This window comes from Balaenoptera ricei, chromosome 19 (assembly GCF_028023285.1).
Source record: "Balaenoptera ricei isolate mBalRic1 chromosome 19, mBalRic1.hap2, whole genome shotgun sequence".
Taxonomy (NCBI): Eukaryota; Metazoa; Chordata; class Mammalia; order Artiodactyla; family Balaenopteridae; genus Balaenoptera; species Balaenoptera ricei.
The window spans coordinates 21,993,650-22,065,738 of record NC_082657.1 but is presented as its reverse complement, the minus strand read 5'-3'; the positions used below and the strand labels follow the sequence as shown (position 1 = coordinate 22,065,738).

General features: G+C 38.9%; 1 protein-coding gene across 1 annotated transcript; it reads right to left on the bottom strand.

The window, feature by feature from the left end:
- Positions 1-59,898: 59,898 nt before the first annotated feature.
- LOC132353405 (cytochrome b-c1 complex subunit Rieske, mitochondrial) lies at positions 59,899-64,916 on the bottom strand. Its single transcript, XM_059904574.1, has 2 exons — positions 64,652-64,916; positions 59,899-60,803 (listed from the first exon to the last, which is right to left on the bottom strand). The coding sequence occupies exons 1-2, from the start codon at positions 64,863-64,865 to the stop codon at positions 60,193-60,195; spliced, it is 825 nt and encodes a 274-aa protein (XP_059760557.1). The 5' UTR covers positions 64,866-64,916; the 3' UTR covers positions 59,899-60,192.
- Positions 64,917-72,089: the final 7,173 nt, after the last annotated feature.

Here is a 72,089-nt window from a genome sequence, read left to right as displayed (position 1 = left end):
TTGTTTTTCTCTTTCTGACTTACTTCACTCTGTATGACAGACTCTAACTCCATCCACCTCATTACAAATACCTCCATTTCATTTCTTTTTATGGCTGAGTAATATTCCATTGTATATATGTGCCACATCTTCTTTATCCATTCATCTGTCGATGGACATTTAGGTTGCTTCCAGGTCCTGGCTATTGTAAATAGAGCTGCAATGAACATTTTGGTACATGACTCTTTTTGAACTATGGTTTTCTCAGGGTATATGCCCAGTAGTGGGATTGCTGGATCATATGGTAGTTCTATTTGTAGTTTTTTAAGGAACCTCCATACTGTTCTCCATAGTGGCTGTATCAATTTACATTCCCACCAACAGTGCAAGAGAGTTTCCTTTCCTCCACACCCTCTCCAGCATTTATTGTTTCTAGATTTTTTGATGATGGCCATTCTGACCGGTGTGAGATGATATCTCATTGTAGTTTTGATTTGCATTTCTCTAATGATTAATGATGTTGAGCATTCTTTCATGTGTCTGTAGGCCATCTGTATATCTTCTTTGGAGAAATGTCTATTTAGGTCTTCTGCCCATTTTTGGATTGGGTTGTTCGTTTTTTTGTTATTGAGCTGCATGAGCTGCTTGTAAATCTTGGAGATTAATCCTTTGTCAGTTGCTTCATTTGCAAATATTTTCTCCCATTCTGATGGTTGTCTTTTGGTCTTGTTTATGGTTTCCTTTGCTGTGCAAAAGCTTTTAAGTTTCATTAGGTCCCATTTGTTTATTTGTGTTCTTATTTCCATTTCTCTGGGAGCTGGGTCAAAAAGAATCTTGCTGTGATGTATGTCATAGAGTGTTCTGCCTATGTTTTCCTCTAAGAGTTTGATAGTGTCTGCCCTTACACTTAGGTCTTTAATCCATTTTGAGTTTATTTTTGTGCATGGTGTCAGGGAGTGTTCTAATTTCATACTTTTACATGTACCTGTCCAATTTTCCCAGCACCACTTATTGAAGAGGCTGTCTTTTCTCCACTGTATATGCTTGCCTCCTTTATCAAAGATAAGGTGACCATATGTGCGTGGGTTTATCTCTGGGCTTTCTATCCTGTTCCATTGATCAATATTTCTGTTTTTGTGCCAGTACCAAACTGTCTTGATTACTGTAGCTTTGTAATATAGTCTGAAGTCAGGGAGCCTGATTCCCCCAGCTCCATTTTTCGTTCTCAAGATTGCTTTGGCTATTCGGGGTCTTTTGTGTTTCCATACAAATTGTGAAATTTTTTGTTCTAGTTCTGTGAAAAATGCCAGTGGTAGTTTGATAGGGATTGCATTGAATCTGTAGATTGCTTTGGGTAGTAGAGTCATTTTCACAATGTTGATTCTTCCAATCCAGGAACATGGTATATCTTTCCATCTATTTGTATCATCTTTAATTTCTTTCATCAGTGTCTTATAATTTTCTGCATACAGGTCTTTTGTCTCCTTAGGTAGGTTTATTCCTAGATATTTTATTCTTTTTGTTGCAATGGTAAACGGGAGTGTTTTCTTAATTTCACTTTCAGATTTTTCGTCATTAGTGTATAGAGATGCAAGAGATTTCTGTGCATTAATTTTGTATCCTGCTACTCTACCAAATTCATTGATTAGCTCTAGGAGTTTTCTGGTAGCATCTTTAGGATTCTCTATGTATAGTATCATGTCATCTGCAAATAGTGACAGCTTTACTTCTTCTTTTCTGATTTGGATTCCTTTTATTTCTTTTTCTTCTATGATTGCTGTGGCTAACACTTCCAAAACTATGTTGAATAATAGTGGTGAGAGGGGGCAACCTTGTCTTCTTCCTGATCTTAGTGGAAATGGTTTCAGTTTTTCACCATTGAGGACAATGTTGGCTGTGAGTTTGTCATATATGGCCTTTATTATGTTGAGGAAAGTTCCCTCTATGCCTACTTTCTGCAGGGCTTTTATCATAAATGGGTGTTGAATTTTGTCGAAAACTTTCTCTGCATCTATTGAGATGATCATATGGTTTTTCTCCTTCAATTTGTTAATATGGTGTATCACATTGATTGATTTGCGTATGTTGAAGAATCCTTGCATTCCTGGGATAAACCCCACTTGATCATGGTGTATGATCCTTTTAATGTGCTGTTGGATTCTGTCTGCGAGTATTTTGTTGAGGATTTTTGCATCTATGTTCATCAGTGATATTGGCCTGCAGTTTTCTTTCTTTGTGACATCTTTGTCTGGTTTTGGTATCAGGGTGATGGTGGCCTCGTAGAATGAGTTTGGGAGTGTTCCTCCCTCTGCAATATTTTGGAAGAGTTTGAGAAGGATAGGTGTTAGCTCTTCTCTAAATGTTTGATAGAATTCACCTGTGAAGCCATCTGGTCCTGGGCTTTTGTTTGTTGGAAGGTTTTTAATCACAGTTTCAATTTCAGTGCTTGTGATTGGTCTGTTCATATTTTCTATTTCTTCCTGGTTCAGGCTCGGCAGTTTGTGCATTTCTAAGAATCTGTCCATTTCTTCCAGGTTGTCCATTTTATTGGCGTAGAGTTGCTTGTAGTAATCTCTCATGATCTTTTGTATTTCTGCAGTGTCAGTGGTTACTTCTCCTTTTTCATTTCTAATTCTATTGATTTGAGTCTTCTCCCTTTTTCTCTTGATGAGTCTGGCTAATGGTTTATCAATTTTGTTTATCTTCTCAAAGAACCAGCTTTTAGTTTCATTGATTTTTGCTATTGTTTCCTTCATTTCTTTTTCATTTATTTCTGACCTGATCTTTATGATTTCTTTCCTTCTGCTAGCTTTGGGGTTTTTTTGTTCTTCTTTCTCTAATTGCTTTAGGTGCAAGGTTAGGTTGTTTATTCGAGATGTTTCCTGTTTCTTGAGGTAGGTTTGTATTGCTATAAACTTCCCTCTTAGCACTGCTTTTGCTGCGTCCCATAGGTTTTGGGTCGTCGTATCTCCATTGTCATTTGTTTCTAGGTATTTTTTGATTTCCCCTTTGATTTCTTCAGTGATCACTTTGTTATTAAGTAGTGTATTGTGTAGCCTCCATGTGTTTGTATTTTTTACACATCTTTTCCTGTAATTGATATGTAGTCTCATAGCGTTGTGGTCGGAAAAGATACTTGATACGATTTCAATTTTCTTAAATTTACCAAGGCTTGATTTGTGACCCAAGATATGATCTATCCTGGAGAATGTTCCATGCGCACTTGAGAAAAATGTGTATTCTGTTGTTTTTGGGTGGAATGTCCTATAAATATCAATTAAGTCCATCTTGTTTAATGTATCATTTAAAGCTTGTGTTTCCTTATTTATTTTCATTTTGGATGATCTGTCCATTGGTGAAAGTGGGGTGTTAAAGTCCCCTACTATGATTGTGTTGCTGTCAATTTCCCCTTTTATGGCTGTTAGTATTTGCCTTATGTATTGAGGTGCTCCTATGTTGGGTGCATAAATATTTACAATTGTTATACCTTCCTCTTGGATCGATCCCTTGATCATTATATAGTGTCCTTCTTTGTCTCTTATAATATTCTTTATTTTAAAGTATATTTTGTCTGATATGAGAATTGCTACTCCAGCTTTCTTTTGATTTCCATTTGCATGGAATATCTTTTTCCATCCCCTCACTTTCAGTCTGTATGTGTCTCTAGGTCTGAAGTGGGTCTCTTGTAGACAGCATATATATGGGTCTTGTTTTTGTATCCATTCAGCCAGTCTGTGTCTTTTGGTGGGAGCATTTAATCCATTTACATTCAAGGTAATTATCGATATGTATGTTCCTATTCCCATTTTCTTAAATGTTTTGGGTTTGTTATTGTAGGTGTTTTCCTTCTCTTGTGTTTCTTGCCTAGAGAAGTTCCTTTAGCATTTGTTGTAAAGCTGGTTTGGTGGTGCTGAACTCTCTCAGCTTTTGCTTGTCTGTAAAGTTTTTAATTTCTCCATCACATCTGAATGAGATCCTTGCTGGGTAGAGTAATCTTGGTTGTAGGTTTTTCTCCTTCATCACTTTAAATATGTTCTGCCACTCCCTACTGACTTGCAGAGTTTCTGCTGAAAGATCAGATGTTAACCTTATGGGGATTCCCTTGTGTGTTATTTGTTGTTTTTCCCTTGCTGCTTTTAATATGTTTTCTTTATATTTAATTTTTGACAGTTTGATTAATATGTGTCTTGGCGTGTTTCTCCTTGGGTTTATCCTGTATGGGACTCTCTGTGCTTCCTGGACTTGATTAACTATTTCCTTTCCCATATTAGGGAAGTTTTCAACTATAATCTCTTCAAATATTTTCTCAGTCCCTTTCTTTTTCTCTTCTCCTTCTGAGACCCCTATAATTCGAATGTTGGTGCGTTTAATGTTGTCCCAGAGGTCTCTGAGACTGTCCTCAGTTCTTTTCATTCTTTTTTCTTTATCCTGCTCTGCAGTAGTTATTTCCACCATTTTATCTTCCAGGTCACTTATCCTTTCTTCTGCCTCAGTTATTCTGCTATTGATCCCATCTAGAGTATTTTTAATTTCATTTATTGTGTTTTTCATCGTTGCTTGGTTCCTCTTTAGTTCTTCTACGTCCTTGTTAAATGTTTCTTGCATTTTGTCTATTCTCTTTCCAAGATTTTGGATCATCCTTACTATCATTATTCTGAATTCTTTTTCAGGTAGACTACCTATTTCCTCTTCATTTGTTAGGTCTGGTGTGTTTTGACCCTGCTCCTTCATCTGCTGTGTGTTTTTCTGTCGTCTCATTTTGCTTATCTTACTGTGTTTGGGGTCTCCTTTTCACAGGCTGCAGGTTCGTAGTTCCCGTTGTTTTTGGTATCTGTCCCCAGTGGGTAAGGTTGGTTCAGTGGGTTGTGTAGGCTTCCTGGTGGAGGGGACTATTGCCTGTGTTCTGGTGGATGAGGTTGAATCTTGTCTTTCTGGTGGGCATGTCCACGTCTGGTGGTGTGTTTTGGGGTGTCTGTGGCCTTATGATTTTAGGCAGCTTCCCTGCTAATGGATGGGGCTGTGTTCCTGTCTTGCTAGTTGTTTGGCATAGGGTGTCCAGCCCTGTAGCTTGCTGGTCGTTGAGTGAAGCTGGGTCTTGATGTTGAGATGGAGATCTCTGAGAGATTTTTGCCGTTTGGTATTACGTGGAGGTGGTAGGTCTCTTGTGGACCAGTGTCCTGAAGTTGGCTCTCCCACCTCAGAGGCACAGCCCTGATGCCTGGCTGGAGCACCAAGAGCCTTTCATCCACACAGCTCAGAATATAAGGGAGAAAAAAATAGAAAGAGAAAAAGAGGATAAAATAAAATAAAATAAAGCTATTATAATAAAAAATAAGAAAAAAAAATTATTAAGAGTAAATGTATTCAGAAAAATTTTTTTTTAATTTTTAAAAATAGATTTATTAATTTTTTATAGTAAAAAATAAGAAAAAAATTTTTAAGAAAAAAATTTATTAAGAAAAAAAATTTTAATTTTTTAAAATAAAAAATATGAAAAACTTATTAAAAAATTTTTTAATTTCTAAAAATAGAAAATACGGAAAAAATTATTAAAAAAACATATATTAGGAAAAAAAAAATTTTTTTAAGTAAAAAAAAAAAAAAAAATGGACAGACCTAACCCTAGGACTGATGGTGAAAGCAAAGCTATACAGACAAAATCTCACCCAGAAGCATACACATATACACTCAGAAAAAAAGGAAAAGGGGAAATTAATATATCCTGCTCCTAAAGTCCACCTTTTGAATTTGGGATGATTCGTTGTCTATTCAGGTATTCAACAGATGCAGGCACATCAAGTTGTTTTTGGAGCTTTAATCCGCTGCTTCTGAGGCTGCTGGGGGAGATTTCCCTTTCTCTTCTTTGTTCGTACAGCTCCCAGCGTTCAGCTTTGGATTTGGACCCGCCTCTGCATGTGCGTCGCCTGAGGGCGTCCGTTCCCCGCCCAGACAGAACGGGGTTAAAGGAGCAGCTGCTTCGGGGGCTCTGGCTCACTCAGGCCGGGGGAGGGAGCGGTACGGAGGAGGCGGGGCAAGCCTGCAGCGTCAGAGGCGTCGTGACGTTGCAGCAGCCTGAGGCGCGCCGTGTGTTCTCCCGGGGAAGTTGTCCCCGGATCACGGGAGCCTGGCAGTGGCGAGCTGCACCGGCTCCCGGGAGGGGCGGTGTGGAGAGTGACCTGCGCTCGCACACAGGCTTCTTGGTGGCGGCAGCAGCAGCCTTAGCGTTTCCTACCAGTCTCTGGGGTCCGCGCTGATGGCCGCGGCTCACACCCGTCTCTGGAGTTCGTCTAGGCAGCGCTCTGAATCCCCTCTCCTTGCGTGCCGCGAAACAAAGAGGCAAGAAAAAGTCTCTTGCCTCTTCGGCGGCTGCAGACCTCCTCTCCGGCTCCCTCCCGGCTCGCTGCGGCACGCCAACCCCTTCAGGCTGTGTTCACGCAGCCAACCCCAGTCCTCTCCCTGCGATCCGACCGAAGCCCGCGCCTCAGCTCCCAGCCCCGCCTGCCCCACCGGGTGAGCAGACAAGCCTCTCGGGCTGGTGAGCGCTGCTCGGCGCTGAGCCTCCATGTGGGAATCTCTCCGTTTTTCCCTCTGCGCCCCTGTTGCTGTGGGATCCGCGCTGATCGCCGTGGCTCGCACCCGTCTCTGGATTTCGTTTAGGCAGCGCTCTGAATCCCCTCTCCTTGCGCGCCACGAAACAAAGAGGCAAGAAAAAGTCTCTTGCCTCTTCGGCAGCTGCAGACTTTTTCCCGGACTCCCTCCCGGCTAGCACCAAAGCCCGAGCCTCAGCTCCCAGCCCCCGCCCGCCCCGGAGGGTGAGCAGACAAGCCTCTCGGGCTGGTGAGTGCTGGTCGGCACCGAGCCTCTGTGCGGGAGTCTCTCCGCTTTGCCCTCCGCACCCCTGTGGCTGCGCTCTCCTCCGTGGCTCCGAAGCTTCCCCCCTCTGCCACCCGCAGTCTCTGCCCGCAAAGGGGCTTCCTAGTGCCTGGAAACCTTTCCTCCTTCACGGCTCCCTCCCACTGCTGCAGGGCCCGTCCCTATTCTTTTGTCTCTGTTATTTCTTTTTTCTTTTGCCCTACCCAAGTACGTGGGGAGTTTCTTGCCTTTTGGGAGGTCTGACGTCTTCTGCCAGCGTTCAGTGGGTGTTCTGTAGGAGCAGTTCCACGTGTAGATGTATTTCTGCTGTATCTGTGGGAAGGAAGGTGATCTCCGCGTCTTACTCTTCCGCCGTCTTGCCGTGGCTCCCATGGAACGTCAAACCAGGGGATATTTACATTACCTCTTCTCAAGGGTCCTACCAAGTTTTCAGAGATCAGGGTATAGCGCTCAGGTAGAAAATAGCCATCTTTCTGGTCCAAAGAGTCAGAGTTTGGAACTGCCAGACACAGCTGAAAATTGAGGGGGGAATTTCCAGAATGAGGGAATCACAAAAGGTGGATCCCACATATCTGTGTACAATTGCCTTCAAAATCTTAGATGACTCCTAAACAGCATATGTTTGTGGCAATGCTCCCAGGAACCACATATATAGCAACAGCTGTAAATCTAAGAGTTGAGCAGAGTTCAGTGGCTACTGGTGCTGGAAAGGCAAGTTTGACTTTCAAATCCTACAAAGTTAAAGGATCTTGTTCAATACCTTTAGCTATCCACTGAAACCTCATAAGAGCCACACCTTTAAGAATAAAGACTATAAACTATGACTAAGGACTTTGTCCTAGGAATAATGCTTAAAACCAAGCCTCCACAAGATCAAGATTATTCCCTAGTAACTTAACTGTCCGTTACAAAAAAACCCCTACAGTATTCAGAAGAAGATAACAGAATCTAGAATCTCTACAATTTATCATCTACAATGTTAAGTATAGAATAAAAAATTATGAGACATACAAAGCAGCAGGGAAATGTGACCCATAATGAAAAGAAAAGAATAAAGGAAAAAATCCATAGATAAATCAGATGTTAAAATTAGCAAAGATTTTTTTAAACTACTATAAATATATTAAAATTTACAGAAAATATAGATATAAGTGAAATATTTCAGGAGAGATATGAAAACACTAAATATTGGAAATATTAGAACTGATAAAACACAATACCTGAAATGAAAAATGTATTACATGGATTTAATAGCCAATTGAACAATACAAAAGAAAAAAGCGAACTTGAAGGCAAACCATTATAAATTATTCAAACTGAAGCCCAGAGAGAAAGGGTTCTTTAAAAAGTAGAGTCTCCCGAAGCTGTGAAACAATTCAAGTGGTCTAACACATGTAGGCAGACTAACCAAACTACTGAAAAAAAAAGATGAAGAAAAAAATGTTTAAATCAGCCAGAGTGGGGAAACATATATTATATGTAAGGAAATAACATAAAGATAACAGTTAACTTCTCACCAGAAATAATGGAGACCAGAGGACATCTAGAACAATATGTTTAAAGTAATGAAAGGGAAAAGAATGTCAACATTAAATTCTATATCTAATAAAAATATCTTTCAAAAGATGAAATAAAGACATTTGCAGCTAACTGGAAGGGGGAAAATTTGTCACCAGTAGACAAGAAATGCTGAAGAGAAATGATACAAGGTAGAAATTCAGATCTACAGAAGGAATTAAAAGCACTGAAAATGATAAACATGTAGGTAAATTAAAAATTATATTTTCTCTCAATTTATGGAAACAATATGGACTGATACAATCTGACTCTGTCTCTCAATGCATTCACCTGCCCATGAATCAAGTTTCTACTGACACTCTTAAGTCTTGTAAATTGTGTCTGCCTAGTGTTGCTTAGGTTCAGGCCTTGAATTGATAGAGATACAAACTCTGGAAATCTGCTTGTATATCTCTCTTCCTGAGAGAATAAAAGTAAAAGTGTTCAAAGATGCTCCAAGTGCTGTGGGATGCTCCATGTGCTGTGGGATGCTCCAGGTGCTGTCTCCTAAAGGACATCATAACATGGGCAGGCACCAAGAGATAACACACAGGAAGAAGATCTCACTCAAGACAACTGTCTGTAGCACACTCATGTCTCAGAGATGACTCTGTGAGCTAAGGACCTAGAAATAGGAGAAATCACAGAGAGTGAGCCAAGCTGGTTTTCTGAAGGGTTTCTAGTACAAGGCTATTCATTCAACATTCATTATGTATTTACTGACTATCCACTATGTGGCAAGCATTGTGATTAGCACTCTATGGGGTGATGGCCTGAAGCAGTCATAATCCTGTCCTCACAATCTTGTAGGGGAGATATGACCACAAATAAATCTAATATGAGGCAATAATAATGTTAATAAAAATAAAAATTGTAATAATGATAGCTAACATGAAGTGAGCTCTTATTATGAGCCAGGCACTGTGCTAAGTGCTTTACATGCATTAACCCATTTAATATACAGGACAACCTCCCGAGAGAGGAACCATGATTATGCTCATTTTCATAAATGAGGAACCTGAGGCTCTTGAAGTCTCCTAGATTGTGTGTGTTGGAACTGAAACTTGAACCCCAGTGCTTGGCTCTAAGGCCCAGGTGCTACTCACTGCAATGGGGGCTTCCCCGGAAGTGCAGATAGAATATGTTGGGATCTGAGGGTGGAGAGAGCCTCCTCACAGGAGAAGCCATGGAAACCTCCATGGAGAAGGGGCTGTGGATGGTCCTTGAGGGTAAAATGTGGACTCATAAAGACTGGCATTCGTGAAGAAGGAATAAGATTTCAGGAGTGTTGGCCTTCCCTGGTGGCGCAGTGGTTGAGAATCTGCTTGCTAATGCAGGGGACATGGGTTCGAGCCCTGGTCTGGGAAGATCCCACATGCCGCGGAGCAACTGGGCCCGTGAGCCACAATTACTGAGCCTGCGCGTCTGGAGCCTGTGCTCCGCAACAAGAGAGGCCACGATAGTGAGAGGCCCGCGCACCGCGATGAAGAGTGGCCCCCGCTTGCCGCAACTAGAGAAAGCCCTCGCACAGAAACGAAGACCCAACGCAGCCAAAAATAAATAAACAAATAAAATTAAAAAAAAAAAAAAAAAAAGATTTCAGGAGTGCCAGGGTAGGAAGGGTAGGAGTATCTTGTCAATAAGTACTCCTGGACACTGGGGATGTGCTGAGCTCTGAGCTGAACAGTATGGAGCCTCAGGATTGCATCAGATGTGATCTCAAAGGAGAGCCCAACCTGTAGCTCACACAGGGGCAGGTAGGCCTTAACTAAATTCATGATGCATGAGAATGTAAACTGAATTTGTCTTTGGCATTGGCTCTAGCCACTTATGAATGAAAACATAAAGGCATTTTCTTCCCTACTATGAAAACAAGATTTGTGGAATTTGAATAAACCTGTGGAATGTAAACACAGTTTGTCAGGGCCTTTCTTCACCAAAAGAGGTGACTTAAACAAACAAGAATGAAGGAAGAGAGGAATGCAAAGCAAAAGGTGGGAATATGGCATCACTCTGACCTGTTATAAACACCAGCCAATTGGGCCAATAGTCCTAATATAAAATTATAATGCTAATATCTAACAATCATGTTTTCATGTAGACAAATCTGGTAGCCCACAGCAGGAACCAGATGCCATCTGAGACTCTCTTGCCATTTCCCATGTCACATCAATCACCAAGTCCTATCAATATTGGCAAATTTAAAATAAACAAAAATATCCCTATTTCTTTCTGTGTATTCACAGGCTCCTCTTCTCTCTCCACCCCCTCTGCCATGTTTCATCTCCTATATCTCTGAATGCCATTGCTTCCTCAGTGATTTTCTTGCTCCTAGTTTATTTCCTGCTTACTCCATCCTCTGCTTCTGCCAAGTCCGCCTTCCACAAATGTAAAGCAATTTCAACTTTTTGTCTAAAACACTTCAGTGTTTCCTTACTGTGCTAAAAGTAGATTTCATGTCATGAACTGAGACCCTCTGTGACCTTGTTCCTATCTGCTCTCCATGCCACTCTCCACCCACTCCCCAAGGCACCCCAACACCTCTTCATTTCCCTTTGTATGCTCGGCTGTTTCGTTCCATCACAATGTACACATATCGTAACTTTTCCCAAGAAAGCCTTTCCTCCCTGTGTCTACCTGAAGAACTCAGCTAGAGCATCACCCCCTCTGTGAAGGGTGCCAAAGGAATCACCAGCACTAGAGAGACTCCACTGCCCCTTCTCTTTTGGGTGTCTACTAGACCATCACAGCACACACCATGCTCTAGCACAGCTACAATATAGCAGATGGGCTGATGCTTCCTAAATAAATGAGTGCATTTTGTCCTTTGTTTCTTCCACCTGTCCCTACTCTAATTCTCCCCCACCTAACAAAATTTGAATAAACCTAGAATTTGAATAAATTTGAAAATTCCATGGAAACCCCAAAATCCCTTCCTGATCATGAGTTGCCTCCCTTCTGACAGATTCTGAGCCTCTCTTCAACCAAGCATGAATTTCCCACAAGTCACACATTCCTTCCCTCTCACTGCTGCTCACCTTCCTTTGGTGTCACTGCCCGCAAGTGATAGTAAGGGAAACGTTAGCAGGAGCCACAAATGAGAATCATTGGTGTCAGTCAGTAGAGAACACAGCCTTGCAAAGTAAGCCTGCTGACAACCAGACATTGCTAGAGAACCAGGGGACGAGCTCACAGATTCTTGGAGGTGCACTGCTCACCTTGTCAGCTCAAAGGAATTCAATTCAACAGATTATTTCTGTGTACCTGTGAGGTGCCAAGCATGGGATAACAAGTGCCTGCCCTCCCTGGACTTCTACCCTGATGAGAAGATAGGATGTAAAATGAAGTAGTGTTGCCAAGAGGACTTCAATGGAAAATGAATAGATGGGATATTAATAACTAGTAATGAAAAGGAGCTCTGTGTTTAAACGTTTAGAAAAAATGAGTTAAAATTGAGTAAATTTATTTACCCTTGGACTTCTTGGAGCTTTTTAAATGCCAGTGGTAGAGAGGGACATCAGTAAGATGGTGGAATGGAAATTTTCAGCCCTCATCCCCCCCACAGAAACACTGATTTTGACAACCCATGGATAAGAGTACCTTTGTGGGAGGCACTCCCAAGTCCAAGTCCAGTGGAGAGGTCCCTGTACCCCTTTGGAGGAAAAAATCCAAGAATAGATCCATTGAAGAGGTTAAGAAGAAACTTTTCACATTACCCATACTACCCTTCCTTCAAGACACCATAGTTCAGGGCCAAGAGAAACCCCCTTAGCCCACAATGTCTCCCACAGGGGAAAGTGAGAGCATAGTGAGTGTCTGCCTTCCCCAGCTGTGCAGGATGCTGCCCAAGAGGCCCACTAGTTTCTCACCTGACCCAGAACATCAGAGCTGAATAGTCTGGGACAGTAAGGAACAGGGGAAAAGGGTGGGTCCCAAGGAACTGGGGCATGAAACTCAACAAAGAGCTATGGTTTGTACTAACTACCTCAGAGAATCCACCAAGAAGCCCACCCACGAACCTCCCAGGATGCATCATCTGCAGTTCCACACAGATAGACTATGTGCACCACCAGTTTTCTGTGTTCTTCTCCCCCTCCCCCCTGTAGTCAACACTCCATGCATGCCCCACAGAGGGCATCTGTGCTGGCCCTACTCTGCTAAATTGGAAGAAAATACATAAACTTAAATAATTTAAGACACAGCCCTAAGGAGCCTCTCAGAACCTGGCTTGGTTTTGTGGGATCTAGAGAAGGCATAACATCCTAAGCTTTTCCCTTCAAGAAGAATCAGGAAGAGCGGAGCAGGTACATCCATAAAAATAGTTTGAGGAACCCCCAGAATCCCTAGCCAGGCAGACTGGTGAAGTTTTTTCCCTCCCTAAGCCAGTCAGTAAAGACTGTAAAAGTAAAGATGACTGTCAAATACAAAGACAGCAACACAGTTCAAAACACACACACACACACACACACACACACACACACAATCAAGGAAAAATGATACCACCAAAAGAATACAATAATTTTACAGTAACCTACCCCAAAGAAATGGAGATTTATTAATTGCCTGAGAAGTAATTCAAAATAATTGTTTTGAGGAAGCTCAGTGAGCTACAAGAGAAAATAGACAGTTCAACAAAATCAAGCTGTTATTGAATACACAATATAAAAAGATGTAAATTGTGACATCAATAGCATAAACTTATTTATGTTTAATAAAAGGGGGGAGGGAATAAAAGAGTAGAGTTTTTGTATGTGATTGAAGTTAAGTTGATATCAGCTTAAGAGAGACTACCTCATAGAAACCACAAAGAAAAAAACCTCTAGTAGACACACAAAATAGAAAGAGAAAGAAATCAAAGAATGCCACTGCAAAACCTTATCAAATAACAATGGAAGACAGCAAGAGGAAGAAAAGAACAAAGGAACAACAAAATAGAAGACAATTAACAAAATGGAAATAGTAAGTCTTTACTTATCAATAATTACTTTAAGTGTAAATGGATTAAATCCTCCAATCAAAAGACATAGAGTGGCCAAATGGATTTTTTTTAATGGTTCAAAAATATGCTGCCTACAAGAGATTCACTTTAGGTTTGAGGACACACATAGATGAAAGTGAATGGATGGAAAAATATATATCATCCAAATAGTACCTAAAAGAGAGAGTGGCTATCCTTCTATCAGACAAAATAGACTTTAAGTCAAAAACTGTCACATGAGACAAAGGTCATTATATAATAACAAAAGGGTCAATTCATTGAGAAGATATAACAATTGTAAATATACATGCACCAGGTATCAGAGCACCTAAATATATAAAGCTAAAATTAACAGAATTGAAGGGAGAAATAGACAGCAATACAATCTTTGTAGGGAATTTCAATACCCACTTTCAACAATGAATACATCATTCAGATAGAAAATCAATAAGGATAGGACTTGAATAACACTATAAACCTATGAACCTAACAGACATATACAGAACATTCTATCCAACAGTAGCAGAATACACATTCTTCCCAAGTGCCCATGGAACATTTCCCAGCATAAATTATCTATTAGATTACAAAACAAATTTTAACATACTTAAGAAGACTGAGATGATATTGAGTATCTTCTGACCACAATGGTATGAATCTAGAAATCAATAACAGGAAGAATATTGAAAAATTCACAGTATATGAATTTAAACAACACTCTTCAGAGCAACCAATAGGTCAACGAATAAACCAAAAGAGAAATCATAAAATATCTTGAAACAAACAAAAATGGAAACAAAACATATCAAAACTTATGGGATGTAGCAAAAGTAGTTCTAAGAGGAACTTCCCTGGTGGTTCAGTGATTAAGACTCCATGCTTCCACTGCAGGGGGCATGGATTCGATCCTTGGTTAGGGAACTAAGATCCTGCATGCCACATCGTGCAGCCAAAAAAAAATTTTTTTAAAAGTAGTTCTAGGAGAAAAGTTTAAAGTGACAAATGCTTACTTTAAGAAAAAAGAAAGATCTCAAATAAACTACCTAACTTTACATCTAATGGAACTAGAAAAAGAAGAACAAACTAAGCCCAGAGTTAGCAGAAGGAAGGAAATAACAAAGATGACAGCAGAAATAAATTAAATAGAGACTAAAAAAATAATAGAAAAGATCAATTAAACTGAGAGTTGATTTTTTGAAAAGATAAAGAAAACTGACAAAATTTTAGTTAGACTAACGGAGAAAAAAGGGAGAAGACTCAAATAAATAAAATTATATGTAAGAGAGGAGGTATTCCAATTGATACCACAGAAATAAAAAGGATCATAAGAGACTAACATGAACAATTATGTGCCAAGAAATTGGATAGCCTAGAAGAAATAAATTTCTGAAAACAATCTTCCTGATTCAGTCTTAGTGGGTTGTATGTTTTTAGGAATTTGTCTATTAAATCTAAACAGACCAATAATGAGTCAGGAAATTGAATAAGTAGTCAAAGCCCTATCAATAAAGAAAAGCCCAGGACCAGATGGCTTTACTGGTAAATTTTACCAAACATTTAAAGAAGAATTAATACCAATCCTTTTCAAACTCTTCCCAAAATTTGAAAAGGAGGGAACACATCCAAACTCATTTTACAAGGCCAGCATTACTCTCATGCCAAAGCCAGATAAGGACACTACAAGAAAAGAAAATTATAGGACATTCTAATATTCCTGATGAACAAAGATTTTTAAAAATCCTCAAAAAAATGCTAGCAAATTGAATTCAGAAACACATGAAAGGATCATACACCATGATCAAGTGGGATTTATCCCTGGATGCAAGGATGATTCAACATATGCAAACATATATCAATCACATTGATATACTACATTAACAGAATGAAGGATAAAAATCATATAATCATCTCAATAGATGCATAAAAAGCATTTGATGTAATTCAACATCATTTCATGATAAAAACTCTCAACAAATTAGGTATAGATGGGATGTACCTCAACATAATAAAAGCCACATATCACAATCTCACAACTAACATCATGCTCAATGGTGAAAAACTGAACATTTTTTCTCTAAGATGAGGAACAAAAGAAGGACGTCCACTCTCATCACCTCTATTCAACACAATTTGGAAGCCTTAGCCAGAGAAATAAGGCAAGAAAAAGAAACAAAAGGCATCCAAATAAGAAAGGAAAAAGTAAAAGTACCTCTGTTTGCAGATGACATGATCTTACCTATAGAAAACCCTAAAGATATGACAAAATAACTTAGAACTAATCAAGAAATTCAGTAAAGTTGCAGGATACAAAATCAACATACAAAAATCAGGTGTATTTCTATACACTAACAACAAATCATCTAAAAAAGAAATAAAGAAAAATTCCTATTTACAACAATAGCATCAAAAACAATAATCTACTTAGGAATAAATTTAACTAAGGAGGTAAAAGGTCTGTACACTGAAAACTATAACACAATGATGAAAGAAATTAAACACAAATAAATGGAAATATATCCTATATTTATGGATTGGAGGAATTAATATTGATAAATATCCTATTATCCAAAGCCATCTATAGATTCAATGCAATTTCTGTCAAAATTCCAATGGCATTTTTTACAGGAATAAAAAAACAATACTAAAATTCATATGGAAGAACAAAAGACCCCCAAAAGCCAAAGCAATATTGAGAAAGAAGGATAAAGATAGAAGTATCACACTTCTTGACATCAAAATATATTACAAAACTACAGTAATCAAAAGATCATGGTACTGGTATAAAAACAGACATATAGACCAATGGAACAGAATAGAGAACCCAGATACAAAACCATCCATGTATGGTCAACAGATCTTCAACACGGCACCAAGAACACACAGTTGGAAAAGGATAGTGTCTTCAATACATAGTGTTGGAAAGAGTGGATATCTACATGAAGAAGAATGAAATTGGAACCCTAATTTATACCATATATGAAAACCAACTCAGAATGGATTAAAGACTTAAACATAAGACCTGAAACCGTAAAACTACTAGAAGAAAACATAGGAAAAAAAAGTCCTTGACAAGGGTCTGGGAAATGATTCTTGAATATGACCCCTAAAGCACAACACAACAAAAACAAAAATAAACAAGGGAACTACAAACTAAAAACACTCTGCATAGCAAAGTAAATAATCAACAGAGTGAAGAGACAATCTATAGAATGGGAGAAAACATTTGCAAAAAATACATCTAAGGACTTAATATTCAAAATACGTAAGGCACTCAAACAACGCAATAGCAAAAAACTCAAATAACAATTTAAAAATGGGCAAAGCCCTAAATAGACATTTCTACAAAGAAGACATACAAATGGCCAACAGGTATATGAAAAGATGTTCAAATCACTAGTCATCATGGAAACAAAAAACAAAGCCACAATGAGATAACATCTTACACCTGTTAGAATGCCTATTATTAAAAAAAAAAAGAAGAAAAAATAAAACGGAGGCATTGACAAGGATGTGGAGAAAAGGGAACCCTTGTCCACTGGCGATGGGAATGTAAATTGGTTCAGCCACTATGGAAAACACTATGAGGTTCCCCAAAAAATTAAAAATAGAACTACCATATGATCCAGCAATTCTGCTTTTTGATATATATCCAAGGGAAATGAAATCACTATCTCAAAGAGATATTTACACACCCCTGTTCAGAATTGCAGCATTGTTCACAATAGCCATGATATGGAAACAACTAAGTATCAATGATGGATGAATGGGTAAATAAATGTGTTATATGTATATAACATATTATAAATAATATAGTGGGAGCTGCCCTGGTGGTGAAGTGGTTAAGAATCCGCCTGCCAATGCAGGGGACATGGGTTCGAGCCCTGGTCTGGGAAGATCCCACATGCTGTGGAGCAACTAAGCCTGTGTGCCACAACTATTGAGCCTGCACTTTAGAGCCCGTGAGCCACAACTACTGAGGCCCGTGTGCCTAGAGCCTATGCTCCACAGCAAGAGAAGCCACCGCAATGAGAAGCCTGCACACCACAACAAAGAGTAGCCCCTGCTCACCGCAACTAGAGAAAGCCCATACACAGCAACAAAAACCCAACACAGCCAAAAATAAATAAAATAAAATACTAATAATAATGACAATATAGTGGAATATTATTCAGCCTTTGAAAGAAGGGTGTCCTAGCATTTGTGACACAATGGATGGACCTGGAGCACATTATGCTAAGAAAGGCAAATATTACATGATCTTACTTAAATGTAGAATCTGAAAAATTTGAACTTATTAAAGCACGGAATAGAATGGTGGTTACCAGGGATTGGTGGTGGGGAAAATAGGGAGATCTTGGTCAAAAGGTACAAAGTTTCAGTTATGCAGGATGAATAAGTTCTGGAGATCTAATATACAGCATGGTGACTATAGTTAATATTACTGTATTATATGCTTGAAATCTTAAGTGTTCTCACTGCATAAAAAGAAATAACTTTGTAAAGGGATGGATATGTCAATTAGTTTCATTGTGGAAATCATTTCACAATGTACACATACATCAAAACGTCACATTTTAAACTTAAATATGTACAATTTATAATTGTCAATTATACCTCTATAAAGCTGAGGGGAAAATGCCAGTGGTCACTGTGAATCTCTATGAAAGAGGTCTAGTTTGCATTTTCCTGACTTATTGACACAGAATGCCATTTGGGGACCACCTCTTTGGTGGTTATAGAGCCTTACAATACAGGGTCCCAGTGCACCAATTACAGAAGAAGCTCAGAGGGGGAAAAGCTAACTATAGGGTCTTACCAAGTAGTATCCAAATTGGGTGTGGAAAAATATCATCTGAGTTGAGCCAAGGAGAGAAAAGTATCCAGACACATGTAACAACTGTCACAAAAGCCTGAAGGTGTGAACCACTGCCATGGAGCTAGAGAACTGCAAGTCATTCTATATTATTGGACTGTAAAGTGCTAAGGGCACAGCGAGGGAGATGAAACTGAGCAGGCCAGCAGAGGACAGACCAAAAAGGACCTTACACCAGATAAGGGGTTTGAGTTTGTTGCTTTGTTGCACTGACTTCCTTAATAGTTAATGACATTCATTCATTCATCTATTCTTTTATCCATTTACTCAACCAACATTTAGTGAGCATCTCCAAGGTGCCGGCTCCAGAGAAGAAATGAGTCAGGAAGAATTCAGAGGAGGCTAGAGATGGGCCACTGTGTGGAAGCTCTTGGTCTAACAAGGACACAGAACCATCTGTAAGCTCCACAGAGATGCACAGCTCCTTTGAAGCCCAGCCTGATCTACCAACACCACCACCAGACCTTTTCTCCTCATGTTCTTGGGTGGGAGGGAAGTGGCCTGGCATCTTAATCATTCTTGGGCCTTGAATGGCCAGATGAGGCCATCATAATCTGTCACATCAGCTAGAGCAAGATGAATAAAATGGATCATTGTCACTGAGGGGAAAACCTATTGAAATAATTGAAAGGAGACTTGCCTAAGAAAGAAGAGGTCTGGGAAGGCATAGAGAAAACAAAGCTTGACGATAAATAGTACTAGCAGCAACAACCTTAAAGACCTCAGCATAGTAATGTGGAGACGACAAGGAATTCACAGCAAAAAAGGCTAGTGATTTATGGAGCGCATGCCAGGAGGGTCCAGGCTGACAGCAGAGATGCTAATCATAAGCCAAAGCAGATTATCTGTCAAGGTAAGTTGCTATCTTTAAAAAAGCAAATGTTGGCAGAGCGATTGGTAGCAGGCAAAAGAGCTTCTTTCAGTCTCCCCAGGCGAGTGCCAACAGACCCAACTTGACGGTTAATCATGACATCTCCCCTAGCTCCCTAATGAACCCTGAGGTCAGACAAACTGAGAATGGCAGCACCAGGCAAAGCTAAAGGAGAGGCCCTGTCAGGCTGGTCAGCACACAGAGCCAAAATGGCTAACACACGATGGCAGGCAACCACCAGCTCTGTTTTTGTCAATGCTGCAATGTCAGGAGGGAGGGAGCATAGTGAATTCTGGCTCCTAACTCTCCCTACTTCCATTATCTGTACTTGTGAAAGGAGAGGCTAGACCATTACCTTCTTCTCAGTCCCCACCAAAGGCATGGAAACTTTTGTTTGCATCTCCTGGTTTCAGCTGAAAGGCAATGAGCTTTGACACCTAAGAGCCTCTTGAGTTTGAGAACTACTTAGTGGGCAGAAAGACGTGAAATGCCCAGCAAGTAAGAGTGAGGGAACTGCTGATTCCCGGAGTGTGTTCTGGCCTTGAGATTCTTCCCACCAAATCGGCTTCCATGTTTACATATAGTTTGAGAAATAGCACATACTATGTCACTCCATGAGTTGGATTCTGAGCAGGAGGAACAGCAGATACCAAGACCCTAAAAGAGGGAGGAGTGGGGCACACTGGCAGGTGTTCCGACTCAGTGTGGTCCCAGGAAGAGACACGGAAAGCACTGAAGTGCTCCCTATACCCTGCACTAGCCTAACCCACTTCCATCCCTTCTTCACCAGCAGAGCACAGTTTTGCTATGGAAAGAAAAAAGAAAAAGTCAGGCAATGCAGCTCACTGAGCCTTACTAGAATTTCACAACAGGGGTTTGCTCTCCTAGATTGCTGATCAGAACTAAACTTTGCAGGTCCAAAGAATGGTAGGTTTCCTATACTACCAGTTCTGTTCATGTGATATCTCAGACTTGAGTTAACTATCTCAGTGAATTATTATAAAGGCTCTTCCAGCCACCTACATTTGACCTATGATCTTGCACAGACATTAAAACAAAGGTCTCTGAACAAGAGCACCCCCACTCTGCCTGTCACCAAAAGATATCCTTGGTAGTCACTTGGGAAATATCTCTTTGGACTTGGGAACAACGACCTCCAGCATCATTTTGGAATTTTATCCATCTGTGCTAGAGGAACTTCTGTATTTTTTTCACCATGAGCAAAGTATTTGTAGCTTTGGAATTGGATAGTGGGGTTGAAATTACACAACTACATGGCTGTGTGGCCAGGGGCAAGTTAAACTCCAAGCCCCAGTTTTCTGATCTGCACAATAGGGCTGTAGCTGGAGTTTACAAATCCCTGTTCTAGCACTCTGAGGTCAACAGAGCTCATCTGTCTCCTCCTCTATCCTGCTGTCTCTGTTTAACTTTTTTTCCCAGTGACCAGTTAATAACTGGTCATCACATACACATTCCAAAGAGAGAACATTTGGGAGATGGTACTGTTGACCTTATCTAGCAAAGCTTTACAACAATCCCTGCCAAAGCTGAAGGTCTTGCCTGCTCCCCTGGTCACTGGGAGAGAATGTGGTCACCTACACATAAGACGTTGGGCCATGGCTTTGGCAGGCATAACGGACCGTGCCCCAGGCATTTTGTTTGATGGTTAACCAAACCACTATGGGTTTGGGTAGTTTTCCTTTGCAGGACAGCTGGAGTAAACCATAGATTCTTAACCTCCCAACACAGATTTCATCCTAAAACATTTGCTTTCCAAGTGAGGCATTAACATTCAAGATGATTGCCCTCAGCTCAAAGTTGGCTCTCAGCCTGGATTTTGTGTTCTCTCACTGTAGGTTTTCTGAAATTCATAGCAATTATTCTCAAAAAACTTGCAGTTATTCATTCTTCTCTCCACTCAAGTCCTGTGGTTATAAAATGGGGTTGAGAATTGGCAGCACCTGACAGCCAAACTAGTCACCTGCTAAGTTTGACCAGAGGAACACTGCCACCCTATCCCCAGGTCCCTGAGGATCCAGAAGGGTCTTCACAGCATCCATGCATCCTTCTCCTGTTGTACCCCACTTTCCCTCTTGGAAATCTCCCCTCTATAAGCCAAGCCCAAGCCAATGAGTATGTCCTATTTCTGGCCACAGAAATTGTTTCAGCAGTGGGCATACCACCCAACCAGAGCCAATGTGGTGTGATGGCTCTGTGTGAATAAATACAATGACAGTCTGTTTAAGAAAGGGGCAGAAGCTGCTCCTCCTCACTGTTGCGGTATCTCCTTAAAACCGTAATAGGCGGCCAGACCTTGTAGGCAGGAGTTAGATAAACCCAGTCTCCAGATTTTACAGTACAAGGTCACAGGCCTTCTGACTCTGGGAACTGTAAGCACATACCTCCAAACTGCCTCAAGAGTCTCTCATGAGGTGTACAGGAGGCTATTACAAGGTACATCCATTTGTCTCTCAAAGAGGTAAAAGAAGTTTTCATTTTTACTTTTTCTACTTTACTGTATAAAGTGTGTGAAATTCTGCCCAGATTTTGTAGTCTGGCTTATGCATACTCAAGAATAAATCAGGTTTGCTCCCTCCTCTATATTGGCATTTGGGGCTGGGGGTACGGGGGTCTTTTTCTTAGAAGGATTTTTAATTTCCCCAACAGCCCTTTTGTTGGAAGTGCTGACACAAAGACTCTCTTCTCCAGACTTGAAGCTGGAAGGATGAGTTACAGCCATTTTTACACCCTGAAGGGAGAAGCTACTTGAGAATGGGCTTACACCAAAGAATTGGAGCCAGGAACAGGGAGGAAGAAGCAGGGTCATGATGGCTTCACCTGAGTCCCTGGGTCCATCCCTGCCTGATTATCCCAGAACTTTGTCATTTTGTAAGCCAAAATATTCCCTTTTTGATCAGTAAATTTGGTGCAGTTTTCTATCTTTTGCAAAAGAAAGCATCCTAGCTGAGTTTATGCCCAATTACTATAAATATTTTAAGTGTTTTTCACTTGAATCTTGAAATATAGCTGTGGTATAATAAAACTCCGAGTCCCTGAATCAGGAAAGCTATCAAGGAAAAGCCTTAACCTCTTACTTGAATCCCTTGTATAATTCGGTCACTAGGTAGCTGTCCAGCCATTGTGTGCTCACACCCAGTATGGGGATCTTGCTGCTTCTAAGTCAGCCCATTCCACTCCATGCAGCCCTACCTGCCCATGAGCCCTTCCTCAGGTCTCCCTTACCTTCCGCCATCAAGCCAACTATGGACCACAGGGAACAGGCGCACATCTCTTTCCTCCAGGGCCCTCTAAATCAAAGTCAGGTCTCATATCTCTCTAAATAAATACGCTCTTCTCCAGGCTAAATTTCTGTTATTTAGGCAACTGGTACACAATCATTTCTTATTTAAAACCAAATCAATAAATGGGTAGTGCCTCCTTTAATGAAGGCTGATGAACAGAAATCCAGTTTTGCTTTATTGTGGTGCCAACCGTCTCAACATCTTACAAGTGGCATCCTACAAATGCATCAGACCAATGGCCTGGGTTCTTGGTAGGCAATTACCTGGAATATCAAGTTCAAGGATGGAGAAGAATATTGTGGAAAATTGTGCTTTGGTTAGGAAGCTGGAACTCGCTGGCCTCCATTACAGCCCCAGGCACAAAGAGGCTCATGTGGGCCTGTAAGTGAACTAAAGATGTACTAAGGGTTGTGCAGCAAGTGAAGCAGCTTGGGCCCAGTGGCTCTGTGTCTCTCTCCAATAAGGAAGAAGAAAGATCCAAAAGGCTGTAATTGACAAGGAACACAAACTTTAGAGCCAGGGGGTCTCTATTTGAATTTCAGTTCTTCCTCTTACCATTTGAGTTTGAGTGCAATATGTAACCTCTCTGTATCCCCTTCCTTAGCAGAGGAAATTACCATCTGCCTCAGGTTGGTCATTATTTAAGCTCTTAAACCATTATTTGGTACACCATGTTGAAAAAAATACTCATAGCAGTTGTTAACAATAATATCATCATTACGAAGTTCTGACTTCTTGTGGCTTCTGGCCCCATGAGTGCCCCTCTCAAGGAATGAGTTTAATGGCTCACCCGTGGAAGGAGTAGAAAGTACTACCAACAAATCCAATGACACACCTGAAAATGCTCTTGAGGTTATGCCATACATATTTTTCCTCCAAAACTGCACATCAATCATATTATTATACAAGAGCAGAGTTATTTCTACAAAGGAAGGCAGAAATGTAGTCATTCACAAAACAAACCCTTGACTTTACCTTTACTGGCTTGAAGGTTCTCATACCAGGCTTCCTTACATTGGGGTGTACCTGTGTGGTTGCCCAGTAAATGTTCTACCAGGAATGGTGGTGACTGTTGATGAGTACCTGGGTATTGAGGCTTTTGGACATGGGAGAAGCTTTGGTTCTTCCTGCCTAGTTGTCCACAATTCTCAGGCTAATTCTAGGTGGTAGAATGAGGTCAAACACTAACATCAAGCCTTTCTTAACATGGGCAGTCCAAAGGAGGTCAGGAATAACTGGAATTCAGCTCAGAACTCGGGGCATCAACTAGGTCAAGAAAGAGAGAGGTCGTATGGAAAGTGTTGAATGTTGTAAAGCTGTGCCCCATTAAGGGCATTATGCAACAGTAGTCCTGGAAGAGTCTTCATCCAAGTGTAGTGTCTTCTCTGAGATTGCCTCTAGGTGGGAAGGGCTGTGCAGAGTCCCAGTCTAACTGTGAATTAACCATGAGACCTCAACAACTTACCACACAGCTCTCACCTGTGAAATGAGAAAGCTGGGATAGACCAATTGTTTGCATTTTAGGGTGCCCAGGGTTGTGATCACCAGCCAGGAAAGAGTCAAGAACCTACAGCATCTGTCTGTACTCAAGGAGGCTCCCAGCAGCAGAAGACTCCAAAGTCAACTGCATAGAGTCAGCCTAGCTTCGGTTTCTCTGCTTGACCTTTAGAGTCTTCAAACACAGCACCTTGGACAGGTCTATGAACAGACAGGTGAAAACTAATATCTGAGGAACACCACATCACCTGGGGGGTTCCTTTGCTTTGTGGTGATTAAAAATAGTGTAAGGACTTCCCTGGTCGTCCAGTGGTTAAGAATCCGCCTTCCAATACAGGGGATGAAGGCTCAGTCCTTCGTTTAAGGAACTAAGATCCCACACGCCATGGGGCAACTAAGCCCGCATGCTCTGGAGCCTGCGTGCCACAACTAGAGTGCCTGCATTCGGCAACTAGAGAGAAGACCGTGCACAACAATGAAGATACTGCATGCCGCAAGTAAGACCCAATGCAGCCAAAAAAATAAATATTAAAAATATAAAGCCTCCATAAATATGCCACCCCAGCTTTCATATGGACAATTGCCATTGGGCTCAATGGGTGCCATTTCATTTTAAATAAATAAATAAACAAGCAAATAAAAATAGTATAGAAATCTTTAGCAGGATTATTGCTAATATAGCAATAGTTCTGATTGAGAAGTGTAACCAAAATTGAGACTTCCAGGACTGAAAAAGAACTTTCCAACACCAATTAATAGACTGTTGGGTAATGTCATAATCAATGTTGCTAGAGTGGTTATTAAAATAGCATAATTATGTTAACTAGTGTGTAAAAAAAAAGAGAGAGAGAGAGAGTAATGGAACACACTTGTGGCATGAACTGGTAGGTAACTGTGCTGATAATTTATGCCAATAACTCCTCACAGCCTCCATCAAGTCAAATTACTGATTGCTAACGGTCATGACCATAAGCTAATTTGACAGCTGTTTAAAAAAACGTGATAGAGAATCGAGGACAGTCACAGAGACCTCTGGGACAACATTAAACACACCAACATGCGAATTACAGAGGTCCCAGAAGAAAAGAAAAAGAAAGGGACTGAGAAAATATTTGAAGAGATTATAGTTGAGAACTTCCCTAATATGGGAAAGGAAATAGTCAATCAAGTCCAGGAAGCACAGAGAGTCCCATGCAGGATAAATCCAAGGAAAAACATACCAAAACACATATTAATCAAACTATCAAAAATTAAGTACAAAAAAAAATATTAAAAGCAGCAAGGGAAAAACAACAAATGACATACAAGGGAATCCCCATAAGGGTAACAGGTACTCATTCAGCAGAAACACTGCAAGCCAGAAGGGAGTGGCAGGACATATTTAAAGAGATGAGAGGGAAAAACCTACAATCAGGATTACTCTAACCAGCAAGGATCTCATTCAGATTTGACGGAGAAATTAAAACATTTATAGACAAGCAAAAGCTAAGAGAATTCAGCACCACTAAACCAGCTTTACAACAAATGCTAAAGGAACTTCTTCAGGAAGGAAACACAAGAGAAGGAAAACACCTACAATAATAAACCCAAAACAATTAAGAAAATGGTCATAGGAACATAGATATCAAAAATTACCTTAAATGTAAATGGATTAAATGCTCCAACCAAAAGACATAGACTGCCTGAATGAATACAAAAACAAGACCTGTATATATGGTGTCTACAAGAGACCCACTTCAGACCTAGGGACACATACAGACTGAAAGTGAGGGGATGGAAAAAGATATTCCATGCAAATGTAAATCAAAAGAAAGATGGGGTAGCAATTCTCATATCATACAAAATAGATTTTAAAATAAAGACTATTACAAGAGACAAGGAAGGACATTTTATAATGATCAAGGGATCGATCCAAGAGGAAGGTATAACAATTGTAAATATTTATGCACCCAACATAGGAACACCTCAATACATAAGGCAAATACTAACAGCCATAAAAGGGGAAATTGACAGCAACACAATCATAGTAGGGGACTTTAACACCCCACTTTCACCAATGGACAGATCATCCAAAATGAAAATAAATAAGGAAACACAAGCTTTAAATGATACATTAAACAAGATGGACTTAATTGATATTTATAGGACATTCCACCCCAAAACAACAGAATACACATTTTTCTCAAGTGCTCATGGAACATTCTCCAGGATAGATCATATCTTGGGTCACAAATCAAGCCTTGGTAAATTTAAGAAAATTGAAATCGTATCAAGTATCTTTTCCGACAACAACGCTATGAGACTAGATATCAATTACAGGAAAAGATCTGTAAAAATTACAAACACATGGAGGCTACACAATACACTACTTAATAACGAAATGATCACTGAAGAAATCAAAGGGGAAATCAAAAAATACCTGGAAACAAATGACAATGGAGACACAACGACCCAAAACCTATGGGACGCAGCAAAAGCAGTGCTAAGAAGGAAGTTTATAGCAATACCTCAATACCTTTTCTACCTCAAGAAACAGGAAACATCGTGAATAAACAACCTAACCTTGCACTAAAAGCAATTAGAGAAAGAAGAACAAAAAAACCCCAAAGCTAGCAGAAGGAAAGAAATCATAAAGATCAGGTCAGAAATAAATGAAAAAGAAATGAAGGAAACAATAGCAAAAATCAATGAAACTAAAAGCTGGTTCTTTGAGAAGATAAACAAAATTGATAAACCATTAGCCAGACTCATCAAGAGAAAAAGGGAGAAGACTCAAATCAATAGAATTAGAAATGAAAAAGGAGAAGTAACCACTGACACTGCAGAAATACAAAAGATCGTGAGAGATTACTACAAGCAACTCTATGCCAATAAAATGGACAACCTGGAAGAAATGGACAGATTCTTAGGAATGCACAACCTGCCGAGACTGAACCAGGAAGAAATAGAAAATATGAACAGACAAATCACAAGCACTGAAATTGAAACTGTGTTTAAAAACCTTCCAACAAACAAAAGCCCAGGACCAGATGGCTTCACAGGTGAATTCTATCAAATATTTAGAGAAGAGCTAACACCTATCCTTCTCAAACTCTTCCAAAATATTGCAGAGGGAGGAACACTCCCAAACTCATTCTACGAGGCCACCATCACCCTGATATCAAAACCAGACAAAGATGTCACAAAGAAAGAATACTACAGGCCAATATCACTGATGAACATAGATGCAAAAATCCTCAACAAAATACTAGCAAACAGAATCCAACAGCACATTAAAAGGATCATACACCATGATCAAGTGGGGTTAATCCCAGGAATGCAAGGATTCTTCAATATACGCAAATCAATCAATGTGATAAACCATATTAACAAATTGAAGGAGAAAAACCATATGATCATCTCAATAGATGCAGAGAAAGTTTTCGACAAAATTCAACACCCATTTATGATAAAAGCCCTGCAGAAAGTAGGCATAGCGGGAACTTTCCTCAACATAATAAAGGCCATATATGACAAACCCACAGCCAACATTGTCCTGAATGGTGAAAAACTGAAAACATTTCCACTAAGATCAGGAACAAGAAAAGGTTGCCCACTCTCACCACTATTATTCAACATAGTTTTGGAAGTGTTAGCCACAGCAATCATAGAAGAAAAAGAAATAAAAGGAATCCAAATCAGAAAAGAAGAAGTAAAGCTGTCACTGTTTGCAGATGAAATGATACTATACATAGAGAATCCTAAAGATGCTACCAGAAAACTAGAGCTAATCAATGAATTTGGTAAAGTAGCAGGATACAAAATTAATGCACAGAAATCTCTTGCATTTCTATACACTAATGACGAAAAATCTGAAAGTGAAATTAAGAAAACACTCCCGTTTACCATTGCAACAAAAAGAATAAAATATCTAGGAATAAACCTACCTAAGGAGACAAAAGACCTGTATGCAGAAAATTATAAGACACTGATGAAAGAAATTAAAGATGATACAAATAGATAGAGAGATATACCATGTTCTTGGATTGGAAGAATCAACATTGTGAAAATGACTCTACTACCCAAAGCAATCTACAGCTTCAATGCAATCCCTATCAAACTACCACTGGCATTTTTCACAGAACTAGAACAAAAAATTTCACAATTTGTATGGAAACACAAAAGACCCCGAATAGCCAAAGCAATCTTGAGAACGAAAAATGGAGTTGGGGGAATCAGGTTCCCTGACTTCAGACTATATTACAAAGCTACAGTAATCAAGACAGTTTGGTACTGGCACAAAAACAGAAATATAGATCAATGGAACAGGATAGAAAGCCCAGAGATAAACCCACACACATATGGTCACCTTATCTTTGATAAAGGAGGCAAGCATATACAGTGGAGAAAAGACAGCCTCTTCAATAAGTGGTGCTGGGAAAATTGGACAGGTACATGTAAAAGTATGAAATTAGAACACTCCCTGACACCATGCACAAAAATAAACTCAAAATGGATTAAAGACCTAAGTGTAAGGGCAGACACTATCAAACTCTTAGAGGAAAACATAGGCAGAACACTCTATGACATACATCACAGCAAGATTCTTTTTGACCCAGCTCCCAGAGAAATGGAAATAAGAACACAAATAAACAAATGGGACCTAATGAAACTTAAAAGCTTTTGCACAGCAAAGGAAACCATAAACAAGACCAAAAGACAACCATCAGAATGGGAGAAAATATTTGCAAATGAAGCAACTGACAAAGGATTAATCTCCAAGATTTACAAGCAGCTCATGCAGCTCAATAACAAAAAAACGAAAAACCCAATCCAAAAATGGGCAGAAGACCTAAATAGACATTTCTCCAAAGAAGATATACAGATGGCCTACAGACACATGAAAGAATGCTCAACATCATTAATCATTAGAGAAATGCAAATCAAAACTACAATGAGATATCATCTCACACCGGTCAGAATGGCCATCAACAAAAAATCTAGAAACAATAAATGCTGGAGAGGGTGTGGAGGAAAGGGAACACTCTTGCACTGTTGGTGGGAATGTAAATTGATACAGCCACTATGGAGAACAGTATGGAGGTTCCTTAAACAACTACAAGTAGAACAACCATACGACCCAGCAACCCCACTACTGGGCATATACCCTGAGAAAACCATAGTTCAAAAAGAGTCATGTACCAAACTGTTCATTGCAGCTCTATTTACAATAGCCAGGACATGGAAGCAACCTAAATGTCCATCGACAGATGAATGGATAAAGAAGATGTGGCACATATATACAATGGAATATTACTCAGCCATAAAAAGAAATGAAATGAAGGTATTTGTAATGGGGTGGATGGAGTTAGAGTCTGTCATACAGAGTGAAGTAAGTCAGAAAGAGAAAAACAAATACAGTATGCTAACACATATATATATGGAAATTAAGGGGGAAAAAAAAAAAAAGGCCATGAAGAACCTAGTGGCAAGACGGGAATAAAGACACAGACCTACTAGAGAATGGACTTGAGGATATGGGGAGGGGGAGGGGTGAGATGTGACAGGGTGAGAGAGTGTCTTGGACATATATACACTACCAAATGTAAAATAGATAGCTAGTGGGAAGCAGCCGCATAGCACAGGGAGATCAGCTCGGTGCTTTGTGACCACCCAGAGGGGTGGGATGGGGAGGGTGGGAGGGATGGCGATGCAAGACGGAAGAGATATGGGAACATATGTATATGTATAACTGATTCACTTTGTTATAAAGCAGAAACTAGCACACCATTGTAAAGCAATTATACTTCAATAAAGATGTTTTAAAAAAAAAACACGATGACACAAAACCTATGTTATGTAGCAAAAGCAGTTCTAAGAGGGAAGTTGACAGCAATACAATCCTACCTTAAGAAACAAGAAGCATCTCAAATAAACAACCTAACCTTACACCTAAAGCAATTAGAGAAAGAAGAACAAAAAACTCCAAAGTTAGCAGAGGGGAAGAGATCATAAAGATCACATCAGAAATAAATGAAAAGGAAATGAAGGAAATGATAGCAAAGATCAATAAAACTAAAAGCTGGTTCTTTGAGAAGATAAACAAAAGTGATAAACCATTAGCCAGACTCATCAAGAAAAAGGGGGGAAGACTCAAATCAATAGAATTAAAAATCAAAAAGGGGAAGTAACAACTGACACTGCAGAAATACAAAGGATCATGAGAGATTACTACAAGCAACTTTATGCCATTAAAATGGGCACCTGGAAGAAATGGACAAATTCTTAGAAAAGCACAACCTTCTGAGACTGAACGAGAAAAAAATAGAAAATATAAACAGACCAATCACAAGCACTGAAACTGAAACTCTGATCAAAAATTTTCCAGCAAATAAAAGCCCAGGACCAGATGGCTTCACAGGCGAATTCTAGCAAACATTTAGAGAAGAGCTAACACCTATCCTTCTCAAACTCTTCCAAAATATAGCAGAGGGAGGAACACTCCCAAACTCATTCTATGAGGCCACCATCACCCTGATACCAAAACCAGACAAAGATATCACACAAAAAAAGAACATTACAGGCCAATATCACTGAGGAATATACATGCAAAAATCCTCAACAAAATACTAGCAAACATGATCCAACAGCACATTAAAAGGATCATACACCATGATCAAGTGAGGTTTACCCCAGGAATGGAAGGATTCTTCAGTATATGCAAATCAATCAATGTGATAAACCATATTAACAAACTGAAGGAGAAAAACCATATGATCATCTCAATAGATACAGAAAAAGCTTTTGACAAAATTCAACACCCATTTATGATAAAAGCCCTGCAGAAAGTAGGCATAGAGGGAACTTACCTCAACATAATAAAGGCCATATACGACAAACATACAGCCAACATTGTTCTCAATGGTGAAAAGCTGAAACCATTTCCACTAAGATCAGGAAAAAGACAAGGTTGCCCACTCTCACCACTGTTACTCAACAAGTTTTGGACGTTTTAGCCACAGCAATGAGAGAAGAAAAAGAAACAAAAAGAATCCAAATCAGAAAAGAAGAAGTAAAACTGTTGCTGTTTGCAGATGACATGATACTCTACATAGAGAATCCTAAAGATGCTACCAGAGAACTAATAGAGCTAATCAATGAATTTGGTAAAGTAGCAGGATACAAAATTAATGCACAGAAATCTCTTGCATTCCTATACACTAATGATGAAAACTCTGAAAGAGAAATTAAGGAAACACTCCCATTTATCACTGCAACAAAGAGAATAAAATACCTAGGAATAAACATACCTAAGGAGGTAAAAGACCTGTACTCAGAAAATTATAAGACACTGATGAAAGAAATTAAAGATGATACAAACAGATGGAGACATATACCATGTTCTTGGATTGGAAGAACCAACATTATGAAAATGGCTATACTACCCAAAGCAATCTACAGCTTCAATGCAATCCCTATCAAACTACCAATGGCATTTTTCACAGAACTAGAACAAAAAATTTCACAATTTGTATGGAAACACAAAAGACCCCAAATAGCCAAAGCAATCTTGAGAAAGAAAAATGGAGCTGGAGGAATCAGGCTCCCTGACTTCAGACTATACTACAAAGCTACAGTAATCAAGACAGCATGGTACTGGCACAGAAACGGAAATATAGATCAATGGAACAGGATAGAAAGCCCAGAGATAAACCCACGCACATATGGTCACCTTATCTTTGATAAAGGAGGCAAGAATATACAATGGAGAAAAGACAGCCTCTTCAATAAGTGGTGCTGGCAAAACTGGACAGCTACATGTAAAAGAATGAAATTAGGGGCTTCCCTTGTGGCGCAGCGGTTGAGAATCTGCCTGCCGGTGCAGGGGACACGGGTTTGAGCCCTGGTCTGGGAGGATCCCACATGCCGCGGAGCAGCTGGGCCCGTGAGCCACAACTGCTGAGCCTGCGCATCTGGGGCTTGTGCTCCGCAGCGAGAGGACGCGATAGTGAGAAGCCCGCACACCGCGATGAAGAGTGGCCCCCGCTTGCCGCAACTAGAGGAAGCCCTCGCACAGAAACGAAGACCCAACACAGCCAAAAATAAATATAAATAAATTTAAAAAAAAAAAAAAAGAAAAGAATGAAATTAGAACACTCCCTAACACCGTACACAAAAATAAACTCCAAATGGATTAAAGACCTAAATGTAAGGCCAGACACTATAAAACTCTTGGAGGAAAACATAGGCAGAACACTCTATGACATAAATCACAACAAGATCCTTTTTGACCCACCTCCTAGAGAAATGGAAATAAAAACAAAAATAAACAAATGGGACCTAATGAAACTTAAAAGCTTTTGCACAGCAAAGGAAACCATAAACAAGACGAAAACAGAACCCTCAGAATGGGAGAAAATATTTGCAAATTAAGCAACTGACAAAGGATTAATCTCCAAAATTTACAAGCAGCTCATGCAGCTCAATAACAAAAAAAAACAAACAACCCAATCCAAAAATGGGCAGAAGACCTAAATAGACATGTCTCCAGAGAAGATATACAGATTGCCAACAAACATATAAAAGGATGCTCATCATCACTAATCATTAGGGAAATGCACATCAAAACTATAATGAGGTATCACCTCACACCAGTCTGAATGGCCATCATCAAAAAATCTACAAACAATAAATGCTGGAGACTGACACAGCCACTATGGAGAACATTATGGAGGTTCCTTGAAAAATTAAAAATAGAACTACCATACGACCCAGCAATCCCACTACTGGGCATATATCCTGAGAAAACCATAATTCAAAAAGTCATGTACCACAATGTTCATTGCAGCTCTATTTACACTATCCAGGACATGGAATCAACCTAAGTGTCCATCGACAGATGAATGGATAAATAAGATGTGGCACATATATACAATGGAATATTTATTACTCAGCCATAAAAAGAAACGAAATTGAGTTATTTGTTGTGAGGTGGATGGACCTAGAGTCTGTCATACAGAGTGAAGTAAGTCAGAAAGAGAAAAACAAATACCGTATGCTAACATATATATATGGAATCAAAAACAAAAACAAAAACAAAAACGTCATGAAGAACCTAAGGACAGGATGGGAATAAAGACACAGAGCTACCAGAGAATGGACTTGAGTACACATGGACGGGGAAGGGTAAGCTGGGACAAAGTGAGAGAGTGGCATGGACATATATACACTACCAAATGTAAAATAGATAGCTAGTGGGAAGCAGCCACATAGCACAGGGAGATTAGCTCGGTGGTTTGTGACCACCTAGAGGGGTGGGATAGGGCGGGTGGGAGGGAGCGAGACATAAGAGGGAAGTGATATGGGGATATATGTATATGTATAGCTGATTCACTTTGTTTTAAAGCAGAAACTAACACACCATTGTAAAGCAATTATACCCAAAAAAGATGTTAAAAAACAAAAACAAAAAAGTGATAGGACAGGATAGTCCCTGGACTAAATACAAAGGGGCAGAGGAACAAAGTACAAAATGGAGTTAGCCATATTAGATTCTGATTTCACTTTAGGAGGCCTGGCTGGAGACAAATTTTAGAACTTTCAGAACCAGAATCTACCCCTGTGGTTTTCTAGGACCAAGCTTTTGTATTTTCTGTTGGTCACTTCAAGTTTTTCCCTTCAAAATCAAATGCCATACTGAGTGAAGTAAGTCAGACAGAGAAAAACAAATATTATATGATATCACTTATATGTGGAATCTAAAAAATGATACAAATGAACTTATTTACAAAACAGAAATAGAGTCACAGATGTAGAAAACAAACCTATGGTTACCAGGGGGAAAGGGGGGTGAGGGATAAATTAGGAGATTCGGATTGACATATACACACTGCTATATATAAAATAGATAACTAATAAGGGTCTGCTCTATAGCACAGGGAACTCTAACCATTACCCTGTGATGACCTACAGTATATGGGAAAAGAATCTTAAAAAGAGTGGATATATGTATATATATAACTGATTCACTTTACTGTACCCCTTAAACTAACACAACATTGTAAATCAACTACACTCCAATAAAATTTTTTTTAAAAAGAGAAAAAAAGAAAAAAGAAAAAAAATTTTAAGGAGAAAAAATAATCATATGCCTTAGAGGAACCACGAGGGATGACCCAATTGAGTTGTGCCTGTGATAGGTTGTGCAGACTGTTTTGTAGGCAGCTTTCTCTCCATTAGTATATCAAGAATATCCTTATGCTAAATTACTCTGTAGAGGGGATATAATTTGTATTAAGAAAAGCACATAGATTCATTTGTATGAAAAAATGCTGGAATAACACACATGCAAATATTAAGAGTGTTTATCTTTGGGTAATACTTTGGTGATTTTGCTTTTCTGTGCTTTCAAGTTTTCCTTATTTTGTATTAGGAAAAAACCATATAAATAAAATGCTGTCTTTAACTTTTCAGGTAATATATAAAAATGTTTTACACTTTATACTATAACTGCTTTCCTCCCATGAAAAGTTTCATTATCAATAAAAGAAAAATATGAGATCTTAAATGATCTTCGCCTGTTCCACTTTCAAGTCAATCAAAGATCAATTCCCCAACTCCTTCTCTTCGAGTCCAATAAATAAAAGGAAATTGCCCAAAGGTATAAAACCCACGATCTGCATCTACAGCATTTACTGTTGAAATTTTTCATTTTCTTATTAATCCACCTCTTATTGCTTCCCTTTCCTTCCCCAGAAAGCATTAACTCCTGGGCATAGCCCTGCATCTTTTTCCTGACAGTTCTGCACAGATTCCTCAACTCATTTGGCTACAAAAGCCAAACTCCATTTATTATTGATGTTGTATCTACCCACTCACTCAACTCAATAGTGAACTATCTTTTCCAGGAACAACCATTTCAGCCAAGTAAAGTTAAGTGGTGAGGGCAAGTGACAAATACACCCTTTTCCTTACAAAATAAGATTTATACTGGCCTTCGCACTGAGTATCACCCATTCCTGGAACGCAGAAGTGATGTGGTGGCTGGAGAAACAGCACTTCCCTTTGGCCCTCCGCCTCCTCATTCTCATATACTTGTAATCCTTCCTTTGTCAGTCAAACAACCTGTAACCTTTTTCTTTCTTGTAACCTCAGAGTGACTTCTGTGTTTCAAAAGGCCAGATCCCAAAATCCTTCTGTTTTGCAGACTCTGTTGGAGAGTCCCCATTGGCCACTAGATGAAATTGTGTGTTTCCAAGTGTTTTGGATCAGATATACAGGCACTGGTTGACTAGAGGCAAAACAGGGCCTGGAGGTTGCTCTATTTTATTTCCTTGCACCTAATTCGCCAATTATATGGCAACTTTAGACTGAATCCAGCATATGGAAGCCAGAAATAGAGCTCTAAATTCATTTCAGGTTCTTTGATCTAATTCTTTCTGGAAAACATAGGCTGCCCTTAGGCCAGAGAGTCACAATTTTTGCCTCACATTAGAATTCGTTGGGGGCTTTTTTTTTTTTTTAACATCTTTATTGGAGTATAATTGCTTTACAATGGTGTGTTCATTTCTGCTGTATAACAAAGTGAATCATCTATACATATACATATATCCCCATATCTCCTCCCTCTTGCGTCTCCCTCCCACCCTCCCTATCCTACCCCTCTAGGTGGACACAAAGCACGGAGCTGATTTCCCTGTGCAATGCAGCTGCTTCACACTAGCTATCTATTTTACATTTGGTAGTGTATATATGTCCATGCCACTCTATTACTTCATCCCAGCTTACCCTTTCCCCTCCCTGTGTCCTCATGTCCATTCTCTATGTCTGCGTCTTTATTCCCGTCCTGCCCCTAGGTTCTTCAGAACCTTTTTCTTTTTTTAGGTTCCATATATATGTGTTAGCATACGGTATATGTTTTTCTCTTTCTGACTTACTTCACTCTGTATGACAGTCACTAGGTCCATCCACCTCACTACAAATAACTCAATTTCATTTCTTTTTATGACTGAGTAATATTCCATTGTACAAATGTGCTACATCTTCTTTATCCATTCATCTGTCGATGGACACTTAGGTTGATTCCATGTCCTGGATAGTGTAAATAGAGCTGCAATGAACATTGTGGTACATGACTTTTTGAATTATGGTTTTCTCAGGATATATGCCCAGTAGTGGGATTGCTGGGTCGTATGGTAGTTCTATTTTTAATTTTTCAAGGAACCTCCATAATGTTCTCCATAGTGGCTGTCTCAATATACATTCCCACCAACAGTGCAAGAGGGTTCCCTTTTCTTCACACCCTCTCCAACATTTATTGTTTGTAGATTTTTTGATGATGGCCATTCTGACTGGTGTGAGGTGATACCTCATTATAGTTTTGATGTGCATTTCCCTAATGATTAGTGATGATGAGCACCCTTTCATGTGTTTGTTGGCAATCTGTATATCTTCTCTGGATACATGTCTATTTAAGTCTTCTGCCCATTTTCGGATTGTGTTGGTTTTTTTTTTTGATATTGAGCTGCATGAGCTGCTTGTAAATTTTGGAGATTAATCCTTTGTCAGTTGCTTAATTTGCAAATATTTTCTCCCATTCTGAGGGATCTGTTTTCGTCTTGTTTATGGTTTCCTTTGCTGTGCAAAAGCTTTTAAGTTTCATTAGGTCCCATTTGTTTATTTTTGTTTTTATTTCCATTTCTCTAGGAGGTGGGTCAAAAAGGATCTTGCTGTGATTTATGTCATAGAGTGTTCTGCCTATGTTTTCCTCCAAGAGTTTTATAGTGTCTGGCCTTACATTTAGGTCTTTAATCCATTTGGAGTTTATTTTTGTGTACGGTGTTAGGGAGTGTTCTAATTTCATTCTTTTACATGTAGCTGTCCAGTTTTGCCAGCACCACTTATTGAAGAGGCTGTCTTTTCTCCATTGTATATTCTTGCCTCCTTTATCAAAGATAAGGTGACCATATGTGCGTGGGTTTATCTCTGGGCTTTCTATCCTGTTCCATTGATCTATATTTCCGTTTCTGTGCCAGTACCATGCTGTCTTGATTACTGTAGCTTTGTAGTATAGTCTGAAGTCAGGGAGCCTGATTCCTCCAGCTCCATTTTTCTTTCTCAAGATTGCTTTGGCTATTTGGGGTCTTTTGTGTTTCCATACAAATTGTGAAATTTTTTGTTCTAGTTCTGTGAAAAATGCCATTGGTAGTTTGATAGGGATTGCATTGAAGCTGTAGATTGCTTTGGGTAGTATAGCCATTTTCATAATGTTGGTTCTTCCAATCCAAGAACATGGTATATGTCTCCATCTGTTTGTATCATCTTTAATTTCTTTCATCAGTGTCTTATAATTTTCTGAGTACAGGTCTTTTACCTCCTTAGGTATGTTTATTCCTAGGTATTTTATTCTCTTTGTTGCAGTGATAAATGGGAGTGTTTCCTTAATTTCTCTTTCAGAGTTTTCATCATTAGTGTATAGGAATGCAAGAGATTTCTGTGCATTAATTTTGTATCCTGCTACTTTACCAAATTCATTGATTAGCTCTATTAGTTCTCTGGTAGCATCTTTAGGATTCTCTATGTAGAGTATCATGTCATCTGCAAACAGCAACAGTTTTACTTCTTCTTGTCTGATTTGGATTCTTTTTGTTTCTTTTTCTTCTCTCATTGCTGTGGCTAAAACGTCCAAAACTTGTTGAGTAACAGTGGTGAGAGTGGGCAACCTTGTCTTTTTCCTGATCTTAGTGGAAATGGTTTCAGCTTTTCACCATTGAGAACAATGTTGGCTGTATGTTTGTCGTATATGGCCTTTATTATGTTGAGGTAAGTTCCCTCTATGCCTACTTTCTGCAGGGCTTTTATCATAAATGGGTGTTGAATTTTGTCAAAAGCTTTTTCTGTATCTATTGAGATGATCATATGGTTTTTCTCCTTCAGTTTGTTAATATGGTTTATCACATTGATTGATTTGCATATACTGAAGAATCCTTCCATTCCTGGGGTAAACCTCACTTGATCATGGTGTATGATCCTTTTAATGTGCTGTTGGATCATGTTTGCTAGTATTTTGTTGAGGATTTTTGCATGTATATTCCTCAGTGATATTGGCCTGTAATGTTCTTTTTTGTGTGATATCTTTGTCTGGTTTTGGTATCAGGGTGATGGTGGCCTCATAGAATGAGTTTGGGAGTGTTCCTCCCTCTGCTATATTTTGGAAGAGTTTGAGAAGGATAGGTGTTAGCTCTTCTCTAAATGTTTGCTAGAATTCGCCTGTGAAGCCATCTGGTCCTGGGTTTTTATTTGCTGGAAGATTTTTGATCAGAGTTTCAATTTCAGTGCTTGTGATTGGTCTGTTTATATTTTCTATTTTTTTCTGGTTCAGTCTCAGAAGGTTGTGCTTTTCTAAGAATTTGTCCATTTCTTCCAGGTGCCCATTTTATTGGCATAAAGTTGCTTGTAGTAATCTCTCATGATCCTTTGTATTTCTGCAGTGTCAGTTGTTACTTCCCCTTTTTGATTTTTAATTCTATTGATTTGAGTCTTCCCCCCTTTTTTCTTGATGAGTCTGGCTAATGGTTTATCACTTTTGTTTATCTTCTCAAAGAACCAGCTTTCAGTTTTATTGATCTTTGCTATCGTTTCCTTCATTTCTTTTTCATTTATTTCTGATGTGATCTTTATGATCTCTTCCCCTATGCTAACTTTGGAGTTTTTTTGTTCTTCTTTCTCTAATTGCTTTAGGTGTAAGGTTAGGTTGTTTACTTGAGATGTTTCTTGTTTCTTGAGGTAGGATTTTATTGCTATCAACTTCCCTCTTAGAACTGCTTTTGCTACATAACATAGGTTTTGTGTCATCGTGTTTTTATTGTCATTTGTTTCTAGGTATTTTTTGACTTCCCCTTTGATTTCTTCAGTGATCTCTTGGTTATTTAGTAGTGTATTGTTTAGCCTCTATGTGTCTGTATGTTTTACAGGTTTTTTCGTGTAATTGATATCTAGTCTCATAGCGTTGTCGTCGGAAAAGATACTTGATACGATTTCAATTTTCTTAAATTTACCAAGGCTTGATTTGTGACCCAAGATATGATCTATCCTGGAGAATGTTCCATGAGCATTTGAGAAGAAAGTGTATTCTGTTGTTTTTGGATGGAATGTCCTATAAATATCAATTAAGTCCATCTTGTTTAATGTATCATTGAAAGCTCGTGTTTCTTTATTTATTTTCATTTTGGATGATCTGTCCTTTGGTGAAAGTGGGGTGTTAAAGTCCCCTACTATGATTGTGTTACTGTTGATTTCCCCTTTTATGGCTGTTAGCATTTGCCTTATGTACTGAGGTGCTCCCATGTTGGGTGCATAAATATTTACAATTGTTATATCTTCTTCTTGGATTGATCCCTTGATCATTATGTAGTGTCCTTCTTTGTCTCTTGTAACAGTCTTTATTTTAAAATCTATTTTGTCTAATATGAGAATTGCTACCCCAGCTTTCTCTTGATTTCCATTTGCATGGAATATCTTTTTCCATCCTCCTACTTTCAGTCTGTATGTGTCCGTTGGTTTGAAGTGGGTCTCTTGAAGACAGCATATATATGGGTCTTGTTTTTGGATCCATTCAGGCAGTCTATGTCTTTTGGTTGGAACATTTAATCCATTTTGTTGGGGGCTTTAAATAATCCCAATGCCTAAGATACTTCCATACCATTTTTTTTAATGCATCCAAAAGCGTTTTTTGTTTTTTTGTTGTTGTTTTTATTTTTTTTTGTTTTTAGCACCTGTATATGTAATGTAAGCCCTGAGAGTTGTGGGGGTTTTCTTGTTTCTTAGTTTGTTTGTTTGTTTTTCCAGAATGCAAGTGCCTGACTTAAGCTTTGATTGCCAAGGTATCCATTTCAAAGAGGTATCCACTACATAGCAGGCAATCTCTAATAAATATATGACTAGATAAAGAGCAGGCCAGTTGCCTTCCTCCACTGAGCCTCCTTTATTTTAGAGATCTTGTCTTTTTGATAACAACCATGCTAATAAGTGTGAAATGATATCTCTTTGTGATTTTGATTTGCATTTCCCTGATGATTAATGATTTTGAGCATCTTTTCATAGACCTGTTGGCCATCTGTATGTCTCTTTTGGAAAGATGTTTATTCAGATCTTCTGCCCATTTTTTAATCAGATTGTTTATTTTTTTGCCATTGAGTTGTATGAGTTCTTTATATATTTTGGATATTAGCCCCTTATCAGATATATGATTTGCAAATATTTTCTCCTATTCAATAGATTTTCTTTTCATTTTTTTTGGTGGTTTCCTTTGCTGTGCAGAAGCTTTTTAGTGTGATGTAATCTCACTTATTTTATTTTTGCTTTTGTTGCTTTTGCTTTTGGTTCAGATTAAAAATATCATTGCCAAGACCTATGTAAAGGAATTTGCTCAACAGGAATCCGAGGCCAATGAAGTTACAGTCTCTGGGAGTGGACCAGATGTCAGTGGTTTTTAAAGTTCTCAGATGATTCTAATAAGCAAACAATTTTGAGAACCACTTCCCTAGGCAAATCCTTTCATGAAAAGTATAGGAAAACCTCCTGGTGGTTTCCCTCACAATAGAAAAATTGACTCCTTCCCTTGGACCACTTTTCCCACATATTGGGAAATGTCCATTCTTCCCATAAAGCCCATTGAATTTAATTCTTCCCTAATAATTTTTTTAACTTTGATGAATAATTGACAAATATAACTGTATATATTTAAAGTGTACAACATGATGATTTGATATACTTATACACTGTCAAATGATTATCAAGGTAAAGATAATTAACACATCCATCACCTCAAATAGTTAACTTTGTTTGGGGGGGCAGTGAGAATACTTAAGATCTACTCTCAGGAACTTTCAAAATATACAAGATCTTATTATTATTATTATTATTTTAAAGTTCTTTGCTGTTTATCTGAAATTCAAATTTTACTAGGTATCCTCTATTTTTTGTTTTTTTTTTAAGTAACTTTTTTTTTTTTTTTTATGACTGTGTTGGGTCTTCGTTTCTGTGCAAGGGCTTTCTCTAGTTGTGGCAAGTGGGGGCCACTCTTCATCACGGTGTGCAGGCCTCTCACTATTGCGGCCTCTCTTGTTGCAGAGCACAGGCTCCCCTGAGACGTGCAGGCTCAGTAGTTGTGGCTCATGGGCACAGTTGCTCCACGGCATGTGGGATCTTCCCAGACCAGGGCTCGAACCCGTGTCCCCTGCATTAGCAGGCAGATTCTCAACCACTGCACCACCAGGGAAGCCCACAAGATCTTATTATTAACTGTAGACACCATGTTGTACATTAGATCCTCAGAACTTATCCTTCTAACTGAAAATTTGTATCCTTCAACCTACCTTATCCCATTTCCCTGTCCCCCAGCCCATTCTACTCTGTTTCTCTATGAAATTGACTTTTTTTAAGATCACACATATCACATTTTAATTAAAACTAAAATTAAATAAAACTTAAAATTCAATTCTAGATATAGTAGTCACATTTCCAGTGCTCAGTAACTGCATGTGGCTAGTGGCTACAACATTAGCACAGATTTTCGAACATTTCCTTCATTGCAGAGAGTTCCATCAGACAGCTCTGGTCTAGATAATAGTACATAATTATGTGACAAGATGCAAATGAATTTCCTGCAATTACTCTCCTTCCTTCTTCCCTTCATATTTGAATGAACGAAAACCTGTGATTTAGGATTCATGAGTAATACAACTAAATAAGTGGTAAATGTACTGTTTTTAATCTTTCTAGAAAACTGACTAAATGCAAAAATTACTCTACCCAGAGCTGTATCTTTATAGGACTTTTATAAATATCTAATGACTAATATACAAAAAAATTGACCAATGACAAATACTAGTCAATGTTTAATATTAATTAATAGGAGGGACAAAACTGATCTTCAAAGTGAGATAATAAGTCAGGAAAAATGTCTACCCAGATAGTCAAGCAATGTAATTTCATGTTTTTCAAATTACAAAGTAAAACAGGCCTACTGTAAAATAATACTAAAAACTGTGTAAAGAAAGAACCTAACCATCTCCCTCTCCCAAGCCCTGAGCTGTGACCCACCCTACCAGCACAGCAGGCACTTCCACACCCTCCTCTCTGCTCATGCAAACATGTCAAAGCAACAATATACATATAGAGGGTGTTTTTTTGTTTGTTCTTTTACCAAGAAAACCATGTTATACAGTTTACTTTGCAATGTTCTTTTCACTTAGCAAAATGTCATAGACATCCCTATGTGTCTATAGATATGGCTATAACTCAATTTTTCCCAATCTCTTTCTGCATATAGACTGATTTATGCATATACACATATATTCATGTATATGTATGTATATACATATATATATGCATGTATATAATTTTACAAAATGGGCTGTTATTTACGCTGGGCAGGGACATGCAACAGGTAGTTAGTGGCATTTTCTTGCTTTTTCCTTGTGAGCTTGTTTCTACACACCCTCTGCTAACCCTTCTTCCCTCCCCACATCCATACCTTGCCAACTAAGGAATGTTGCTCGCCACCTGATTCTACAAGAAACAAGTCAATAGTCACTGCAGCTGCTAACCTACAATACACCCTGAAAGGAATTCAGGGCAAACGTTGGGATAAGGCACTCTGTGCTCTGGGAAAACTGGTAGAACAGACCCTCAGATAGTTGGATATTTTCAGGAGAAATTTTTTATGAACTTGGATTCATGCATTTCCCTTACTATACTTAGAAAAGCACTAAAATCATTAATAGAGATATCTGTTCCTTGTGACTAGCAGTAACACTCTACCGAAATGTGTGTTTGATTGCATGTACCTCTTGGCCAAAATCATATATATACTGACCTCCCCCACTACCTCTTTGGAGTAGCTCCTCAGAGTTCTCAGTAAATTCCCCCAAAAAACTGAAACGCACAGCTCTCATGTTATGTGTTTTTTTCAGTCAACAACCTCAATCCCAGATAATCCATGTTAACAATACCTGGTATTCTCCCACACTTTTCCCATACTCATAAAATTACATGCAGAAACTTTTATACATTCTTTTATTGTTTTTGTCATTGTCACTTTGTTTTTAGTTTCGGCCCACTATAAATTCACCAAAACAAATATTCTTAAACCTTCATTTTCCCTTATTTGTGTCTTTATTTCTATGAGGAGTGTCTCAAAGGAGGAACTGCTGCACCAGTGGGTATGTGTATTTTTGTTTTGGAAAGCAGTCTGGAGAAATATATTAAAATGATCTATTTCTGCCAGGAATGTATGAGTTTACCCTTTTCTCACAGTTATTCAACAGCAAAAGATACTATTTTTCTTGAAAGCTTTGCCCATCTGATGGACGTAAAATGATATCTCATTACCATTGTGCTTAATCTGACAACTAGGAGATTTTATACCTTCTCATCTATTTACTAGTCACTCATATTTACTTTTCCTCTATTTCCTTATACATTCCTTTTTCTTATTTTTTTTCTGGAGTTTTGTCCCTTTCTTGTCAATTTATAAAATCTCTATATTATAGATATTAACTAATCCTTTCAGTTTCATTAGAATTTTTTTTACAAATCTATTATTTGTCACTTGATTTGGCTAATATCTTCTGTTACTCAAAATTTTATTTTTTTACATAAACAGGTCTATCTTTTCTGCTATAGGTTTTAAGTGCTCTGTCATGATTAAGAAGGTCTTTCCATCCTCAAATTACATATACATTTTCTGAGATTTTCTTAAATTTTTTTGTCTTACATGCATTTTAATCTCCCTAGAATTTATTTTTATGCATAATAAGAGCTAGGCTCCCACTGTTTTCTTTGAGATGGATGGTAGGTTTTGCAAGCACCACTTATTAAGCAAACCATTCTTTCTCTTCTGAACTGAATCCTGTTTTTCTTGTATTAAATTCTCATATACCCTGAGATCTAGTTCTTGATAGTCTATTTTGTTCCACTGACCTGTCTGTTCCCATGTCAATATCATATTAATTTAACTACAATTATTTTGTAGTAGGTTCTTGTATCCAAAGCAAATCTTCATTCTTCTTTTTTATATTTTTCTTGGCCATTCCTGGATACTTCCTCTTCTATATAAATTTTATGACCATTTTACCCTAAATAAAACAAAGTAAACAAACAAAAAAAAAAAAAAAAGAAAAGAAAAAATGCTGTAGCAATCCTAATTGGAAGTTCATTAAATGTATATGTTAATCTGGAGAGAATTTACTTTTTAATGAAACTAAGTTATCCCATTCAAGAGCTTCTATCTTTCCATTTATTTAGATCTTGATTTAAACTTTTTTCTATAGTCCTGTATGTTTCTAATGTAAAGCATTCATGTTTTATGGTTTTTTGGTCACAAACACATTAAACAAATATTTATTTAGCATCTACTATACATCAAGCACTGTTCTAGGTCCTGAGAATAGTGACTTAAAAAGTCTTCACCTAAGAGTAGCTTACGTATTATAAAGGTAATGCTTTTCCCCATTTTCATTTTTAGGAACTTACTTCTGATGTAGTGAAAAGCTTTGATTTAGAATACTTGTCTCACATTGCAACACCTTACCAAATTCTTAATTCTTGTGTTTTAATTAGGGCCTCTAGGTTTTCTGGAAATGTTACATTATCAACAAAAAAAATGTAGCTTTATATCTTATTTTCAAGGATTTGTACTGATTATTTCATTTTCTTGTCCTATCTATTACATTTTCTAGAACCTCCAAAATAGTGTTAAATAATGCTAGTGATAGTGGGTATCACTAGCTAGTCCTAATCTTTGGAGTCATCCTAGTGTTTCACAATTTAGAATGTTTGCTATTAGTTTTGCTAAATAGCTTTCTCATATTTCAAGATTCTCCTTCCCTATTTCTTTAGATTGGTGTTAGAAATGCCTTTCCCACATCTATTGATAGCTTTATATGTTTTTTCTTCTTCATTGCTTTAATAAAGAGTGTTGATACCAAATCACATCACATTCCTAGAATAAACCTTATGTAGTCAGTTTATTGTTCTTTTGCTACATTGTTTGATTTTGGGGGGAGGAGGGCGATGCTGGGTACTGTGTATTTTATTGATAGTACATGATAAGGTAGTGCTCCCTAAGCCCCTCCTCTTCTTCAGAGGGTCTGGATTGGAAACTGTGTTGAGCACAGGAAATTCTCAGTGTGTTGAGGGATCGAGCTGGGGCAAGGACTCCACAACAGAGGGCCTCTTGACAAAGTGGTCACTGAGGGCATTTTCCAGCCCCAGCGTCAAAGGTGGAAAAGTAGGTTTCATTGCAAAAGTTGGAGGAGACAACCTGGTTGTCAGTGTAGCCCAGGATGCCCTTTAGGGGGCCTTCTGATGTCCGCTTCACCACCTTCTTGATGTCATCATGTTTAACAGCTTTTTCTAGTTGGCAGGTCAGATCCACAACCAACACACTAGGGGGGTGGAGACATGGAAAGCCATACTAGTGAGCTTACCATTCAGCTCAGGGATAACTTGCCTACAGCCTTGGAGATGGCCTTTCCATTATATGACAAGCTTCTTATTCTCAGCCTTGACTGTACTATTGAACTTGCCATGGGTGAAATTATACTGGAACATGTGGACCAAGTATTTGATGTCAATGAAGGGGTCATTAATAACAATATCCACTTTGACAGAGCTAAAAGTAACCCTAATGACCAGATGTCCAGTACAGCCAAATCCATTCAATCCATGCTTTACCATCATGTCTCAGGGATGATGTGGCTATCTGTCAAAGGGGAGGAGCAGAGAGCCCAGATTTCTGTTACTGGTATTTTATTTAGAAATTTCCATTTATTCAGTAAATGAGACTGATGTATTATTTTATTTTTGTATATTTCATATCACATTTCAATACTAAATTTATGATAAATTCATAAAATGAATTGTAGGGTTTCCATCTCCCACCTCACCCCACACCCCCAGGATGCAGAATTTTGCTAACCCCAAGTATGCTTCATGGACTAGCGGCATGGACATCACTTGGATGTCAAGCTCATTTCCTGGAACTTGTTAGAAATGCAGAATCTGAGGCCCTAACCCAGACCTACAGAATCAGAATGTGCATCATGAACAAGATCCCCAGATGAATATGCATAATAAGATTGGAGAAGCTCTGACCTAGACTACTTTAAACAGCATTAGAATTACCTTTTCTTTAAAGTGTCATATAGAACTCAGATGAAGACAACCAGTCATGGTAACTTTTTATACTTAACTTTATCTATGCTAATTGGTGTATTCAAGGTATCCGCTTCTTGAGTAAATTCTGGTATTTTACATTTTGTTAGTAAATCATCCGTATCCCCAGAGCTTTATAACTTTGTTGCAACAGAGTTGCATTATTTTATTATTAACCTCTTCCATCAAGTGATGATGGCCAGCTCTTTTCCTCATCTTATGTGTTTTTACTCTGTCTCATTTTTTCTTTATCTATTTTCTTGGTCTTTTCAAATAACCAGCTTTTGGATTCAATTAGTAATAATCCTTCGATGTTAAATGGGTGTGTGTGGGGGGCACCCTACAATGTGAATCAAGTACTGTGAATGAGTTTAGCTTTGCTCTCTATTAGCATCAAAACCATGTACACGGGACTTCCTTGGTGGCGCAGTGATTAAGAATCCGCCTGCCAATGCAAGGGACATGGGTTCGATCCCTGGTCTAAGATCCCACATGCTGCAGAGCAACTAAGCCCGGGCACCACAACAAGAGAAGCCGCCACCGCAATGAGAAGCCCGCACACTGCAACAAAGAGTAGTCCCGGCTCGCCACAACTAGAGAAAGCCCGCGCGCAGCGACGAAGACCCAACGCAGCCATAAATAAATAAATAAATAGATAGATAAATAGATAAATAAATAAATAGTTTTTAAAAACCCAGACATGTTCACTTGCAAATCTGAACTTCCAGGGAAGAATGCAGGATTAATACCAATCTTCAATTGATAAAATACAGTCTTGAATAGGGACATACCTCCACCTAAATTGCCTTTCTGCATACCTAATCATATTCTAAAGTCATCTATGGCCTCACTGGTATACCTCACTGAATAATGCTTCAAGCTTTTGTACATGCTTTACAGTTTATATGCCTTTCACACCCTTTATCTCATTTGAGATTTATATTTAAAAGAATCTAATATATAATCCTTGGCTAAGGGGAAAATGGTCCATAACCTGATTTTCATATCCTGAGATCAGCTGGGGCCCTCAGAATGCTCTGTCCTTCCAAAGGGCCAACTGGGCCAGAGGAGAGACTGTGTCTTTGGGGAGAGCTAAGAAAGCATGCATTCCCTCAGATCCAGGAAGAGGCTGAGTTGGAATTTTACCACACATAAGGAAAACAGTAGATTTCAGCCATTCACCTTAGACTGGACAATTACTTGAAATGCAGTAGCTTTTTTCCCCCCCTTCAATTAAGAAGTCAAAGTTTTGTTTGCCCTTTTAAAACTGTATGAAAGGGAGATTAACCAAGATGGCGGAGTAGAAGGACGTGCTGTCACTCCCTCTTGCGAGAGCACCAGAATCACAACTGACTGCTGGACCATCATTGACAGGAAGACCCTGGACTTCACCAAGGAGGATACCCCACGTCCAAGGACAGAGGAGAAGCCACAGTGAGACGGTAGGAGGGGCGCAAGCAGAGTAAAATCAAACCCCGTAACTGCTGGGTGGGTGACTCACAGACTGGCAAACACTTATACCACAGAAGTCCACCCACTGGAGTAAAGGTTCTGAGCCCCACGTCAGGCTTCCCAACCTGGGGGTCAGGCAACGGGAGGAGGAATTCCTAGAGAATCAGACTTTGAAGCCTAGTGGGAATTGGATTGCAGGACTTTGACGGGACTGGGGGAAACAGAGACCCCACTCTTGGAGGGCACACACAAAGTAATGTGTGCATCAGGACCCAGGGGAAGGAGCAGTGAGCCTGGGGGAGACTGAACCAGACCTACCTGCTGGTGTTGGGGGGTCTCCTGCAGAGGCGAGTGGTGGCTCTGTTTCACCGTGGGGATAAGGACACTGGCAGCAGAGGTTCTGGGAAGTTCTCCTTGGCGTGAGCCGTCCCAGAGTCTGCCATTAACCCCACCAAAGAGCACGGGTAGGCTCCAGTGTTGGGTTGCCTCAGGCAAAACAGCCAACAGGGAGGGAACCCAGCCCCACCCATCAACAGTCAAGTGGATTAAGGTTTTACTGAGCTCTGACCGCCACAGCAACAGGGAGGGAACCCAGCCCCACCCATCAACAGTCAAGTGGATTAAGGTTTTACTGAGCTCTGACCGCCACAGCAACAGGGAGGGAACCCAGCCCCACCCATCAACAGTCAAGTGGATTAAGGTTTTACTGAGCTCTGACCGCCACAGCAACAGTCAGCCCTACCCACCACCAGAGCCTCCCATCAAGCCTCTTAGATAGCCTCAACCACCAGAGGGCAGACAACAGAAGCAAGAAAAACTATAATCCTGCAGCCTGTGGACCAAAAACCACAGTTACAGAAAGATAGAGAAGATGAAAAGGCAGAGGGCTATGTACCAGATGAAGGAACAAGAAAAAACCCCAGAAAAACAACTAAATGAAGTGGAGATAGGCAACCTTCCAGAAAAAGAATTCAGAATAATGATAGTGAAGATGATCCAGGACCTTGGAATAAGAATGGAGGCAAAGATTGAGAAGATGCAAGAAATGATTAACAAAGACCTAGAAGAATTAAAGAACAAACAAACAGAGATGACCAATACAATAACTGAAATGAAAACTACACTAGAAGGAATCAATAGCAGAATAACTGAGGCAGAAGAACGGATAAGTGACCTGGAAGACAGAATGATGGAATTCACTGCTGCGGAACAGACTAAAGAAAAAAGAATGAAAAGAAATGAAGACAGCCTAAGAGACCTCTGGGACAACATTAAACGCAACAACATTCGCATTATAGGGGTCCCAGAAGGAGAAGAGAGAGAGAAAGGACCAGAGAAAATATTTGAAGAGATTATAGTCGAAAACTTCCCTAACATGGGAAAGGAAATAGCCACCCAAGTCCAGGAAGCGCAGAGAGTCCCATACAGGATAAACCCAAGGAGAAACACGCCGAGACACATAGTAATCAAAGTGGCAAAAATTAAAGACAAAGAAAAATTATTGAAAGCAGCAAGGGAAAAACGACAAATAACATACAAGGGAACTCCCATAAGGTTAACAGCTGATTTCTCAGCAGAAACTCTGCAAGCCAGAAGGGAGTGGCATGATATACTTAAAGTGATGAAAGGGAAGAACCTACAACCAAGATTACTCTACCCGGCAAGGATCTCATTTAGATTTGATGGAGAAATCAAAAGCTTTACAGACAAGCAAAAGCTAAGAGAATTCAGCACCACCAAACCAGCTCTACAACAAATGCTAAAGGAACTTCTCTAAGTGGGAAACACAAGAGAAGAAAAGGACCTACAAAAACAAACACAAAACAATTAAGAAAATGGTCATAGGAACATACATATCGATAATTACCTTAAACGTGAATGGATTAAATGCCCCAACCAAAAGACATAGACTGGCTGAATGGATACAAAAACAAGACCCATATATATGCTGTCTACAAGAGACCCACTTTAGACCTAGGGACACATACAGACTGAAAGTGATGGGATGGAAAAAGATATTCCATGCAAATGGAAATCAAAAGAAAGCTGGAGTAGCTATACTCATATCAGATAAAATAGACTTTAAATTAAAGAATGTTACAAGAGACAAGGAAGGACACTACATAATGATCCAGGGATCAATCCAAGAAGAAGATATAACAATTATAAATATATATGCACCCAACATAGGAGCACCTCAATACATAAGGCAACTGCTAACAGCTATAAAAGAGGAAATCGACAGTAACACAATAATAGTGGGGGACTTTAACACCTCACTTACACCAATGGACAGATCATCCAAAATGAAAATAAATAAGGAAACAGAAGCTTTAAATGACACAATAGACCAGATAGATTTAATTGATATATATCGGACATTCCATCCAAAAACAGCAGATTACACGTTCTTCTCAAGTGCGCACGGAACATTCTCCAAGATAGATCACATCTTGGGTCACAAATCAAGCCTCAGTAAATTTAAGAAAATTGAAATCATATCAAGCATCTTTTCTGACCACAACGCTATGAGATTAGAAATGAATTACAGGGAAAAAAACGTAAAAAGGACAAACACATGGAGGCTAAACAATACGTTACTAAATAACCAAGAGATCACTGAAGAAATCAAAGAGGAAATCAAAAAATACCTAGAGACAAATGACAATGAAAACACGACGACCCAAAACCTATGGGATGCAGCAAAAGCAGTTCTAAGAGGGAAGTTTATAGCTATACAAGCCTACCTAAAGAAACAAGAAAAAGCTCAAGTAAACAATCTAACCTTACACTTAAAGAAACTAGAGAAAGAAGAACAAACAAAACCCAAAGTTAGCAGAAGGAAAGAAATCATAAAGATCAGAGCAGAAATAAATGAAATAGAAACAAAGAAAACAATAGCAAAGATCAATAAAACTAAAAGTTGGTTCTTTGAGAAGATAAACAAAATTGATAAACCATTAGCCAGACTCATCAAGAAAAAGAGGGAGAGGACTCAAATCAATAAAATCAGAAATGAAAAAGGAGAAGTTACAACAGACACTGCAGAAATACAAAGCATCCTAAGAGACTACTACAAGCAACTTTATGCCAATAAAATGGACAACCTGGAAGAAATGGACAAGTTCTTAGAAAGGTATAACCTTCCAAGACTGAACCAGGAAGAAATAGAAAATATGAACAGACCAATCACAAGTAATGAAATTGAAACTGTGATTAAAAATCTTCCAACAAACAAAAGCCCAGGACCAGATGGCTTCACAGGTGAATTCTATCAAACATTTAGAGAAGAGCTAACACCCATCCTTCTCAAACTCTTCCAAAAAATTGCAGAGGAAGGAACACTCCCAAACTCATTCTATGAGGCCACCATCACCCTGATACCAAAACCAGACAAAGACACTACAAAAAAAGAAAATTACAGACCAATATCACTGATGAATATAGATGCAAAAATCCTCAACAAAATACTAGCAAACAGAATCCAACAACACATTAAAAGGATCATACACCACGATCAAGTGGGATTTATCCCAGGGATGCAAGGATTCTTCAATATACGCAAATCAATCAATGTGATACACCATATTAACAAATTGAAGAATAAAAACCATATGATCATCTCAATAGATGCAGAAAAAGCTTTTGACAAAATTCAACACCCATTTCTGATAAAAACTCTCCAGAAAGTGGGCATAGAGGGAACCTACCTCAACATAATAAAGGCCATATATGACAAACCCACAGCAAACATCATTCTCAATGGTGAAAAACTGAAAGCATTTCCTCTAAGATCAGGAACGAGACAAGGATGTCCACTCTCACCACTATTATTCAACATAGTTCTGGAAGTCCTAGCCACGGCAATCAGAGAAGAAAAAGAAATAAAAGGAATACAAATTGGAAAAGAAGAAGTAAAACTGTCACTGTTTGCGGATGACATGATACTATACATAGAGAATCCTAAAACTGCCACCAGAAAACTGCTAGAGCTAATTAATGAATATGGTAAAGTTGCAGGATACAAAATTAATGCACAGAAATCTCTTGCATTCCTATACACTAATGATGAAAAATCTGAAAGAGAAATTATGGAAACACTCCCATTTACCATTGCAACATAAAGAATAAAATACCTAGGAATAAACCTACCTAGGGAGACAAAAGACCTGTATGCAGAAAACTATAAGACACTGATGAAAGAAATTAAAGATGATACCAACAGATGGAGAGATATACCATGTTCTTGGATTGGAAGAATCAACATTGTGAAAATGAGTATACTACCCAAAGCAATCTACAGATTCAATGCAATCCCTATCAAATTACCAATGGCATTTTTTACGGAGCTAGAACAAATCATCTTAAAATTTGTATGGAGACACAAAAGACCCCGAATAGGCAAAGCAGTCTTGAGGCAAAAAAAGGGAGCTGGAGGAATCAGACTCCCTGACTTCAGACTATACTACAAAGCTACAGTAATCAAGACAATATGGTACTGGCACAAAAACAGAAACATAGATCAGTGGAACAAGATAGAAAGCCCAGAGATTAACCCACGCACCTATGGTCAACTAATCTATGACAAAGGAGGCAAAGATATACAATGGAGAAAAGACAGTCTCTTCAATAAGTGGTGCTGGGAAAACTGGACAGCTACATGTAAAAGAATGAAATTAGAATACTCCCTAACACCATACACAAAAATAAACTCAAAATGGATTAGAGACCTAAATATAAGACTGGACACTATAAAACTCTTAGAGGAAAACATAGGAAGAACACTCTTTGACATAAATCACAGCAAGATCTTTTTTGATCCACCTCCTAGAGTAATGGAAATAAAAACAAAAATAAACAAATGGGACCTAATGAAACTTCAAAGCTTTTGCACAGCAAAGGAAACCATAAACAAGACGAAAAGACAACCCTCAGAATGGGAGAAAATATTTGCAAATGAATCAACGGACAAAGGATTAATCTCCAAAATATATAAACAGCTCATTCAGCTCAATATCAAAGAAACAAACACCCCAATCCAAAAATGGGCAGAAGACCTAAATAGACATTTCTCCAAAGAAGACATACAGATAGCCACGAAGCACATGAGAAGATGCTCAACATCACTAATTATTAGAGAAATGCAAATCAAAACTACAATGAGGTATCACCTCACTCCTGTTAGAATGGGCATCATCAGAAAATCTACAAACAACAAATGCTGGAGAGGGTGTGGTGAAAAGGGAACCCTCTTGCACTGTTGGTGGGAATGTAAATTGATACAGCCACTATGGAGAACAATATGGAGGTTCCTTAAAAAACTAAAAATAGAATTACCATATGACCCAGCAATCCCACTACTGGGCATATACCCAGAGAAAACCGTAATTCAAAAAGACACATGCACCCGAATGTTCATTGCAGCACTATTTACAATAGCCAGGTCATGGAAGCAACCTAAATGCCCATCAACAGACGAATGGATAAAGAAGATGTGGTACATATATACAATGGAATATTACTCAGCCATAAAAAGGAACGAAATTGAGTCATTTGTTGAGACGTGGATGGATCTAGAGACTGTCATACAGAGTGAAGTAAGTCAGAAAGAGAAAAACAAATATCGTATATTAATGCATGTATGCGGAACCTAGAAAAATGGTACAGATGAGCCAGTTTGCAGGGCAGAAGTTGAGACACAGATGTAGAGAATGGACATATGGACACCAAGGGGGGAAAACTGCGGTGGGGTGGGGATGGTGGTGTGCTGAATTGGGCGATTGGGATTGACATGTATACACTGATGTGTATAAAACTGATGCCTAATAAGAACCTGCAGTATAAAAAAACAAACAAAATAACTAATACTAAACTTTCATTGGGCTATTTGTATGGAAACATGTTAATATAAATGTTTCAGACATTACATGAAATTTCTAAAAATCTTATATTTGTATTTGTATGGAAATATGTATGGAAATATGTTAATATAAATGTTTCAGACATTACATGAAATTTCTAAAAATCATATTTGTATTTGTATGGAAATATGTATGGAAATATGTTAATATAAATGTTTCAGACATTACATGAAATTTCTAAAAATCTTGTACTTGTATGGAAATATGTATGGAAATATGTTAATATAAATGTTTCAGACATTACATGAAATTTCTAAAAATCTTATATGTTCTGGTATAATGTTATAAGTAATAATCCTATTTATTACTTTAAAATGTATATCTCAGAAATAACTAATTTTCTTGTCAACTGCATTATTATGAACTGTCATCAAATCTTTAACCGTGGTCATTTTTAAGTCTTTTGTCATTTACAGACAGTTCTGGGTGTACTCTGATGATTTTGCAAATATGTTCCTATAAAAGGGTTTCATCTTCAAGAAATACATGGAAAAGACTCTGACAAGTACAGGTTTCTGGTAACGGACTGTACTGCTGAACTGAATGAATAAGCATTTTCAGAACTCTAATGAAAAACTGATGAACTCATAAAAGTGCTAACAAAAGATCAAGATGAAAAAAAAAATTAATTACATGGGACTGAGTGAACTGATGAGGATGAGTATAATTTTTGTGACTTTCTGTCTGAATTTAAAAAAAAAAAAAAATTCCACAAGGACTCAGAGGCAAAGAATATACAAATCAATTTTCACTGCAAAGTAAAGGAGCTGTTACAGTGGAGGATTACTGGATTGAATGTCAATACTATGACATAGTATGAGTGTGTTTCATGTTTGGTAATTGCAATCATTGTTGCTTTTGTTGTGGTCATCCATGTACAATGCTTGGTGTCAGTCGATTTATCTCTTGTAAAAATAAAATACAGTGTGTGTGTGTGTGAAAAAAAAAAAAAAACATTTCTACCTATATAACAAAAAAAAAAAAAAAAAAAAACTGTATGAAAAACCTATTATTTATACACTTTCATTTCTTACCTTTGCAAATATTCTATTCAGATAAGAATTTCAAAAGCCAGATGACTGTAAGCTTTTGCAGTCAAATTGGCTCAAGTTTAGGATAAGAGCTACAAAAAATATCAAGTGTAGTTTATTGACTTTGGGATTTTCAGTTCACTGACAGACCAGTCTTGTGTTGATTGTTATGGAGGAATTGTTACAAAGATATTGCTGAAGCCGTTCACAAAATTAATTTTAATTTTGTGCTCCAGTTGGAGATTTCCAATCTATAATAATCTTTTCATAAGCATTCACATAAGTAAACACTTCAATAGTCTTTCTTTTGTGTTGTATTTAGGTCTCCTTTAAGTAGCTAAAGTAGAAACCATCTTAACCTCACACTCCTGGCAGGACTATGTTTAGGACATTTTTAACCCCAATAAGCAGTGCTATTAAAAAAGAGAAAATAATCTGCAATCCTTCCTACCTCAAAGAAGAATTCATCAATTCACCTGCTTGATAGTATTTTTCCTCTAATCAAAATGTTCCCTTCCTAAATCCCAGGATGGAAAGTGAATAAAAGAGAGATGAAATGGTATAAGTAATGAAATGATGTCAACTGCATTTAAAAGTGTTGAAAATAAAATACTAAAGGACAGTCCTTTTGACATTGAAATCTTACATGGGCTGAAGAATGTTCATTATGAAGTAAATGGAAATAAAGTAAAATAATACCATGTTTTCTTTAAGATGTTGAATTCATTATTTACTCTTTTCAATTTTTTCTTCTGGGAATAAGGTCTAAATTTAAATACAAAATATCCTGTACTACAGTTCATTCTTCCTCTGACCTAAAGTCCTAGAAAGATTAAGATAACACAAACGTTACATGATTGTTCTATTTTTTAAAATGTTAGAGCTGATACTTACAAAGTACTCCCTGGAAATTTCTCCTTTCAAATAATGCCTTTTAGAAATTCACTCCCCCCCCCCCCCCCAACCCCACACACACTCAGAATTCAACTCCATGGCTGAGCACTTGCCATGGGTCCCAGCACCCTTCAGTCTGGTGGTGAGGAGACAAACCAGGAAAGTGAACTTTATACTAGAGGAAAATATAAATATCTAAAATGGATATGCCCCCGTTATTTTGAGAAAACTTTCTGGAAGTCAATGTGATTTAGGTGCAGGGTACCACACTAGGTCTTGAAGAACAGGAAGAGGACAACCTAGCTAACAGAAGGGAAAGGAAGGGGAACGAGGCAGAGGGGACAGTGTGGGAAGAGATCAAAAGGAGAATACAGGTGACAACAAGCAAGTTGTGTTACAGGAGCAAAGGGTTTACTGATGGGATGCAGGCAAGTAGGACCTTAATAGAGGTTCCACCTTAAGGAGTTTTGAAGTCATCTCTTGACCTACATTAATGCATTAATCCATAAAGAAACACTGAGGGGGTATTATTTTTCAGATGAGGAAGGGAAGCACAAAAAGATTAAGTGATTTATGTCAGATCACACACCTAGGAAACAGCAGAGCCAAGACTGGAACCCAGGAACCATGCCCATACTCTTCCCATAACTATATGCAGGATGGTTTTTTAGAGGACAGGATTCGAGGAAAGAGGAAAAGACCTGTTTGGAATCTTGCTGCAGTAGACCAGGCAAGAATTGACAAGGAACCGGTATAGTGCTTAAATTGAGGACTTTTTCAATTATATACATATATATATACACACATATGAAGGTCATCAGAAATACAGGCTCTGGACTCAAGACTCCCTGGGTTAAAATAAAACCTACCAGCTGCATGACTGTAGACAAGAGACTTCTATGTGCCTGTTTCTCTACAATCTAGGAATAGCAACATTACCTACCTGATACAATTTTTTGAGTTTTAAATGAGATCATATACATACACTCAGCCTAGTGATTAGGAGTCAGTGCTCTAAAAGTTTGCCATTATTTTTAGAATGCTACAGATTGCAGAGACAGTAATCGATATGTTTTATTAAGGAGACACAATTATTATGGTTTGGGTGTTAATTGTAATGGAAAAGGAGGCAGGAGAGGCTAGAGGTTTTAAGCTTGCCAACTGCTATGCAGATGGCTTTGGAGGAAGACAGGACTTGCTTTCCTTTTGGACATTTTTGAGTTTTAGGTGTTAATGCAACATCCATGCACAGATGCCAACTAAGCACTTGAACATGAGTATGAAGTTCAGAAAAGTGAGCTAGGGGAGTCATTAGCAAATACTGATGAGAGTGTGTTAGAACAGTGGGCTGAGGATATCATTCTGAAAAACATGGACATTTATTTTGGGTTAATATACAAAATGCAATGATATTCAAATGACATGAAAATACAGAAAATGACAGTTTCAGCATTGTGAGAATGAAGAATGATTTCTGACATCCAGATAAACAGTATGTCCCCATTGTTTAGAAAAATTAGAGTACTAATTGCACATTTTGATCCCAAGCCATAGATATCAAATAAGGACTCAGAATGAGTCAAAGATCGATTTTCCAAAGGTATGCTCAGAAAGACCATGGTAAATTTGGTGTTATCTCTAACAAACATTTTAAAAAAATACTCTTTCCTATGATCACTCTTTTAGGAGCATAAGGCATGGATCTCAAGACTGTCCCAATTCCCAGCATAAAGAAGTGTATGTTAATGATCTCATGTCAGGGTGCCAACTGGTCAGGTTTCCTTCATGTTTCTTAAGTCATTTCTCCCTAATATCTAGGATTTTGTTTCAGCAAACTAATCAAAAAGCTATCATAGGGCTGCTCTATCTACCCATTTAGCAAAGTAGTATCAAGTAATTTTACTTGTCCAGGCACTTGTGGAACAAAGCCTTCTTTTAAAAACTAAATAGGATACTTGGATTTAACAGTTTATCATCAGTCAAAATATCATGAAAGACACAAGCAGTCCACCAAATACAGCAATTCCAGCACAGAACACCTATGATGCACCTAGGGATCAGCAAGCTTCCTATTTGTCCTCCACTGCCATGTAGCCTCTAATGCAGTAGTGTTTTGGCATTTCAAATATGAAACTATTAACTACTGAGGTATCATTTCAGAGTGGGAGGAAATGTTATTTCTCTATAGAAAAGTGGTGCTGTTGACATTTTTGGCAGCACAATTTTTTTTCACTGTGTGGACCTGTGCTCCCTCAACTGAACATATTGCATTCCTGTTCCCCCACCCCACAAACACCCCCAATACCAAAAGCACCCTCCAATCATTGTGACTATCAAATGATGGCCACAAATGCCCCACAGAGCAGCAGTGCTGCCCCTGGTTGAACACTATTGTTATGAAACGATGGCTCTGTTGATTACAATAATGCTACCTCTGAGTTTGGATCTCTTTATCATAAAACCAAATACTGCAAACACAACAAATGCTTACCTAAGAAAACCAATTCCCATTATTACGGGAGTAGGATTAAGGGGCTCATAAAATCTTAGTTGGAAGGACTCTAAGAGAACAACTGTCCTAAGGAGATGAAGTGACAGGCCCATGTTTCCATGTTTAGGAAATAGCAAAGCCAGAAAATCCTAAATTCTTGTCTAGTACTTCTTCCACTACACAATGCCCCCAACTCACGAAACTAACAACTAGCAACTAACTCCTGGATATACTGGAAGCTCAGCAGCTTCAGTTATATACAAAAAACAAAATTACTTGTTGACATAAGGATGACAAAAGAACAGTCACACAGATTTGCTGGTTCTAAGGACTGATGCAATGCCTCAAGGTCTCTACTCCAGGTTTAATTCACCTTCAAATTAAAAGTTGAAACTTTTATCATCCCACTAAGTTCCTCTAAGTAATAATTTTATGAATGTAAAATATATGCCAGCAAAGTTCCTATATTAGTATATCCTGAAGAAGTTATGAATAGCTCCTGGTGCCATTTTAAAAAAGAAAACAGCCTCAAAATTCGGCAGCTTTTACTAGATGTATTGGTGTAGTATTAAACAATAAGTTGTGGGCAATTGGCACCATTAAAAAGTAGCATGAGTAGAGAAAAAAGCGTAGGATGATTTTCCCCATGAATATTAGAAAAACAGAATGTTCACCACAACAATAAACAAGCAAAATATCCAACAAATATATACCGACTTCTCTTGGCCTCATGATAAAATCAGGAGAAAAAAAACTTCACGTGAGATGATACAAATATTAACACCAAATACTACAAACATATATTGCTCAGACATAATGATACAATTTCACTACTTTTAAACAATACAAACATTTCCATGGTAATCTACATATGCACAAAAGATCAGAAAGCCCTCCATTTAAAAGAGAACATGTCAAAAGGTAGTAAGTTACCAATGTTTGGCATTTTTTTGTCTCATATTTATACCTAAATACTTGAACCTAAATGTCATTATATGGAGACCTAGAACAAAATATTAAGTGCCCCATTTATCATACCTGCTAATTTTCTTTCTAGAATGGTGAAAATGAACCAAAGATTAGTATCTGCTCATAAGCCTGGAAACTCTGACATTTTTCTTTTTTGATACACTTAGCTACTGATTTTAAGGACTGGAACCCTGGAAGGCCAGTTCCCTTTGGAAGACCTAATCACTGAATCTCATTTGCTATTTTACAAATGCACATGTGATCACAAGGTGGACCCAGGGAAGTACATTACTAACGCACCTCCAAATGGAAAAGACAAGACAAATATATCAAGATAGCTGTGATTCTCAGCAAAGGGTAAAGCCCACTCCCAGTTTCCAGGGAGAATATCAGACCTTGGTCTTGTTTCACCTGTGTAATTGGAGGCACGAGGCAGAAAGAAGAGGGTGTTAATTCTGGTATGTCTCCCTATGCCCACCCTCACTTCACAGTGAAAAGTGGTGACTGCAAATCCAACTGGAAGAAACACCTCAAAATGTAATCATCAAAGAAACAAAACCAGCAAGATCATTTTCACACAAAGACAGTATTAAATCTCAGATGCACTACCCCCTTTCTTCCTCTTGATAGGATGGATGCAGGAGCTTTGGGAGACATGAATACCCACACCAGATGAAGGAAATAACAGAGGAGCACTCCACTTTTGGAAAGCTTCTCTCAGATAATATCCCATGCCACTGCCTCTTAAAACTGAAGAATTCTAATTACTAAGTTACTCCCATAAATGATGAATACAATTTCTTGGCCCGTCATAAAGGGGGGAGTGGAGGGGTATCCCACACACATAGCCAGGTGTGCAAAATAAAGGAAACTTGGATACTATTGTTTCTGCCAATGCCAAAAAACATCTCCCAGGTCTTGGAGACAACCAGCTAATTCTACCTCATCCTAACCATGAGCTCTGTAGAATCTCTGTCTCTGACACAAAGAAGATAAATAAACAAGAAAGTCAATTATAGATTTCACAAATATCTTGTACACCGGTAATTTTTAATTAGAATTAACTACCAAAGACACTGCACCTTTGAAGTCTTTGAGCATAACCATGTTTAACAGTGGCTTTATTAGGTGAATGCTTGTAAGTATTCAACATTAAATTCAATTTACTTCACATGTTTACAAACACATCATTAGCAACTCTTAACTATTTCAAACCAACTAATTCGAAGTATAGAAGGCTTGTTTTCAAATAACTCTTCTGAGGTGACACGAAGACTGAAAGAAGCCTATGACTTGAGTCCTGGTCTCTAGCCAACAATCACTATATCGTCACTGGTGAACTCATATGAGGGAACTTCTAGGTTGAGAGGTGCAGGCCCCTTCCTGATCCTGCCAGATGCATCATAGTGTGACCCATGGCAAGGGCAGTAATAACCACCAAAATCTCCTGCATTTGCAATGGGTACACAACCAAGATGAGTGCAAACACCTATCAAGATAACCCACTCAGGTTTCTTTACTCGTTCTAAATCATGCTGTGGGTCCCTCAACTGGGACACTTCAACTGCAGATTCCTGGTCAATTTCCTTCTTGGTTCTATGGCGCACAAACAGGGGTTTGCCTCTCCATTTGAAAGCCATGTTCTTGCCCTCTGGAATATCGGATAACTTGATTTCGATTTTCGACATGGCCAACACATCAGCAGAAGCACTCATGCTGGAAACAAACTGAGAGATGACATTCTTGGCAGCATACGCAACACCCACAGTAGTTGTTGCAGTTATCAAATAGGAGAAACCTTTTCTAGCTTCACTGCTCTCTTTTGAAGACTTTGTACTATCTAACACTTCAGCACGACGATAGTCAGAGAAGTCAGGCACTTTGATGTCCGTATGGGAATAACGAACAGAAGCAGGGACTGCAAGATAAACAGAAGGTTAAAAAACACAATTAGATAAGGACTCTGATAGGGGCATACATCAGGAAATGGAGCTTTATGGATTCACAAGCAAAAATCAAATTATAAAAATGTGAAATATGGCTGGCACTCACTGGTCTCAGAAATGGTCAAGTTGGCAATGCCAGCATATAAAATACGGAAAACAAAATGAAGTCAACCACTACGAATCATATTGGTATGAAATCATTAGATAATAGGTATAATTGAGTTCCTCCTGACTGAACACAGCGATTCAGAATTCATAACAATTCAGTGTATCAAGTTAAAAAAAGTTAAATAGTACTGTAAACAGCAACATTTTAAGTCCCCAAAAATTCAATCTAAGACATAAATATCACCCATATTTTCTGGATTAGAAGAGACCCTAAAACTCATCTAGTCCACTCATTAAATTGATGTGTGATCATCTTATTAAACCAAATGTCTAACTTTATTTTCCTATCTACCTGCTCTCTGAAAGAACTGCTAAAAATTCATAAAACACTAATTATAAGATAATAAACATTCTGTAAACAGTATAACTTCAGTTGCAGAAAACTTAGAGATTTCTATTCTAGATTTTGGGGTATAAATTCAAGTAAAACCGCCAATGGGCAGAAAAGGATATCCTTATCAGGATATGTAGCTATCAAAATCAAATGAAATCTCCAAAAGAACCAATTATTTCAATTTAATATAAAAAAAAAAGAGCAAATTTTTCATGTATCCGGCTCTTCAGTGAAGGGCAATAACATCTATAAGAGTAGGGGCATTATCTTTCTTTTTTTACTGCTGAGAATCTCTCAACTGGGACACTACCACTGCAGGCCATAAAAAGGCCAGATGTTTACATCAAATGAATATTAAATAAGCAAATAATTACTGTTTATGCAGTATTCTGGATGCAAGCAGTTTATTTTTTGAAAAAACAGGTATGTCCTTCTGTCCCATACCATTTTTAAATGTCTGACAAAAATTTAACTTACAGTATCACTTTTAAGTATGTTTCAGGAAGTAAATCTCTTTGTAAACTCTATACTCATTTAAGGAAATCTGCTACAGGTTTCCTTTTTAGAAAAGGGGACACTAAAAGTTCCTTACTTTTAGAAAATGTTTCCAAAAAAAATATGCACTTTTAAAATGCATTTTCATATAAGTTGCAATCTACTTGACCTACTAGGCTGTCTCATCCTAACATACTTCCTTGAGCCGTCAAACATTACAATAATACATTTCACATGGTTCTCAAGGTCAGTAATTTTATGGAAGCCATAAGTATTCACAGACAATGGTGAAACCTATCAAAAGTACTCTATGTACTTTTCTAACTCACTCAACATTTTCCGTAGGGGACCAGGACACAAGTAGTGACTACTTGAGATTCACAACTATGGCAAAGTGACATATCACATACTACCCTACTTAAGTATGAATTACTTTCCCTTAGCACTGTCTGAGATTACACAGGAAAGATGTGTATCATACTTAAAAGATGAAGAAACCAAAGTTCATACTTCTACGTTAAAAGACCTATTTACAACCCTTCCACACAAGGAAATGTACAGAGACACTAAATAGAATGGCTTTGTCACTATCATCCAGAGATTCGGTGGCAAAAGAAATCCAGTTGTCTACTCCCATTCTATCTAGTAGGTTACACTTTATACTGAGCACCATCAAGAACATAAACTGCCATATTGCAAAAATCATTCTCTAAATAATTTATATGAATTGTATTAGGTATGACTTTTAGTAGCAAAAATGCTAGCTAGATTTAGCTCTAAACTAAAATAAAATCAGATACTTATAGAAACATCATCTAGAAATGGAGAAAACTTAAGGCATTATAACAAAACAGGGTTTTTTGGTTTGTTTTGTTTTGTTTAAGGTGAGCTCTAACGTGTCCCAACTCAGGGATCTTCTCCTGACCCAACTACCCCTTCCCACATCCTCTACTAACCATCTTTCCACAAACCATCTATACAGGAGATTTTAATATGAATTTAAGCTTCAAGCTGAAGGCATGATTACAGAAAAGAGGTTTGCCTTATGTTTCTACTTTACCACTTCTTGGAGAAGTCAGGTAAGCCCCTGATTTTTAGAAGAAACTCTTTTAGCTATTTGACAAATTCCAAGATACTTTTCACCTTTGTTACTGAAATTTTCTCCTCCCTTAGTGTTTCTCACCTCAAGGTCCAAAGAACTGGCTTGGGCAATTTCTCTAAAACCCACTGGTGCCTGCTAAAAAAAATTGCCACTTTATTCATTCACAAATACTCTGCACCAACTATATGCAAAACCTGAGGTTGTGGAAGATAGAAAAATAAAGGAGATATTCTCTACACATTGAAGCTCAAGGTCAGAGGAATCACCAATACATGCAATACAGAGTGTAAAGTGTTATGTGCTATAAAACGTAAAGGAATCAGCAAATGTAAAATTTTATTGACCTGATCCTGAGTTGAGATTGAAAGGATGGGTAAGACTTGGAAATGTGGAAAACTGAGTGGGAGGACCATTTAAAGTAAAGAGAAAAGGGTGAATGAAGGCAGAATAAAGAGGGTGGGGGCAACTTGGTGTAGGGCAAAGGTCACCAATACAACTGTCAATGAGGCCAGGCAGGTAGCACAATGAATCAAGTAGACCTGATGAGGGCTGTGATGAACTGGAAAAGCACTTGCTCCGACTAAGGGTGCAGCCAATGCACAGCACACTAGACATGGAACTAGAGCCCAGTGCTGCCAACTTTCAACATTTCCAGAGACGCCAGAAATAGTCTGTTTTTTAAAACTATGCAAGTTGGGCAGACCTCAGGCACCTGGCTCACAAGTTGCCAATTCAGGATCTCCAAACAGAGCATAAAAAGAAAAACAGAAAACAAGGCACCAAAGATAAACTAGGCTCTGCTGACAGAGGGTGTAAAACACACTCCTGGTGAGAGCTTATGGCTAAATCAGTCTTTCAAATCCACACACTATCACGTACACAACGTGTATCCTTGTGCAAGTCACTTCACCTCTTGTAGTCTGTTTTCTCATCTGTCAAATGGGAGTATCATCAACCTCTGCCGGTTGCTCTTCTTGAGGATGAAATTCATTACGGTGTGAAAACCCTTTGGCCCAGTGCCTGAAAATACTGCTGATACTCTGCAGTGTAGTCTACACTATAAACGACCTTGCGGCTTCTTTTTCTTCGGATCTGCGGTGGTGACAGGGAAGGAGACTAAAGGATGGGAGGTAGCGAGCGGGACAACTTTTCAAATATTAAAAGCAATTCCTATTTTTTGAGAATTTATAAAGTGCCCCCAGAATGTGTTAACGGCTTAACGTATAATTTTTCCATCTGAACCTTACGATATAACCTACGAAATTGGTATAATCATTAATCCATTTCACTGGTGAGGGAACACGTTTAGGAATTTGCCCAAAGGCAAACGACCTGTAAGCAGCAAAATCTCTTGTCAGACTTTGCTAGAAGCAGTCGGACGCCATAGTTCTTGAACTTAACCGACGAAGTAGAAAATTTAGCCTGTGGTTGGGAAGCCTATGCACAACCACAGAGGCCCAGAATGTCAGAGATGGAGGTCACCTGAGACCGCCCAACGGAGCAGCGCCCCCGCACAGGTGAGGACACCGAGGCCCGGGGAGGTACAGAGGCCTGCCCAAGGTCGACCCAGCCCGGCAGGCAACCCCATCCACAAACAGGGCTCCGCTCCATCTTCCGGCAGACCCCCCCGCCCTTCTCGGCTGCTCCCTGGGTCCAGGGCCGGAGGGAGCAAGAAAAGAGGGACCCCTCAACCCCCGGTCGTTCCCCTCAGCCAGGCTCACCATTGAGGCCCACGGAGGCGACCAAAGGCCGGGCCGCGGCCTGGCCACTCAGCGACTCCCGGCACAGGAAGGACTGCTTCACATCCAGTACTGGCGACTCCGAAGTGGCGGGCACCGCGGCCTGCACCAGGGGCCGCAGCGCGCCCGCCACGCCGCGGGACGTGGCCGACAGGACGGGCGCAAACGGCCCCGAGCGAACAGCGACCGACAACATGGCGACGGCAGCTCCAAAGGCCAAGCCGGTCACAGTGACGACCAACCGCCCGCGGCGCAGGCGCGAACAGGGGCTGAAGGCGCGGGACCCGTGACGTCAGCGCGCCGGCAGAAGAGGAGCCCCGCCCCCATACGGGGCGGGGCGAGCCTGGAGGGCCGCAGAATCAGAGGCGGTGCGAGGCCGGGCAGGTAGGAAGGCGTGTGGCCTCCTGTGTTAGCCCCGGGTGTGTAGCGGCCTGAGTTCAGGGATCTGCCCCAAGAAAGGGGGCAATGGAGGCCCCCAGGAATGTCCCATGGGTCGATTTTGCGTCCGTTAGGGCAAAAAGCTCATTTATGGGAACCTAGGGATAAGAATAAGTTATCATAATAGTTTAAATAGGGATAATAATAGTTCTTAACATGTGTGCAAATGTTTATATATATACCCAACCATATATGTAAAATATGGTTGGGTATACATAGGAAACCCAGAGCTGAACTTAATATGTAGTAATTGCTATGTGTTTACTATAATGATTATTATCGTTATCTAACTAAAACCTTAAAAGCATTTTTAAAAGTCCAGAGACTTATGTGCAAAGCTTAATAATGATGATGATGGTGGTGACTTATGTTTATTAAGCGTTTACTATGTATTAGATTTTGTGCTTTACCTTCATTCTTTCATTTATAATCAAGATCCCTATAGCTACCATTTTACCAGTGAGGAAACAGAGGTTTAGAGGAATTATGTGCCCAGGACAGGATAACCCAGTAAGCTCTGAAGTGGGGAAATCTGTCTTCTTAGTCTGTGCTCTTACCTATTGTCACAGTTTCCCTAAGTGAGATTTCAGGGGATGCAGAGATAGTCCCTAAATCAGTTTCTATCACATGGTGAGAATGTTATTCCCTTTTTACTTCTCTTTAAATTCTTCTGATTACGCCAATGAGAAAGTCCCAGTTTGGTGTTAGTATATCTTTAATTCTTCTCAAGACTTACTAATCTCTCCTTTAACAGAATAGGTCTTAAATTCAAAGCCGTTAGGTAGTTGAATCTAGAGAGGATTTAATAATAGTTTATTTTCGTGGTATACATTTTCTAACCATACTGATTTTCCAAAGACTGTAGTGAGATAAAGTTTGTTTTACATTTATTTAGTCAAAAGTGAGTTAATTTAAATATTAAGTAAATATTAATACAAGCAGTGCACAGATTTGGCAGAATTGTGATGGTGGTGGGTGTATGAACCAATGAAGTTTCTCTGTACGCTTGCATGGGCTCTGTGACCTAGGCAAGTTTCCTAACCCCTCTATGCCTCAGTTTCCTCACCTGTAAAATGGGGATGGTGATGATACCGTCTGTGAGGAATAAATGTATTAACATGTATAAAGCACCCAAGGGGCCTGGCACATACTAAGCTCCAGGTGAGGGTTTGCTGGTATTGTTTTTATCTGACATATCATCTACCTACTCTGAGAAGCCTTCATTTGATTCCTGATGACTCAATGATATTCCTCTCTAGGTCCACAGCACAGTGACCACTTCTGCCTGGACCTTCCTCAGGGCCTGGGTCTTGGCCTTGCTTATTGCCCCAGGGACTGTGTTGTACTCTCAAGATTGGAACTGGCACCCTCAGGGGCCACCCTGACTCAGCTAGCCACAGGGCCGGCACTGGGTTCACCCCAGCAACAACCCGAATGATAAAAGCAAACCCTTCCAGAGCAGCTAGTACACGCCATGCACAGTTGGAGTGCTTTACATAAAATAACACACTTAATATCACAACAGCCCTCTGGGGTGGGTAAGAGTAAGCGAAGGATGAATGGTGAAAAAAGGAAGGAGCTTCATAAGGTGAGCAGAGTAGGAATTGTTATCACTAGACTCTCAGGGTTCAATCCCAGTTCTGCTATTCACAAGCTATATCCTAAGATGATTTATATATAACCTCTGTGTATGCCTCAGTTCTTCTATAAAATGAGAATAATAATAGTATCTACCCCCCAAAGGGTTATTTTAAGGATTAGATGAATTAATATATATAAAGTGAGTAGAAACTGTGCCTGGCAAGTGCTATGTAAATGTCCATAATAATAATAAAAATAACTCTTTAAATTTTCTACATGAAGAAACTGAGATTCAGAGAAGACAAATGACTTACCCAAAGACACATCATATTTTTTTCAGTTTTATTGAGATATGATTGACATATAACATGTGTAAGTTTAAGGAGTACAACTTGTTGATTTGATACACTTATATGTTGTAACATGATTACCACTATAGTGAGCTAATATCTAAGTCACCTCATATAATTATTACCATATCTTTTGTGGTAAGAACACTTCAGATCTACTCTCTTAGCAACTTTCAGGTATATAAAATGCTATTATTAACTATAATCATCATGCTGTACATTAGATCCCCAGAACTGGTTCATCCTATAACTAGAAGTCTGTACTCTTTGACCAACATCTCCCCGTTTCCATAAATCCCCAGCCCCTGGTAGCCACCACTCTACTCTTTGTATGAGTTCTGTTTTTTTAGATTCCACATAAAGTGAGATCATACAGTGTTTGTCTTTCTGTATCTGAATTATTTCACTGAGCATCACACCTTCAAGGTTCATCCAGGTTGTCCCAAATTGTAGGAGTTCCTTCTTTCTCATGGCTGAATAATATTCCATTGTGTATTTGTACCACATCTTCTTTATCCATTCACCCATTGACAGACACTTAGGTTGTTTCCATATCTTGACTAGTGTGAATAATGCTGGAATGAACATGATACAGTTCACGATCATTCCAATGTTATACAGAAACTCAAGGTACAGTTTTCATTTCTTTTCGATATATACCTGGAAGTGGGATTGCTGGATGATATGGTAGTTCTATTATTTATTTATTGCCAAATCTCCATACATGTTTTCCATAGTTGCTGCACAAATTTACATTCCCATCAAGAGTGCACAGGTTTCCCTTTTCTCCACATCCTCACCAACTCTTACGTCTTGTCTTTTTGATGACAGCCATTTTAACTGTGACATCTCATTGTAGTATTGATATGCATTTCCCTGACTATTAGTGATGTCAAACACGTTTTCATGTACCTGTTGTCCATTTGTGTGTCTTCTTTGAAAAAAATGTCTATTCAGAACCTCTGCCCATTTTTAATTGGGTTGTTTATTTTATTACTATTGAGTTGTATGAGTTCTTCATATATTTTGAATATTAATCCCCTATCAGATATATGATTTGCAAATGTCTTCTCCCATTCTGATGGTTGCCTTTTCATTTTGTTGATGCTGTTTTTGCTATGCAAAAGCTTTTTAGTTTGACATAGTCTCACTTGTTAATTTTGCTTTTGTTGCTTTCAGTATGATAGCTGAAAAATTGTTGCCAAGACCAACATCAAGGAACTTTTCCCCTATGTTTTCTCCTAGGACTTTTATGGGTTTTGTTTCTATGTTTAAGTCTTTAGCCCATTTTGAGTTAATTTTTGTGAGTGGTCTAAGATAGGAGTCCAATTTCATTTTACTCTATGTGGTTATCCACTTTTCCCAACACCATATATTGAAGACACTATCCTTTCCCTCATTTAGTATTCTCAACTCCCTTGTCAAATATTAGTTGACTGTATAGGCAAGGGTTTATTTCTTGGCTCTCAATTCTGTTTCAGTCGTCTTAAATTTCCTAAGACTTGTTTAGTGACCTTTTATATGATCTAAGCTGAAGAATGTTCCATGTGTACTTGAGAAGAATGTATATTCTCCTGCTGTTGGATGGAATGTTCTATATATGTCTGTTAGGTTCTTTTGGTCTAAAATTTTGTTCAAGTCCAACATCTCCTTGTTGTTTTTTTGTCTGTTTTTCAATCTATCCATTGTTGAAAAAGAGGTATTGAATTTCCCCTACTATTATTGTATTATTGTCTATCTCTCCCTTTAGATCTGTTAGTTTTGCTTAATATATTTAATTCCTCTGATGCTGGGTACATATATATTTATGATTGTTATATCTTCTTGATGAATTGACCCCTTTATTATTATATAATGACCTTTTTGTCTCTTGTTACCATTTTTGGCTTAAAGTCTATTTTGTCGGTATTAAGTATAGATACCCCTTCTGTCTTTTGGTTCCCATTTGCATGGAATATCTTTTTCCATCCCTTCACTTGAGCCTATGTGTGCCTTTTAGCTGAAGTGAGCCTCTAGTAGGCAGCATATATTCGGACCTTGTTTTTGTTGTTGTTGTTAATCCATCCAGCCACTCTATGTCTTTTGATTGAGGAATTCAATCCATTTACATTTTGAGTAATTATTGATAGATAAGAACTTACTAACGTCATTTTATTAATTGTTTTCTAGCTGTTTTGTAGTTCCCTTATTCCTTTCTTCTCTCTTGCTGCCTTCCTTTTTGAACTGATGATTTTCTGTAGTGTTATGTTTTGATTACCTTCTCTTTATCTTGTGTGAATTTGCTGTGGTTTTTGCTTTGTGGTTACCATGGGGCATGTATATATATATATATATATATATATATATATATATATATATCTATATTTATTTATTTATTTATTTATTTATTTATTTATAAAATACAGTCAATTTTATGCTTGTAACAATTTAACTTCAATCGCATGCAAAAACTCTACCCTTTTACTCTTCCCTTTTATGTTTTTGATGCCACAATTTGCATCTTTTTATATTGTGTATCCATCAACAAATTATTGTAGCTATAGCTGGGGTTTTTTTCTACTTTTGTCTTTTAACTTTTGTAGAAAGTGGTTAACAAACCACCATATTACAGTTTAGAGTATTCTTCTTTGGGGGGGGTTATGTTATTTTTTAAAATTAATTAATTAATTTATTTATTTTTGGCTGTTATGGGTCTTCCTTGCTGAGCACAGGCTTTCTCTAGTGTGGTGAGTGGGGGCTACTCTTTGTTGTGGTGCGTGGACTTCTCATTGCAGTGGCTCCTCTTGTTGCAGAGCATGGGCTCTAGGTGCGCAGGTTTCAGTTGTTGTGGCTCACAGGCTCTAGAGTGCAGGCTCAGTAGTTGTGGTGCATGGGCTTAGTTGCTCCACAGCATGTGGCATCTTCCCGGACCAGGGATCAAACCCATGTCCCCTGCATTGGCAGGTGGGTTCTTAACTGCTGTGCCACCAGGGAAGTCCCAGTTTAGAGTATTCTGAATCTGACTATATTCTGACTATATACTTACCTTTACCAATGTGTTGTATGTTTTCACGTTACAAGTTAGCATCCTTTTATTTCAGCTTGAAGAACTCCTTTCAGCATTTCTTGTAGGGCAGGTCTAGTGGGAATAAATTTCTTCATCTTTTGTTTATCAGGGAAAGCCTTTATCTCACCTTCATTTCTGAAGGACAGCTTTGCTGAATATAGTATTCTTGGTTGGCAGTTTCTTTCAGCACTTTAAATATATCATCCCATTCTCTCCTGGCTGAAAGGTCTCTGCTGAGAAATCCACTAATAGCTTTATGGGAGTCCCTATGTATGGATAATTTTTTTTCTCTTGCTGCTTTTGAAATTCTCTCTTTGTCTTTGATCTTAAACAATTTTATTATGTGTTTTGGAGAAGATCATTTTGGATTGATTTGGGGGCTGACCTATTAGCTTCATGAATTGGGAAGTCTAAATCTCTCCCCAGATTTGGGAAGTTCTCAGCCATTATTTCTTTAAGTAAACTTTCTACCCCTTTCTCCCTCTCATCTCCTTTTGGGACTCCAGTGACGCATACATTGTTCCTTTTTATGGTGTCCCATAGTTCTATAGGCTTTCTTCATTCCTTCACCCTTTTTAATTTTTGCTCCTCTGATTGGATAATTTCAATTGATCTGTCTTCTAGCTCATTGACTCTTCTTTTTGGTCAAGTCTGCTGTTGAAGCTCTCTGTTCAATTCTTCAGTCATTTTATTCTTTAGCGACAAAATTTTTGTTTGGTTCCTTTTTATGTTTTCTATCTCTTTGTTGAACTTCTCATTTTATTCTGGTATTGTTTTCCTGATATTAAATTGTTTGTTTATGTTCTCTTGTAGCTCTCTGGGCATCTGTAAGACAATTATATTGAATACTTTGTTGGGCAATTCCTGGATCTCCATTTCTTTGGGGCCAGTTACTGGAAGTTTATTATATTCCTTTGTGGAGTTGTTTCCCTGACTCTTGATGATCCCTGTTGCCTTGCATAGGTGTCTGTGCATTTGTAGAAGCAGTCCCCTCTTCCAGACTTTATAGTTGGACTTCAATAAAGGAAGTCTTTATTATCTGTGGGTGAGGCACACTGGGTCATGCTGTGACCCTGGGTCTAGTGGTGCAGGGCACCAACTGTGGGGGCATGTGACAGCACTGCGTCTAGAGATGTGTGTTGTCTCTTTGACTCAGGGGTCCAAAAGCATCAGCAACTGTGTGGTCCTTGGTGGGGGGATCACAGTGGCTGCAAAGGCTGTTGGGATCCTCCTCAGTCTAGTAGCTACACCTGGATCCTCCAGGTGTAGTAGCTAGGCACCTTGGCAGGCAGTGGTGATGCCCAGAGCCAGTGGTATGCACACACTGGTCTGCAGTGGCCAGCTTTAGGTGCCTACATAGTGGCAGGGGTCAGTTGCAGACACACACATAGTGATGGGGCCCAAGGCAGGCAGAAAGGCCAGGGCCAAGTATGGGCTCATTGACAGCTACCAGGGCCCTGGCTGTTAGCACACTCTTCTGTGGCTGCATAGTCTCCCCCTAGGCATGCACACTGCAGAGAGGCTGATGATGGGCATCAGGCCACTGGTGTGCAGTGCACAGCTGGAGGGGCTTGCCCCAAGCACATGCACAGTGGTAGAGGTCAGCCACTGGTCTGGCATCTTGCACTTGTTCAGCCTCAGAGACCTGAGCTGGCTGCCTGTGCAGTTCCTGGGCTCCAGTGGGGGAGGGGAGACTCAAGCAGCTGACATCATCAAATGTGAATAGATGTGAGACAAAAGCTGGTGAAATCTGCAGGGCGTCCATGGCAGCTGTGCTGGCCATTTGTTTCTTCAGTGGTGAAATCTGCTGAGGTTGTCTGCACAGCAGGTCACTATGAACCATGATCACTTCTGCTGCATGGCTGATACTGGTACCCCCTACTTTTCTTCCCTGTTCCTAACCGTCTCTGATTCTTCCACTTTGCCAGTCTGAGTGTGGTAAAACTGAAGCAGGACCTTTTTGCAGTGCCCCCAAAAGACTGAGGAAGCTAGTGGTTCACCCTGC

Excerpts from the sequence above, each read along its gene's own strand:
- LOC132353405 (XM_059904574.1), bottom strand. The coding sequence starts at position 64,865 with ATGTTGTCGGTCGCTGTTCGCTCGGGGCCGTTTGCGCCCGTCCTGTCG. Across the intron at positions 60,804-64,651 it reads CGCCTCCGTGGGCCTCAATG|TCCCTGCTTCTGTTCGTTAT; the intron begins GTGAGCCTGGCT and ends TTTATCTTGCAG.